The 72,089-nt window shown below is 37.6% G+C and overlaps 1 long non-coding RNA gene and 1 other non-coding gene across 3 annotated transcripts; one reads left to right on the forward strand and one right to left on the reverse strand.

The window, feature by feature from the left end:
- Positions 1-16,729: 16,729 nt before the first annotated feature.
- LOC119055209 (uncharacterized) lies at positions 16,730-40,721 on the reverse strand. Of its 2 annotated transcripts, none has more exons than XR_005083652.2 (3): positions 40,640-40,721; positions 37,737-37,822; positions 16,730-16,792 (listed from the first exon to the last, which is right to left on the reverse strand). It is a non-coding gene; the product is annotated as an uncharacterized LOC119055209 (long non-coding RNA). The 2 variants fall into 2 exon arrangements; XR_008392538.1 differs by lacking the exon at positions 16,730-16,792 and adding an exon at positions 36,903-37,003.
- LOC119055222 (U5 spliceosomal RNA) lies at positions 24,065-24,177 on the forward strand. Its single transcript, XR_005083655.2, has one exon. It is a non-coding gene; the product is annotated as a U5 spliceosomal RNA (small nuclear RNA).
- Positions 40,722-72,089: the final 31,368 nt, after the last annotated feature.

Here is a 72,089-nt window from a genome sequence, read left to right on the forward strand (position 1 = left end):
CCTTCCCTTCCCTTCTCTCTAAAAATAAATAAATAAAATCTTTTTAAAAAATCATGAAAGACATCAAAATCCCCAAGACACAGCTAGAAAAATCCATCTTTAACGTATATGGTTTTTGATCTTATTTCGCTGACCAAATAATAAGTGCCTGATACATGCTAGGCACTGGGTTAGGTGGGTGCCAGTATTACAATAATAACCCACAACATGATATTCTTGTCCTAATGGAGTTTAATTCTAACAAGGAAAACAGATCAGTCAATAATTCATATCTATAAAAATAAGACAGATACTATGATAGAAAGTGAGAGCAAATCCTCTTATCTGGTCCAGGTTCAAGCAATAGGTATTAAAGGAGTTTCAAAGAAAATACATTAACATGTAAAAATATTTTCAATATGAATAAAAACATGTTTTCTGATTAATGCTCATAATTCCAAATTCCACAACAGACTTTCCTGTATTTACATTTTGGTTGGTTGTATTTTTGCTCTATTTATATGCTATAATTTTTCATTTTTAAAAATATAGCACCTATGTTTATAAAAAGGATGGTTTTTCAGTTCTTATACTTTTATGCCATGATTAGAAACAAAAACTAAGAAAATAAATTCAAACAAACCTTTTGTGTTTCCAGTTGATACACATCACCACCAACCTTTAAAAAAAACAATTAGTTGTTCTTGCTTACCACTGGCACTTCTTCAATGCAAAACCACACAAGCAAGTTTATCAGCCAAGAATTCCCCCAAGGAAGCAAGTGGAAAGGGAGCCATACTTGAAAGAACTCTGACTTCCCCAAGATGACTCCTTTAGATAAAGGAGAAACAGAACTTTGTGTAAGGATGAACTGAGCTACTTCCAAATTTCCCAGAGGGAATCCTTACTTGTGACCAATTCAGCTTTTGTATTATAGCAAACTTTAAATAGTTCTCCTTCTACTCATATCCCTTCTAAATTTACTATTATTACTCCTTTGTTAGCTCACTGGTATTAATGAGTACAAGTCAGTTAATTACTAAATTTATAAAACTACCAGCTCCCTCCATTCTGGTTTAGTTTTCCCCTTGGTATTTTGCAACACTTAAGAATATGAGTAACTAAACACAAAGAAATGTTGTTCGGCCTCCTATGTTTGTTTGTGGTTTAAACAGTGACCATATTCCATTCCATTAATAAAATGACTGCAACTCTTCATGGTCACATGTCTTCTCGTGGAAAGTCTTCTTTTTTTTTTTAATTAAATAAATTTATTTATTTTTTTTGAATTGTTTATGCTGTTACAGTTGTTCTATTCCCCCCTTCATTCCCCTCCACCCTGCCCCCCCAACCCCCCCCATTACCCCCCCTTTAGCTTATGTCCATGTGTCTCAAGTCCTTTAGGTTCTGTATTTCCCATACTATTCTTGCCCCCCCCATCTATTTTCTATCTACTGTCTATGCTACTTGTTTTCTGTACCTTCTCTCCCCGTCTTCTCCTCCCACTCCCCTGTTGCTAACCCTACTTGAGATCTTCATTTCTATGTTTCCACTCCTGATCTAGCTGTCCTTTTAGTTTGCTTTCGTTTTAGGTGTGGTTGTTAATAACTGTGAGCTTGTTGTCCTTTCACTGTTCATGTTTCTTTAACTTCTTTTTCTTAGATAAGTCCCTTTAACATTTCATATAATAAGGGCTTGGTGATGATGAACTCCTTGAATTTGGTCTTATCTGAGAAGCACCTTATCTGTCCTTCCGTTCTAAATGAAAGTTTTGCTGGGTAGAGCAATCTTGGTTGTAGGTCTTTAGTTTTCATGACTTGGAATATTTCTTTCCAGCCCCTTCTTGCCTGTAAGGTCTCTTTTGAGAAATCTGCTGACAGCCTGATGGGGACTCCTTTGTAGGTGATTGTCCCCTTAGCTCTTGCTGCTTCCAGGATTCTCTCCTTCGTTTTAATTTTGGCTAATGTAATTATGATATGCCTTGGTGTGTTTCTTCTTGAGTCCAACTTTTTTGGTACTCTCTGGGCTTCTTGGATTTCTTGGAAGTCTGTTTCCTTTGCCAGATTGGGGAAATTTTCTTTTATTATTTGTTCAAATAGTTTTTCCACTGGTGGTTGTGTCTTTCCCCCTTCTGGTACCCCTATAATTCAGATATTGGAGCGTTTATAGATGTCCTGGAAGTTCCTAAGCTTCTCCTCATTTTTCTGAATTCTTATTTCTTCATTCCTTTCTGATTGATCATTTTTTTCTTCCTTCTGGTTCACTCCATTGAGTTGAGTCCCAGTTTTTTTTTCATCTCTATGGGTTTCTTGTGGAATTCCATTCATTTCCCTTAATTTAGCCTTCATATGTTTCTCTAATTTGTGGCTATAGTCCACCAGATCTGTGAGGAAGCTGATGACCAGTGTTTTAAACTGTGCGTCTGAGAGATTTGCTATTTCTTCGTCACTTAGATTTATCTCCGGGACTTTGAGGTCCCCCTGCGACATTTTTGGTCTGTTTCTGGCCCTTTAAGTGAGAGAAGCGGCGCCTTGGAGTCCCAGGTCGCTGGGTTGTGACGCTGTATGTGGGGGCGTGGTCAGAGCGGGGGAAAATGGCGCCGCCGCCGCCGCCGCCGCAGCCGGTCCCACCGCTCACTCCCCCACCCGCGCACAACCGGGCACCCACAGTCAACTCGCCGCCACCGCCTCCCCACTGACTCCTCCGCAGTCGCTCACCCGGTGGGCTGCTCACTAGGTCCAATCCTGGGTTTGGAACCCGTGCGACTGGATTCGCGCGTCTGGATTCCGTGCCCGCGCCCGGGCCGATCGAGTTCTCCTTTGTAACTCCTCACCCGCCGCCGGTTTCGCCGGTTTCGCCCCTTATGGGTCGGGCCGAAGGATTTGTTGTTTGCGGACTTCCGAAAAGTCGCGCGTCTGGATTCCGCGCCCGCGCCCGGGTCGATCGAGTTCTCCTTTGTAACTCCTCACCCGCCGCCGGTTTCGCCCCTTACCGGTCGGGCCGAAGAATTTGTTGTTTGCGGACTTCCGAAAAGTTCAGTTTTCCGTGTTCTGGTTGTGTTTTCTGATGCTAATATTTAGTTGTCCTTAAACTTGGTTGTGAGAGGAGGCAGGCACATCCACCTTAAACCTCCATCTTGGCGGAAGTCCGTGGAAAGTCTTCTTGTGTTTTCTTGTGTTTACACCTTCAGATTAAAAATTTATTCAACATATGTTGTTTGACCATAATTTCTCACAAATCTATTTAGAAACAGCTTCAATTCTTTTATTCAAACAATAAATCATTAAACAGATACCATTCTTTCTTTTTTTCACCTAACAGCACTACTAGTCTGCTATGATTTCTGTTAATCACACAGGAGGAATGCAAAACAATCAAGGAAACTACAGACTGTACTAGCCTTTAAAAATTGTCAATTAAGGCCCAACATAAATTTCCCCAATTTATCTTTTCAACCTTATCTGCCAAGTCTTCCTCAAATGTGTCATCAGTTCATGCTGAATTTAAGGAAAAAGCATTTCTGCTTGTAAGCAATCCACAGGGACTTTCAAAGGCATTTTCTCTTTCTCGTTCCATCTACAACCAACCACCTCAAAGCAGATGTTGCTTTAGAAATCTTTTCTAACCACTGCAACCTGCCTTCCACCCTATCCTAATCCTCCCTGGCCTACTCATACTTACATCTCTTTCCAAGTGAACAGTACACTCCTCGATATTTTATCTTTAAGGTTCTTTGTTACCCACAGCACCTAGCATTGGGTGCAAACAATAATATTTTCAAAACTAAATCTCTGTCCCCCACCCCCTTTTAAAGGCAGGACATCACACAGGCCCAGAGCATGTTCTTGTCCTACCTGAGTTTGCAGTTTTGTTTCCATCATTTACATAGCTTTAACAAAGCAATAGTGTGCAGACAATTAAACAATAATGGAAGTAAGGATTCCCCAATAAGAGAGTAATGAATAAAAATAAACACCTGCATCTCCTCATTTTCCTAATGAGCATGACAAATATGCTCTTCAGAACACTAAATTAATCTGCTACTTTATAGAGACCTTTAATTCCACATGAAATTCCACACACACCATGAATTGGCATGGAATCATACATTTGAACTCTGTAGAATGGCTATACTAAATTGCGGGAGGCATTTGTTATGAAATATTGTGACTTGACAGTTTCTCCTTGGATTTATTTTAAAAAGAAAAATACAAGAAAGAGGTTGCCAACGTGCAAATGGCAAAAGCTAGAAGTCACCTTTCAGCTCACCCTTCATTTTTGGATCCTATATAATATTACATATACCACTAATCAACTGCTTTACTTTTTTCTTTCTCCTGTGTGTGTGGGAACGATCCAAGGTGGTAAAGGAACAACTGGGGTTCTTAAATAATTTATAGAAATTCTGTGACTCCTGGCTGGTGTAGCTCAGTGGATAGAGTGCGGGCCTGCGAATCAAAGAATCATGGTTCGATTCCCAGTCAGGGCACATGCCTGGGTTGCAGACTGCTTCCCTGCAGGCCAGTTTCCAGCAGGGGATGCACAAAAAGGCAACCATACATTGATGTTTCTCTCCCTCTCTCCTTCCCCTCCATAAATAAATAAATAAAATCTTAAAAAAAAAAGAAGGAAATTCTGTGACTAACCAGAAGCTTGGTTTCATAAAAAAGAAAAATGTTTGGTTTTGTGAAATCTGATAAAACAATAATAGAATTTACAGCACTCAACACCTAGGATTTGCACATTTAATTGCCTGTAAATTTTACTTAAAAGAATTGAAAACCCAATACTTAATTTACAATATAATGGAAAAGCACTTAGGAGTGTTTTATTTTTAAACACATCAAAAGAAGATGGGCTAATATACATACAAGAACTGATGAACAACAACAAAGACAGCTCAGAGCAAGTAAAAGGAAAGAAATAACCAAGATCAGAGCAGAATTAAAGGACACAGAAACTAAATGACCAATTCAAAGGATCCATAAATACAGGAGCTAGTTTTTTGAAAAGATAAATAAAATTGACAAGACTTTAAGCAGACTCATCAAGCCTCAGCTGCTGTAGCTCAGTGTGGGCAGTGAACCGAAGGGTTGCCAGATGGCTTACCAGACAAGGCACATGCTTGGGTTGCAGGCCAGGTCCCCAATGGGGACCACGTGAGAGGCAACCACACACTGATGTCTTTCTCCCTCTCTTTCTCCGTCCTGTCCCCTCCCTAAAAATAAATAAATAAAAGGCAGAGTGATCAAGAAAAAAAGAGAACCCAAATAAACAGAAATGGAGAGATTACAACCGATACCACTGAAATACAAAGGATTGTAAGAAATTACTATGAAGAACTATATGCCAAGAAATTTGAAAACATAGGTGAAATGGACAAATTTCTAGAAAAATATAATCTTCCAAAACTCAATGAAGAAGAAGCAGAAAGCCTGAGCAGACTACTCACAGCTGACGGAATTGAAGCACTAATTAAAAAATTCCCTGAACACAAAAGCCCTGGATCAGATGGTTTCATAGGTAAATTCCAAAGACATAACAAAGAAAACTTCAGGCCAGTATCACTGATGAACATAGACACTAAAATGCTCAACAAAATATTGGCAAACTACATACAGCAATACATTAAAGATCATATACCATGAACAAGTGGGATTCATCCCAGGAAGGATGGTACAATATTTTTGAATCAATAAACATAATACTTCACATAAAAAAAGCAAAGACAAAAATCACATGATCATATTTATAGATGAGAAAAAAGCACTTGAAAAGGTACAGCACCAAATTATGATAATAACCCTCAGCAAAGTGGGAATACAGGGAGCGTTCCTCACCCTAATAAAAGCCATATACAGGAAATATACAGCCAACATCATACTCAATGGGCAAAAACTAAAAACTTTCCCACTAAGACCAGGAACAAGACGAGGTTGTCCACTGTCACCACTCCTATTTAACGTAGTATTGGAAGTTATAGCCACAGCAATCAGAAAAGGAAATAAAAGGCATCCAAATTGGAAAGGAGGAAACAAAACTGCCATCATTTGCAGATGACATGATAGTAGTATACATAGAAAATGCTATAGACTCCACCAGAAAACTGCTCCATCTGATAAATGAATTTGGCAAAAACAGTGGGATACAAAGTCAACATTCAGAAGTCAAAATCATTTTTGTATACAAAGAATGAAATATCAAAAACAAAAATCAGGGAAAAAGTCCCATTTGATACAGCAACAAGGGAAATAACATACCTAGGAATAAACCTAACCAAGGAGGTACAAGAACAGTACTCAGAAAACTACACAGCACTGAAGAAAGAAATTAAGGGAGACTCAAACAAATGGAAACATATACTATGTTCATGGATCATAAGAATTAAACCAAAATGTCCATACTACCCATAGCAATTTATAGATTCAGTGCAATACCTATTAAAGTACCAATGGCATACTTCACAGATATGGAACAAACACTTCAAAAATTTATTATTATTTTTTTTAAAGATTTTATTTATTTATCTTTAGAGGGGAAGGGAAGGAGAGAGGGAGAGAAACATCAATGTATGGTTGCCTTTCATGCGTCCCCTGCTGGGAAGTGACCTGCAGGGAACTGGCCTGCAACCCCGGAATGTGCCCTGGCTGGGAATCAAACCGTGATTGTTTGGTTCACAAGACTTCAAAAATTTATATGAACAGTAAACAAACCTGAATACCTGCAGCAATTTTGAGGAAGAAGAACAAAGTAGGAGGGCATACAATACCTGATATCAAACTGTATTACAAGGCCACTGTAATCAAAACAGCCTGGTACTGGCATAAGAACAGACACACAGGCCAATAGAATAGAATAGAAAGTCCAGAAATAAACCCAAGTCCCTACTTTCAATTAATATTTGACAAAGGGGACAGCAGCATAAAATGGAAGAAAAATAGCCTGTTTAACAAATGGTGTTGGGAAAGCTGGACAACTACATGCAAAAAAAAATTAAACTCGAGCACTAAATTACATCATATACAAAAATAAATTCAAGGTGGATAAAAGACTGAAATATAAGTCATTACACCATAAAAGTCCTAAAGGGGATCATAGGCAGGAAAATCTCAGATATTCCATGCAATAGTTTCACTGATATGTCTGTCCCCTAGAGCAAGGGTCATAAAGGAAAGAATAAACAAATGGGACCTCATCAAAATAAAGCTTCTGTGTGGATAAGGAAAATAGCATTAAAATGAAAATAGAACCACCCATATGGAAAAACATGTTTGCCAATGATACTTCAGGCAAGGGTTTGATCTCCAAAATGTATAAAGAACTCACACAACTCTACTCTAAGACAAGCAACCCAATTAAAAAATAGGCAAAGGACTTAAACAGACACTTCTCAAGGACATACAGAGAGCAGGTCCAAAACCATATGAAAAGATGCTCAGCATCACCAGCCATCAGAGATGCAAATTAAAAGCACAATGATATAGCACTTCGCAATGGTCAGAATGGCCATCATAACAAATCAATGAACAATAAGTGCTGGCGAGGATGTAGAAAAAAGGGAATCCTAGTATACATTGTTGGTGGGATTGCAGACTGGTACAACCAGTATAGAAAACAGTATGGGATTTCCTCAGAAAACTAAAAATGGAAATGCCTTTTGACCCAGCAATTCCACTGCTAGGAATATATCCTAAGAACCCTGAAACACCAATCCAAAAGAACCTATGCACCCCAATGTTCATAGCAGCACAATTTATAATAGCCAAGTGCTGGAAGCAACCTAAGTGCCTATTGCTAAATGAATGGCTAAAAAACTATGGTACATTTACACGATGGAATTTTATGTAGTAGAAAGTAGCTCCTACCCTTTAGCAACAGTGTGGATGGAACTGGAGAGCATTATGCTAATTGACATAAGCCAGGCAGGGAAAGGCAAATACCATATGATCTCACTTTTAAGTGGAACCTAATCACAAAACAAAGAAGCAAGCAAAATATAACCAGAAACATTGAAAGTAAGAACAATATGACAGTAATCAGAGGGGAGGTGGGAGGGGATGATGTTGGGAAAGGGGAAAAGGGATTTCAGGAACAGCTATAAAGGACACATGAACATAACCAAGGCAGGGTGGAGTCACAGGAAGGAGGTGGAGATGGCTGGGGTGGGGGTGGGGCAGGGAAATGCAGACAACTGTACTAGAACATTAAAATTTAATAACTAACTAAATAAATAAATAGGTTAATGGACGGCTAGATGAACGACTGGATTGATAGTGAGTTGATAACACGAGTATCTCAAAATGCTAGTAATCTAAGTGTTAATCACCATGTGTTCACTATAAAATTCTTTCAACTTTGCTAGACTTGGAGATTTTCATTAAAATGGTAGGGGATGAAATCTACAGTATAAACTTACTTTTTAAGAGACAAACACACTCTGCTAAAGTCTTTAAAAATGTTTTTTCTTGCCTCCAAATTGGCATCCACAATCAGAAAAGTCCTTGGCTTCCATCTGCCTCCCAAAGCAGATCCCTCACCGTGACAGTCTAGTTTAGTAGGGGACAAATCAGGTCAGGGCCCTCACCTGACTCACACCTGAGAATCAGCTGACCACCCTGCGGCTTGGCAGGACCTGAATTTTCACCTCCTCCCCAGCATTCTGTCTTGAGAGGCAGGACAATACCAGCTTTCACTCCTGCATATCTAAGCACCTGCTCCTTATTCCCCTTCTGTTCACTGCATCACTGAAATACCCCAGGGTCTAGGATCTCCAGGGAAACACATTACAAGCACACAGCATTCCTTCAGACACTCAAGATTTATCTGTAAATCTCTAGGCATTTCCCTTAGCTTTTCTCCTCCCCTTACCCACCCAGATGCTCCCTGTATCTAGCTTTCCTCAGAGAAAAAGCAAAAAAGCAGAGATATACAAGAGACTCTGGTAGTCCTGAGCACAGACTTTTTCAGTTGATGCAGTGGAGACTACATGCTATGTCCATCCATGTCTGACAATCTGCAGGGGGAAAAGAAAAGCAGGGGCTCCCATCCTCTGTTGTTCCTCACCTTTACCCAAGAATAATAAAAGAAACAGGGAGGGAGAAATGTTCATTCTTACAGCTCATAAGCGCTGAGAAAGTTAACTGCTAACATTGCAGCATCTATGAGGATAGGGACCCCAGCCATTATCCATATCAGGCTTCCCCATCTGCCTCATCATTTTGCTCATAACAAGAACCAAGTCAAAAAGAAATCAAGGACTTCTGGTCAAGATGGAGGCATAGGTAAACGGGCTTCACCTCCTCGCAGAACTATACAAAAAACCCACAATAGCCCTGGCTGGTGTAGTTCAGTGGATTCAGCGCGGGCCTGCAAACTAACGGATCACAGTTCGATTCCCAGTCAGGGCACATGCCTGGGTTGCAGGCCAATTCCCAGTGGGGGACACACGAGAGGCAATCATACATTGATATTTCTCTCCCTTTTTCCTTCCCTTCCCCTCTAAAGATAAATGAATTTAGAAAATCTTAGAAGTCTTTAAAAAAATAGACTACAAAACAAGTAGACTATACTCCCAGAATTGTAAAAAAAAAAAATCAAGCTGTATGGAATTTAAAGAAGCCACATTCATCCAGATAGGTAGGAGGGGAGGAGAGGTGGAAAGAGGTGCAGAAGAGGTTGAGGGGTGTAGAGGCACAGAGGCACAGAGATATAGAATGGGTAGTCCCACATCCACATGTGGTGGATAAAAATTAGGAGATACATAAAGGAGTTCACCATAAAAAGTCATTATTCTACAAAATGCTAAAAGGAACCAATAAGTAAAAGAAAATCAAAACTATGAACACTAAAATGGCAATAAATTCACAACTATCAAAAATTGAATCCAAATACACTAAGCAAACAAGAGGAACAGGAATAGAATCATAGATATGGAGATCATTTGGAGGGTTATCAGTTGGGAGGGGAAAGGGGAGAATGGGGGAAAGGTTCAGGGATTAAGTGGCACAAACTGATACGTACAAAATAGAAGGGTTGTTAAGAACAGTATAGGAAAGATCAAAAGGCAGGTCAATTTTTATTTTTCTGAGAAAATTCCATACTGTTTTCCATAATGGTTGTACCAGTCTGCAATGAAAGAAGCCAAAGAACTTTCATGCATAACTCATGGACATGAACTAAAGTGGGTATTGCCGGAGGGAATGGTGGGTACTGGCTGGAGAGGGGGACAAAGGGGAAATATTGGAACAACTGTAAGAACATAATAAAATACCTTTTTAGAAAATTTACAAAGTGAAAGTAATACTACATAATTCAGTCTCCCATACCACAGTATTCCTTCATTTAACCTTTGAATTCTGATTCTCTGGCAACATTCAGACTAAATCTAGACTGTAGAGTATATTGCCTATGTGGTTTTGCTTTAGCCAAGGCTGCTTCAACTCTTTTTTTAAATATTTTATTTATTTATTTTTTTAGAGAGAGGGGAAGGAAAGGAGAAAGAACAGGAGAGAAACATCAGTGTGTGGTTACCTATCGTGTGTCCCCCACTAGGGACCTGGCCTGTAACCCAGGCATGTGTACTGACTGGGAATTGAACTGACTACCCTTTGCTTCACAGGCCAGTGCTCAATCCACTGAGCCACACCAGCCAGGGCTGCTTCAACTCTTAAGTTGTGACTGGAAGCCAAACAGAAATTGATGTGTGAGAATGAAAAAACCTACTACTATAACCCTAATGACCTCATAGGTCAGCTATCCTTTCATGCTATAACATCTCCCTCCCCACCCTGCCCTTTTCCTTTATCTCTTCCCTCTTGGCATTTGCATTGAGTGAAATACAGACAACTTGAGGAGAAAAGCTGTCATCAGAACACTTTAAGACACACTGCCTTCACAGATGAATGGATAAAGAAAATATGGTATATACATTGTACATACAATGGAATATTATTCAGCCCTTAAAAACATAAGTCCTATCACATGCTGCAATAATATAATAGAACCTTGAGAGCATTATGATAAGTAAAATAAGCCAGTCACAAAAAGACAAACACTGCATGATTCCATTTATACAAGTTATCTAAAGAAATCAAACTCTTAGAAACAAAAGTAAAATGGTGGTTGCCAGGGACGGGGGGTATGGGAGGAGAAAAGTGAGATATTATAAAATGGCTATAGACTCAGTTTTTCAAGATGGAAAAGTTCTAGAGATCTCTTATACAACAATGTGAATACAGTTAACACAACTGTACTGTACATTTAAAATGGCTGAAATGGTAAATTTTGTGTTATGTGCTTACCACAATTAAAATACACATATTGCCTTCTCTCTTCATCTTACTCTAAATCTCCGATTAAACATTTTGACATTAAAATATCAAATATGTGAGCAATTTATCTTATTGAAAATGTAAAGCCTCAAAGTGAATTGCTTTGCTTTGAAGATTCAAGAACAATAATTAAAAAACACTCGAAACCATTGCTTGTGACAAATTTTGTTATTTTAAGTATGCATGACATTTTCATAGCAGGAAGGATCCTGACATTCTTCTCAAATGGTGTGTAGTATACTGAATTGGTTTCTAAATCAAATGAGGCTGATGATATGTAGGCTTTTAGCAAAGAAGGATATATCACAAGACAGTCTTAAGAGTCTGAACACTGTAGCTATTATAACAAAGGCAGCAAAATGAATAATTCATGTGGAGATGGAGTATATACAAGCACCAAGCATTAGGAGCAATTGGGGTTTTATGAGTGATTCCAGCACTGGGTTCCCCTCTACCAACCTCTCTTTACTCTCTTCATTACTCTAAACACTAATCCATCATCCATGCCTGAAATATAAGTTACTCTAAGGAGACAACATTTGTAAGAAGAAAAACTCAAGCTGACAGAGTAAAAATGCAGGGCCAACTTTTATTCATCTAGCCTTCCTCTGAGAAAAGGCTAAACCAAAAAGGAAACTGCACATTTTCTAAAGCTCGTGATTTCAACTTTCCACTGTAAAAATGACATTAAAGAATGAATTGGGGTGAGGGAATTTAAGGGGAAATAGGGGAGGGATTTAGAGGAACAAGTATAAAGGACACAGGGACAATAACTAAGGGAGGTGGAAATGGGAGGGAGATGGGGAGCACAGGGCAGGGTGGGCTGGGATGGGAGAAATAGACAGAAAACTGTACTTGAAAAATAATTAAATAAAAAAAAGAATGAACTGGAATGCCCAAGGCTGTTTCCCCTGTAATAGAAATGTAATGACCATGCCTATAACTTCGCCTTAGAGACTAAAAAACAGGTACTATATAACTGAATTTCCCAATAGCTTATGACTCCTTGGCTTTTGGGGTCTATGATTCAGAACAATCTCCTTTGAATTTCACCACAGGCATTATCCAGGTAATCGAAATAGCAAACTAGATAGCAAATATTATATTTTCATGGTTTCTTTGTGATTTCCATGGTCCTCCACAAACTGTAGTCTACTAAAAAAAAAAGTAGAAGCTAGTGTCTGAAACTCACATGGGCAGGCCATAATTTTTTTACTTCTGCCCCATTGCAATTAATTTGTAGCTGGTGCCACTGTCACCAACACAGAGCACTGTCCCAGAGGTAAAGGAGATCAAAAATTAGAGAAGCAAACCTGTGAGGCTTTATCCTGAGCCCTCAGTGATGATACTGGTCTAGGAAAGGCTGAAATAGGTAAATACCCAAGCACATTCTGGTGGCAATACAGTGAGTGAATAAAGGGAGAGGAGACCAAACAGTGTAAAAGGTCATGGTTCAAGCAATAATCTATAGCCCTAAACTGAAATCAGAAAACTCTCTGAAGTCCCCAAATTCACATGCTGTCAAGTGGACAGGAACTTTATCTCTGACTTATGCAAAACTTGGTCCTCCTCACTTCACTATCCCTCATCATCCATCTTCCCCAAATCTAGTTATAGGAGATGCTAATAAATGACTCTTCACATGGTATTATTCAAGAAGGATTGAAGTTCTCACTTTATCAAAGATGTTCATGTTTTAATAGGAAGTGTCAAAGATAGTCATGATACTAAAAAGAAAATGCTGACAAGTGTACTAGGGACTTTTGGAAGCCAGAGATAACTTCTTCCAGTGGCCAGATCTGCCCCTTCCCACCTTCAGCAGCACCATCCATGGTGCCCGCCTTCGGCAAGCTCTGGACACCATCCATGACACACTAGCTAGCTGAATGACCAACACGTATTCGTTGTTTCTCTGTGGTACTGCACGAATGCCTCCTTGGTGAGTTTCCCCACTCAAGCCAGGTAGTGGGGGAGTCACATAGTGATGACACTAAGCACCTGGGATTATCATCCCAGGGTTCAAGCTCAGATGCAAAGCAGACAACAGGGCCTCTTCAAACTAGGCCTTTACTGTCCTTATCTAAAGAAACACAAAAAATACATTTAACTATCTTGCCCCTCTGGCTTTCTAGTGACCTGACACCAGTACAGGGCATCCTTAGAGAATTTGAATCAGTTTCTTCACCTAGAAGCTGCAAAGAAAGAATGGAAGCTTTGACTGAGTGTCCTTTGGGACATAATTTAGATCTAAGTGGTACAACGTGCACACAAAACTGACTGGAAGAATTGGGGACAATTCTTACCATTATTAGCAAATATTCCCTATACAGAAGGGAAAAACTCATGTCAAAGAAGAAGCAAGGTGAATGATGTGTCATAAGAATTACTCATTATTGTGTAAATCATACAAGTAACCTCAGGCTTCAGTTTCATCACTTATAACTCAGAAATCACAGCATATCTAGAGGGATTGATTACATACTTATAATTGTGGGTGACTTGAGCTTATAGATCCACCCCGGGGTCTAATGCTGAATTGTGATAGATAACCCACCCCACCCATCTTCTATTCCTTCCCCACCTGCCCAAGAGAGCCAAACCTCACAATGAAACAAAGGAAAAAGCAACAAAGAAAAAATTACAAGAAGAATCATGGTCAAAAGGCCAAAATAATTTTAGGATTCTATAAATGTAACTACTCCTTAATTGTTAAGGAGTTGAAATTACATTTGACCCTTTGAAGGCAACCATGAGGTTCATGTGGCCCCCTGTGAAAATGAGTTTGACACCCCTTCTACATACCATGTCTGTGTTCACTCAGTCAACAGCTACAGAAGAAAAACACACCCACACTGACACTTTAATCATGCCCACCAACCTCATGTGGGTCCTGAGTGCTGTCTGATAATCATGATACATTTTGCTGAACCATTAGTTTCAGATTCTCCCAAATGACCATTTCATCCCATTTGCTCTCCTTTCAAATCTCCAATGCCTCTCACCTATCCTTACTCAGTTTCTTTCCTATTTCACTGTGACATACTATATATATCTGTAATAGACTTTCCACAAGCCCCCTCTATCACATCTGTTCTTCTATATACATCTGTACCTATATCACTCAGGACAGGCTAGCTAATTGCTATAATAACAGTCTAAAACAACAAAGGACACTACATGTCCATAATGATCAGCTAGAGGATCTTCTCTATGTTATCCTTACTCAGAGATGCAGGGTGATGAGTAGTCAGTTTCTGGAACAGTACTAACCACTGTGACAGAGGGAAGAATAACTTTTAAAGATTTTTATGCTGAAAATTAAATGCTATAGCACAGAAATGATGCATATTTCTTAACGTAGTTCATTAACCGCAAGCAGTTACATGACTCCACCAAGCAACAGGGGCAAGGAAGTATAATCCAACCATGTGTCCAGAAGGCAGAGAATGGAATACATTTGACATTAGTGCTAATGACTTCCAATGTGCCCATATGCTCTACTTTCTCTCCTATGAATGTACTGAACTAGGTAAGATCAACCAACTCATGAACTAGACTTTTCTTGCCTCCTCAAGATATAAGTTCTATGACTGTTCCCACTATCTCCTGTTTCATTAATGTTTCTGTCTTTACTCAATCATTTTTATCAGCATGTAAACTTCATTACAATTTCTTCCACAATAAAGAAAGAGAATCTTGACCTCATGTTCCCTTCCAGCTACAGCTCCATTTCTCTGTTCCCATTTTCAACAAAGTTCATTCAGAGAGTTGTTATACTAGCTCTAATTCCCTTCCCCCCAGACTCTCTTGAACTCACTCCAATAAAATAGGTCTCCTCCCACCATCTTTTCACCAAATCAGTGCTTTGTCAAGGTCTTCCATGATTTCCACATTGCTACAGTCAATGGTAAACTTTAAGTTCTTATCTTGCCCACACTACCAGCCTTATTTGATACAACTGAATACTTTTTTCTTCCTGAAACACTTTTCACACTTGATTCCCAAGACACTCAGTTTCCTTCATTCTCCTCCTACATTTTTGGCCACAGCTGCTCAGTCTTTTTTATTGATTCTATGCTCTTTATTATCAATAGTGGTGTGTCCAAGGGCTCAGTGCTTAATGCTCAGTTGGCTCCTCTTGTCTTCAACCTCCTCCCCCTTGGTAGCTTCATTTGAGCTCATGGTTTTGAATGTCATTTATGCATCAATGGATCCCAATGTCCAGCTTGAGCTTGAATAGCTAAACTTAGAAATACTCAGCTATCCACTGAGTATGCAATGTTGCCCACTGGATATTATCTTAGTCCATTTGGACTGCTATAACAAAATCAACATAAACTGAACAGCTTATAAACAACAAACATTTACTTCTCACAGTTCTGGAAGCTGGGAAGTCCAAGATCATGTTAGTGGCAGATCTGATGTCTGGTGAGGGCCTGCTTCCTCATTGACAACCACTTTTTCACTGTAACTTCACTTGGCAAAGTGAGGCAAGAAAGCCCTCTGAGGTCTCTTTCATAAAAGCATTAATCCCATTCATGAGGGCAAAGCCCTCATGATCTACTCACCACTCAAAGACTCCATTCTCCTGATACCATCACACTGGGAGTTAGAATTTTAACATATGAATTTTGGAGGGACACAAACATTCAGTTCATAACATAAGTCTAATAGGCAAAATAATTGTTAAGAAATGTATTACTCAAATGTTAAAATTTTTCTAAGCCAATCCCTCCTTTTAGAAGTGAAGAACCATACATCTGATACTAATACAACATAATACTGAATGTAAACTGTAAATGAAAAAAATTTAAAAATTAAAAGAGATCCAAACCAATTGAGCATCATTCTACAAAGCTAAGGGTCACCAGTTCGATTCCTAATCAGGGCACATGCCTGGGTTGCAAGTTTGGTCTCTGGTCAAGAAGCTCACAGGTGTGCAAGAGGCAACCAAACAATGTTTCTCTCACACATTAATGTTTATCCCCCTCTTTTTATCCCTCCCTTCTTCTCTCTAAAAATAAAAACTTTAAAAAAGTTTTTTAAAGAAAAGAATATTACACGTTAGTAGCACCAAAAAAAAATTAGGAAAGAAAAACAAAGATAACAACAGAAGTGAAGAACCCAAGGCTCTCATAATAAATGAAGTTCCCAAAGGTTGGAAAGAGAATTCTTCTCACCTGATGCTTTTCTAGCCACCTCTCTACCTCTGATAAAACAATAATATTCCATGTCTTCATAATGGCAAAAATAAAGGAAAGAGGAGTATAACAAATAGTAAATTAAAATAATAAGATAAAATACCATAAAACATTAACAAACTTAAATATGTTCCTATTAAAGTTTAAATAGAAAACAACTGAAGTAAGTAAAAAACATGCCACAAAACCCTAGTAAACTATAAACTTTACTTACCATTTGTGGACTTTGCAGGTAATTCTGACATGAATTCAACTCCATTTGCAAGACATCCCAGCCACAGCCTAAATACCAGAAAGAGATGTTGTCAAAAATAGGTTGTTTGTGTATCTGGAGCTGTTCAACTGGTAAGAGATGCAGCATACCTAAGAGTGGTTTTTCATAAGTAGTGTTGCCAAATGATCACCTCACTTACTAAGATATTTTTATTTCCCAGCAATATGACCAAATAAGTTTCATATCAAGAAGTACATTCCCTCTTTCAAATACAAATGAATTTGAAAGCCGATGTGGAAAAAAGTAAAGTTCAGGTAATATGCCTCAGCAAAGGTCACCTAGAGTGTTACTGCACATAACTCAGATCATTTTCTTAAGGTGTGAATCCCCATTTCCATACAAATTATAATAATGTAGAATAGGCAGACATAGATAGGCATATACACTTATTCATACCAAATATAACTGTAACTCAACAAATCGAATCACAACTTTAAATTCAACATACTTAACTATTATTTTTGTCCTTATGTTCACCTGTATTTTAAAAAATGCAATAATTGGTCCAGATCACTTTTGTAAAGATTTTATCTATTTACTTTTAGAGAGAGAGGAAGGGAAGGAGAAAAAGGGAGAGATATATTGGTGCCCAAGATAAACACCGATCAGTTGCTTCTCACACACATCACAACTGGGGACCAGAACTGCAACCCCAGCATGTATCCTGACCTAGAAGCAAAGCAGCGACCTTTTGCTTTGCAGGAGGATAACACCCATCCAACAAGCCACACTAGTCAGGGCTAAAAATTACAGCAACTTTTACTTTCAGTAACAATGAACCAGATGACTGGGGCCTAGACTCCCATTGAAGAAAACTAAAGCTATTGCAATGATGAGGAACAACTGAGTATCAAGTCTCAAAGTGGATTGGAGATTGTACATAGGGCTTTTTTTTCTGGGAGGTGCTGTTTAAACACTGAGAGGATGAAGATTATGTCTAATGGTTCCAAGGTACAAAAAAAAAGATGGGACCTACCAATAGTAAGTCAATTCATTTTTTAATAAAAACTAAAGTGATCAAAAAAAATAACCAGCTCTCATGTGGATTTACAGCCAAGTTTCAAGTTTTCTGAATGGTTCAGATGACAGAAGAAAATGAAATAATTCTCTAGAGCCAAAAGATATCTTAACTCTTCAAACAAACAAGACACAACCAAAGATAACCACTTGTGCAAAAAAAAAAAAAAAACCATGAGCAAGAAAAAGCAGAAACGAGATACACACACACACACACACACACACACACACACAAAAGACTCCAGCCCTGGCTGGTGTGGCTCAGTGGACTGAGTGCCAGCTTGCAAACCAAAGGGTTGCTGGTTCTATTCCCGGTCAGGGCACATGCCTGGGTTGCAGGCCAGTTCCCAGCGGGGAACACGAGAGGCAACCATACATTGATATTTCTCTCCCTCTCTCCTTCCCTTCCCCTCTAAAGATAAATGAATAAAATATTTTCTAAAAAAAGGACTCTAAATATTAGAATTGTCAGAATTGGACTGTGAAAAAACTATACTTAATATATTCAAGGAGTTAAAAGTCAGTGGGGAACTTGAAACATTTTTATATAGATTTGAAAATGAAGGAAATAGCCAATTCTAAACCACAAAATGCATTTTTTTAAAATTAGAAACTCAATAGATAAAGAATTAGTGAATTGCAAGGTAAGTCATGGGTAAAGGTGTTCAGAATGAATTACAGAGATGCATAAAGAAGGGCAAAAGTACAGGGATAAGAGGTATGGTACTTAAGTCTCAAAGATAAGCCACAATAAACCATATTTCTTAGTATTCATGAACTTGTATAGTCCCCTCCCACATTAAATCTAGGTTAGCTCTAACTAAAGATTTGCTTAACTTTAACTATTAAAGGAATAGAGCAAAAGTGATACTATGCCAGTTCTGGGCTTATGTCTTATGAAAGCCTGGTAGCTCCTACTTTTTCAGAAACCTTTTTGGAAGCCCCAGGCCATCATGTAAGAAACCCAGCTGCCCTGCTGGAGGGACCACATGGAGAGAATATGACAGATGAATGAAATATAGAATCCTTGGGACTGAGATGTCCTGGCATCCCTGTAGAAGACCAGTTTTCCAGCTGTCTCCTTCAAGTGTACTAGATAGTAAGTGAATGCATCTTCAATGTTTAAGCCCCAGATGCCTTCAAACTGCAGCTTCATGACAGATCTCAAGCAAGACTAGCAGAAGAATCATCCCAACTATGCCCTGGTCTACCCACAGAATATTAATAATGAAATGGTAGCTATTTTGAGCCATTAGTTCTTGGAATGGTTTGTGTGCAGTAATAAAGAACTAAAACAGAGGGATATGTAAAGAATACACACTAAGAATATTTAACGCATATTTTACTGGAGATAGAAGAGTGAGAAATGGGCTAAAAGTATAGAAATACGATTGTTGAGTTTTCCAAAACTCACTAAAGACAATTCTCAGAATCAAGAAATCCTAAAAACCCTAAAAGGGATAAATTAAAAGAAACTTATGCTTAAACACATTATAGTAAAAATATGAAAATTAAAGATGCAGATAAAATTTTAAAAGTAACAAAAAAGACAAATTACATTCAAAAGAGCAACAATTAAACTGACAGTTGTCTTGCCCCCAAACTCCGAAGAAATTACTAAAGTCAAAAGGAAATGAACTATCTTCAAAGTACTAAAAGAAACTACATGACCTGGCTGGTGTAGCTCAGTGGATTGAGCGCGAGCCTGTGAACCAGACATTCGCAGTTCGATTCCCAGTCAGGGCACATGCCTGGGTTGCAGGCCGGTTCCCTGCAGGCCAGTTCCCTGTAGGCCAGTTCCCTGCAGGGGATGCACAAAAGGCAACCATACACATTGATGTTTCTCTCCCTCTCTCCTTCCCTTCCCCTCTAAAGATAAATAAATAAAATCTTAAAAAAAAGAAACTATATGAATAGAGTAGCTCTAACCTAGAATTTTAGAACTAGTGAAAAGACACTTTCAAATACATCCCACTTATTTTTCTTTTTTAAACAGATTTTATTTATTTATTTATTTATTTTCAGAAAGAGGGGAAGGAAGGGAAAAGGAAAGGGAGAGAAACATCAATGTGTGGTTGTCTCGTGCACACCCCCTACTGGGGACCTGGATGGCAACCCAGGCATGTGCCCTAACTGGGAATCGAACCTGGGACCCTTTGCTTCATAGTCTGGTGCTCAATGCATTGAGCCACACCAGCCATGGTAGAAAGACACTTTCAAAATAACAAAAAATGAAAAAAAGTTACCTACAGAAGAACTACATTAAAAGAAATAAAAATGACCAGCAAAACTAAATGCATTGCAATATATTTAAAATTTAAATAAGATATCTAAATAACCCAAGGATGAAACCAATACCAATTAAAAGATATTTAAACTGAATAACGAATTTACTACAAACTAAACTTGTAAGAAGCCAAATCTACTTAGAAAAAATAGATATTAGAAAATAAGAACAAAAGTATGTATCTCAAGATATCAGAAACAAAAGCCCAAAGAAATCACATGAAATATTAATAAGAACAGAAATGAAATAAAAAAGAATAAAATAGTGAACATCAAAGGCATAAGTTGTCCATTTGATAAGATTAATCAATATGCCAAACTTTTGATGGAGACTGATGAACAAAGAGACAAAACTACAGATAAAGATAATTAAAGAGCATATTTCAATCAACTTTACTCTTAAGTTTAAAATTATGAACAAATTGAAAAAATTCACAAAAATAAAACCTACCAAAACTCACAAGAAACATTAAACTTAAATGGTTATTTAAGAAACTGAATCATAATTAAAAACCTTCACATGGTAAAAAATAAACTGCATGACCAGATGGTTCAACAGCAAGTTCTACCAAAAATTTAAGAAAACAGTAAGACTTAACACAAAGGTTTAAGGATAAATTATACAAACCCTGCCATAGAACATGAGTAAAGGGCACTTTCCATAGCTTGGAGTTTATATTGAAGCAAATACAAAAACACAAGTAGAATTGAAAAGTGTACTGTCAATCCCATTAATGATCATGGAAGCAAAAATCTTAAAATATTAGCACATCAAACCCACATTTAAAAAATATTTTATTCATTTATCTTTAGAGGGGAAAGGAAGGAGAGCAATAGACGGAGAGAAATATCAATGTATGGTTGCCTCTCATGCATTCCCTGCTAGTAAGTGGCCTGCAACGCAAGCATGTGCCCTGACTGGGAATTGAACCGCAATCCTTTGGTTTGCAGGCCCGTGCTCAATCCACTGAGCTACACCAGCGGGGGCCAAACCCACGTTTTAAAAAACACAATACACCATGATGAAACTGAATTCAACTCAAGAATTCACACTTACTTTAAATTTTTGTTAAACTCAAAGTCAATCAGCATATGGGAGAGGGGAACTCAAAAAAGCTGAAATTATCTTCTGGAGGGAGGGACCCTTATAGTACAGGATTCCCGTGCTAGGTAAGTGTTCTAGGAACCCATCTGTATCAGTGCACCTGACGGCATTGTGAAAGGCTGCATTCAGCTTCAGTGAATTTTTTTGAAGACTTTCAATTCATTTGCCCATTTCATGATGGGTGACTTACAAGAGCACCTGCCCACAGCACACTGAATGTTCAGCACTTTTGACCAAAACCTGCATGCCCTCAGGGCCCCACCTATTCACCTAATTTCACCCTGAGCAAATTTTTGTTTTCCTGGATGAAGAAAGTCCTCAAAAGGAAAAGTTTGCCCTTGTAGGAGGTGAAAAAAAGAGGCAGAAGTACTAAAAGGCATCAAAATTGACAAGTTCAAAAACTGATTTGAGCAGTGGATAAAACGTCTTGATAGCTATATTGCATCAAATGGAAAGTACTTTGAAGGTGACTGAAAGTACTTTGAACATGTAAGAATGAGTACACAATTTTTTTAAATAAATTCCAGGTTTTTTGTCCCCCCTCATAACTGACCATATTAATATATTAAAAAAGAAAAATATTTTCATCAATAGATAAAGAGAAAGCCAAATCTATTGATGATGTTTTTAACTTAAGCAAAAAAAAAGGAAATTCCTATTCTAAAAAGACACATACCAAAAATCTGTAAACATAATACTTAATGGTAAAACATCAAAAGCACTCCCTCAGAAAAGAGGATGAGAAAGGATGCCCACCATCATCTCTTCTACGCAACATTTGCACTCGAGCTGTTTGCCATTACAGTAAGTCAAAAAAAAAAAAAGACAGGAAGATTAAAAAGACATTATTTACAGATAAAAAGATTATAGTCATGGAAAACTCAAAGGATTCACTATTACTATACTTTTAAAGGGGGTTTTAGCAAGATCGCCGAATATGACCAAGCTCCACAGTAAATTTTTTTATAAATCAACACTTAGTATAAATAAAATTTGGAAAAATGTCATTTTGATAACATCAAAATATAATAAGTACACAGGAATAAATGTAACAAAATATGTCCAAGATCATTATGCAGGAAATGACATTATTGATATGTTGAGCAAATAAAACCAGATGCAAGAGTATATATGCTACTAATCAATTTACATAAAGCTCAAAAACAGATAAAACTAATGTATGGATGAATATTTAGGTAATAAAATAAAAAGCAAACCAAGAAAGTGATTTTCCCAAAGTCAGGATAGTACTTGGACAGAGAGAGCTTCTGGGGTCCTGCGCCATTCCACTTCTTGGCTTTCATGACGGTTAAATGAGTGCTTGTTTACAGTAATTCTTTTAGCTGCAAATTGCTAATATAGCATTTTTGTATGCATATTGTATTTCATAGATGTGCATACATGCATAAAAGGATTTTTAAATACCCAAAGCAGCAGCTAAAAAGAAGGAACTCATATGGCTAATGAATCTTTAAGACATGAGGATAACTAATTTGGAACAATCACTTTGAAGGAAGTTGAGCAAAATGTCACATTTTAAAACAGAGTGCTAACAGAGTGACAGTCTCCCCAGCAAGATAGCTAAAAGCAAAGAGTTTAGAATCAGAAAACTTTGGTTTCAATCTGTGCTCCACCACTTACTAGCACTGCAGTTTGGGAAAAGATTGTTTGTTTGTTTGCTTGTTTTGTTAAGTGTAGTTTTCTCTACTGCAATATAAGAACTACACTTAACTCATGAGGATTAGAAAAAATATATCTATAGTATCTTTTCATTATAACAGAAAGCCAGTAAATGGAATTGCTTTTGTGATTATCTTTGCTGTAATTGGAAAGTGGATACTTTCCCCTTTTTATTAAGCTTATAGTCTTGAACTGACATATAAAGTTCTGAAGAAAGTCATACTAGCCATTCAGTTAATAAATATTGACCCCAAGAAACTACAGATGACCAAGTTTTACAGAACTCTCAATAAATTACTTAACACAGTCAATAAATGTGATTGTAGTAGGCTACTCCAATAGTTCTTTGCTGCAAAGAATTATAAAAACCTGTTTTACTTGTTACATGACCATAATCTAATTTTATATAAAAATAATAAAGAGCATTTATAGGCTGAGAACATTAAGGGCATATGTTACCTATCAATAATGATCATTAATTCATATTAGCCAAATGTGTTCAAACACAAAGATATTCAAAGTGATAACATAAGCTGCCCATGAGCTCTCTCATTCTCTTAGTTTATATTTTTCATATACATTCATAGCACTCAAGCAACCAAGACCATGGAATATCCACTCAATGTGTGAGAAAATATAATAAAATGGGAAAAAATGTGTCTAAGACAAATAGATCTTGCAAATCCTGTCTCTGCCACCTCCTAATTAGGTATCCTCTTTAAGTATCAGTGTTCTGAATTGTCAAAATGGAATAAAACCAGTCTCACAGGATTGTTTAATGGAAATTTGTCACTGTAGAACCTCTTAATTCAGTTATCACATCCTAACCCCTCTAGATTGGGTGTACTTCATAATAAAGATGTTTCCTTGGTAAGTGTCTCAAACAGGTGGCTAATAAATGAGACAGCTCCTGAGGTATGAGGATTAGAATCCCAGCAACTCAGAGATGGAGGGACCTCTGAGACCACTAGACTCTCTAGACATAACCTGCTGCATCTACCTAAAATTATATTTTTAAAATCGTTTTACAGATCATCAATATGATGTGGTTCGCTGTTAATGATTTTTAAGGGTGTAGCACAGTAATTCCCAACCTAGCTGCACATTACAATCCTCATATGAAATCTCTTTCACACACATACAAATGCCCATGCCCCAACCTTGAATCAACTAAATCAGAAATTTGAGGTGGATACTCTGGTTTCTCTTCAGATCGTATAAATCTTTCACCTTTTACTAAAGATTTCCGTGGAGAGAAATTTGAGGTAGAGCACAGAAGTTTTCGACAAACTTCTCTAGGTGATTCTAATATACACCTAGGGTTGACAACACCACAGGTAAAAGATGATCAAGAAACTAATTGTCAGTATTTCATTATAAGAAAATGGCTCTCATAACTATGTGACCTTTTTTTTTAACCTTACTTAAAATTGAAAAAAGTCAAAACCCAAAAGACCTAGTCTGTGTTTAAAGAATTTTGTAATCAAGAGAGTTACTTGAGATAATGGAATTTAAAAAGATAATTAGCTTCTCTAGAATACTATATCTCACTTGAAGAGCATATTTTAGTATTGTCATACTAACAAAAAAAATGATTATTGCTTTCTCAGGGATTTACACCTTCCCTTGTGATTATATCCAAACTAAACTGTACATTAGAAAGTCACTCAAAATGCAATACTTTATATTATACCACCTCATGGAGAAAAGTATTCTTAATAAAAAGCAGTATCAGAAGCATGACCTTTGCTTCTCTGTAGTCTCCATTTTGTACAACATATATTTATTTCAATGAGTTGCAGGGATTCTTGCTTTTATTTTCCAAATTTTCTAATAGAAAATAAGTTGTTACTATAGTAATATTTACCCATCCTAGTATTATTTCCACCTTGCTTATTCGAGGGCTTTTGCAAATAGCAACCACTGAAGTCTTGGTTACAAGTTGCTCATAGCATTTGGATCCTTGGCAACAATTCCCGAGTGAATATATCTTCAACTATGGGATTACTTGGCTAAATACAATAGTCTGAAATGTCTCTAAACTCCTATTTTTGTTGATCTATCCCAGACCTGTCAGTTCTTACGAGTAGCACATCTCCTTTTATCTTCAACCAGATAGATTAGTTGAAGTAATTAGGAGAATAAACTGGTTCCTAAATTTGCTCATTATCACTATATTTCAAACTTCAAACATTAAGTCCTAGCATATAGAGCTAAACAACTGATTATTTAGTACATGTGTTTTTCTCTCCTGACAATAGTTGCAAACAAATGTTATCATTTTTATCTGGATTTTAAGAAAATTCTAGTCTTTAGATAAGAATTTAGTAGTTACTATGGTAGCTAATTGAATCAATGGAATATTGGTGAACTCCTGTGTTCTGTCATCTTTTATCTAGAAATAATTTAAGTGGAAAATGAAACAATAGATATGATTCTTTGCATAAAGACTCTCCTGCTTGTTGGCTAGTAAATGAGTGACACATTAACATCTACCAGAGGAAAATTTATCACTTACAGGTCCAGATGCAGAAAAAGCTTATAAGGGTACAATCACAACCTCTACTCTTAATCTCTTTCAGTATCAAGGCTTACAAAAAAATAAGAATTAGTTATACACATGCATGTACACACAAAGAAGATGTAGATATATACATAAATATATATCTATCTATATTATTTGATATACACATAACCATATAAAAACAAAGGATGAAGAATACTGAATTAACTAAAATGCAAATTAAGATTAAAAATTTTGAAGATTTTATTTATTTATTTGTTTATTTATTTATATTTTAGAGAGAGGAAATGAGAGGCACAAAGAGAGGGAGAGAAACATCAATGTGTGGTTGCCTTTCACATGCCCCCTAGTGGGGATCTGGCCTGCAACCCAGGCGTGTGCTCTGACTAAGGATCAAACCAGTCACCTTTCAGTTTGAAGGCTAGCAGCACTCAATCCACTGAGTCACACCAGCCAGGGCAAGATTAAATTTTTTAAAACCCCTAATGAGTAATGTATGATTTTTTAAATGTTTACCCTAACCCAACTTACAGTAAAAGGAAAAGAGGTTGAGAATAAAAAGTGGGATTTTTTTCTGAACTGTATCCACCAAGCATGCTGTCCCAGTCTAATGATTCACCTCGCATAGGCATATGGTGGGTTTCTTAACTCTAAGGGGGTTTAGAATGAGTCACCCTTTCCTCAATGACTAAGCTGTTTAAGAGTTTGTCAGTAAAGGTCTCACAGCCCACCGCAAAGAAGCACCCCAGGGAAGGAAGAGACTAAGGTTGGGGGATTCCAAGAGAAAATGTTTTTTGAGATGCAGAGGGAAGTCACATATATCCATGAAATGTATAAAAACATACACGGTTCATTTAAAAACCACTGCATTTGTGTAGTAAATCAGCATCTGGTGACAGCATTATCTTCAGGACTTTTGAAAAGAACTGATTGAAAGACTAAAAATAGTTCCAAAGACTGGCAAAGTTGCCCTGGCTGGTGTAGCTCAGTGGATTGAGTGTGGGCGGGGAACCAAAGGGTTGCTGGTTCGATTCCCAGTCAGGACACATGCCTGGGTTGCAGGCCAGGTCCCCAGTGGGGGCCACATAAAAGGCAACCATGCATGGATGTTTCTCTCCATCTCTTCCTCCCTCCCTTCCCCTCTCTCTAAAAGTAAATAAATTTTAAAAAATTTTTTAAAACTGGCAAACTTAACCTGTTGTCAGGGCCCTAATACAAACATATAATTTGAAAGAAAAGAATAAATAAAAACTTAGCAAATGTTAGATCAACTACATTTTTCTATTTAAAGAAAAAAATCAAAATAAAAGGCATGCAAATTGGGAAAGAGGAAGTAAAACTGTCATTATTTACAGATAACATGATATTCTACATGGAAAACTCTATTGGCGTCAACAAAAAACTACTTGAGCTAATAAGTAAATTTGGCAAAGCAGCGGGACACAAGGTCAATATTCAGAAGTCAATGCCATTTTGGTACATCGACAATGAACTATCAGAAAGAGAAACTTGGGAAAAAATCCCAATTACTATAGCAACAACAACAAAAATAAAGTACCTAGGAATAAACTTAACCTACGAGGTAAAAAAAAAAAAAAAAAAAAAAAAAATCCTGTACTCACAAAACTACAGAACACCGGAAGAGATTAAGATACAAACAAATAGAAGCATACCCTGTTCAAAGATTGGAAGAATTAACATTAAAATGTCCATACTACCCAAAGCAATCTATAGATTCAATATAATGCCTATTAAAATGCCAATGGCATATTTCACAGACCTAGAACAAATATTTCAAAAATTTATATGGAACAAGCCCTGGCTGGTGTAACTCAGTGGATTGAGCACACGGGCCTGCGAACCAGACAATTGCAGTTCGATTCCCAGTCAGGGAACATACCCAGGTTGCAGGCCGGTTCCCTGCAGGCCAGTTCCCAGCAGGGGACGCACGAAAGGCAACCATACATTGATGTTTCTCTCCCTCTCTCCTTCCCTTCCCCTCTGAAGATAAATAAATAAAATATATATTTTAAAAACACATAAAAAATTTATATGGAACAAAAAATGACCCCAAATAGCCACAACAATCTTGAGAAAGAAGAACAAAGTAGGAGGGATCACAATACCTGAAATCAAACTGCACAAGTCCAATGTAATCAAAACAGCCTTATATTAGCATAAAAATAGACACACAGATCAATGGACAGTTCAGAAATAAACCCATGTCTCTACAGTCAATTAATATTCAACAAAGGGGGGGCACAAGCATACAATGGAGTAAAAATAGCCTCTTCAATAAATGGTGTTGGGGGAACTGGATTGGTACATGAAAAAAAATGAAAGTAGTCCATTAACTTACACCATACACCAGAATAAACTCAAAATAGATAAGACTTAAATATAAGTTTTGACACCATAAATGTTTTCCTAGAGGAAAACATTGGTAGTAAAGATTCAGATATCTTATGTACTAATATTTTTGATGATATCTCCTAGGGCAAGAGAAAGAAAAAAATAAACAAATGGGACTACATCAAATTTAAAAGCTTCTGCATTGCTAAAGAAACCATCATGAAAATGAAATGGGAACAGACTGTGTGAGAAAACAAATTTGCCAATGATTACCTGGGACAAGGGTTTAACCTCCAAAATATATAAACAACTCAGATGACCCCACTCCAGGAAGAAAAGCAATCCAATTAAAAAATGGGCAATGGACCTGAAGAGAAACCTCTCTAAGAACATACTGATGGCCCATAGACATATGAAAGGATGGTCAACATCACTAGCCACTAGAGAGATACAAATTAAAACCACAATGAAGTACCACCTCATACCTGTCAGAATGGCCATCATTAATAAATCAACAAACAAGTGTTGGAGAGGTTGTGGAGGACAGGGAACCCTAGTGCACTGTTGGAAGGATTGCAGACTGGTGCAGCCACTGGGGAAAACGGTATGGAATTTCCTCAGAAAACTAAAAGTGGAACTGCCTTTTGACCCAGCCATTCCACTGCTGGGAATCCTAAAACACTAATTCAAAAGAACTTAATGAAGATATCTCACATATAAAAGGAGTCTAGTGAACAAAATTAACTAATGAGCAAAACAGAACCAGACACATGCAGATGGGGAACAGACTGACAGCTGCCAGAGGAAAGGGGATAGGGGATGAAAGTAGGGGAAGAGAGTAATTCTTTGGAATATGTATAAATGACCTATGGACATGGATAGTGGGATAGGTGGCATGGACTGAGAGTGAGGGATGTGGTGGGACAGAGGAAGGCAAAGAGGGAAAAATCGAGACAACTACAACAGAATAAACAAGAAAAAATTGTAAAAAATTTAAAAAGAAAAATATCAAGATTCTTTAGACAGCTTTCTCTACAATTCACATATATAAAATGCTATCCTTCGCCCTGGCTGGTGTAGCTCAGTGGATTGAGGGCAGGCCTGAGAACTAAGGGATCACAGTTTGATTCCCAGTCAGGGCACATGCCTGGGTTGCAGGCCAGTTCCCAGCAGGGGACATGCAAGAGGCAACTATACATTGATATTTCTCTCCTTCTCTCCTTCCCTTCCCCTCTAAAGATAAGTGAATAGAATCTTTTAAAAAAGGTATCCTTCATTATTGTTTGTCACCAGCGGGTTAACAAACTTTTTCCATAACGGGCAGATAAATAGTTTAAGACTTTTGAAGCCACTGTATCATGAAGTTAGCCATAGACAATAGGTAAATGAATGGGCATGGCTGTGTTCTAACAAAAGTTTATTTACAAACACAGGCACAGATTTGGCTCCAACCAGACAAATATCTTACATTGGTTGAGCATCTGAGAATTTGTGAAAATATTTTTAAATACTGTTCATTCAGGGTCCAGAACCTCCCTGATACACAATCTGCAATAAGGAAACTCAGGAACGAGATTTCTATCAAAGAAAAGTACAAGTAGCACAAAAAATTCTTTGGTTCAAGAATTACCATTTTGTTCCAAAGACTTTAACTGTTACATGTTAGATTACTTGTAATACTTATAGTTTGATCTGTAATTTTAAGACTTCTGAAACTGTCAGGGACCAACATCTTAAAATCAAAATTAAACCTCCTAGGTAAAATTACTTCATTTTTCTTAAAAGTTGGAAAAGAAAAAAAAACAATTATAAATGATTATAATTATGTCCTTTTTAAATACTGTACACTAAAATATTTTTAAAGTTTTATCTTTACATAAATATTATTGATGTCTTCATCATGGTTGAATTGAAAGGGAAAGAATTTTGAAAAACTTTTAGAAGGAGTGGGGAGGGAAGGAGAAAGACAGGGAGAGAAACATCAATGTGTGAGAGAAGCACAGATCATTGCTTCTTGTACTGCCCTGGGGATCAATCCTACAAGGTAGGCATAAGCCCTGACTGGGAATTGAACCAGTGACTTTTCACTTTGCAGGATGATGCCCAACCAAATGAGTCACATCAGCCAGGGAAAAAGGCAAATAATTTCTAAAGAAAATTTTGATTTTTTGAAACAGTGTTTCTAAGAAGCATCTATCAGTACTATTCAGGTTTCAATGTACATACAAATGTCCTGGGGCTATGTCTGAGGGAGAGATGCTGCATTTCTATCAAGCTTCCAGGTGACAGAGTATTTGATGGCCCTTGGATCACCCTTTATGTAACAAAGAATATATAATCACGTGGGAAATGTTGATTTCCACCCTATTGAACCCCTCGGAACTTGGGATCAAGAATTTTAAAGTGGCTTACTGGTGATTATGCACTTTTTTATGGAATTTAAGGACAATAATCTAGAAAGTAAGCCTATCTTTTCTTTAATGACTAGAAAATCAACAGTGTTGTATATATTTCAGTTAAAACCAAAGAAGTCAACTTCTGTCCAGACAGGGACAGTAAAATAGCCTATTCGGTATCATGGCAAAATTATATCTTTAACAGGACCCAGTGTTTGCTGGAAGCCTTTAACAAGTCAAGCAAAGTGCAGCATGCTTTCGATACATCATTTTTCCCCTTTTAGTATCAAAGAGGAGACAACTGAATAGAGTCTGTGCTCAAGGTCAGAATATGAATTAAAACCCACCTACCTATCTAGATCTGCTAGTCTTACTTATTTCTATTTTTATGTTCTACCTCTAGTCACCTTTTCTCCTCTAGGTGGTAGATGGAATCACTATTCCCAACTATTTCTCCCTCTTCATGATAGAATTACTCATCCTGTCAATCATCATTGGGAGATAAGTATATGCTTCCACTTAGTTGACTTTTGGTTTGGCCCTGTGACACACTTTAATGAAAATCTAAGCCGATATGACGCCAACCACCTCCAAGCAGAGGTTTTAACTGTTGTGTGGTTTGGACTGTGCTCCTTCTTTCTGCCAAGAGAACAAACAGCATGTCCCAGATAGGAACTGTTCTTTCAGCATTACTTTTAATAATAAAAAAATAGGAAACAACCTATTATGTACTAAAGATAATAATTAGAAAGAACACGTTGTGTTTTCATATCATGTAAAAATTTTTAAATATGACTGATTACAGCTCTGGGAAATTACAACATACATATACAAAAAAAGAGACTACAAAGTATGCAAAAATATAATCAAGATTTTGCTGGGCTTATGATTGGTTGTTGTCTTCTGTTTTGTAAATGTCACGATGCCATGTTGCTTCAACAAAATACAAATTACAAATTAATCTTCAACTTTCAAATTTCAAGGCAAGACTTTAAAATATAACATTTGACAGTATAAACCATAAGCATGCCTTGCAAATGTGAAAATGTCACACTTCAGAATTTTTTTATGTGCAAAAAAACCCTCAGGATCACCCAGGTGATCTTGTATAAATTAAACATTGTGCCTATTCCTTCATCCATAAAAGGAGTTAATAATATCTACTTCTTGGGTTGTTTAGTACGTTAAAAATGGTAATATATGTAAAGCACCTGACTCATAGGCATTCAATAAAAGTACCTTTCTTTCACTATAGCTAATATCACAAAAAACTAATATAGTCATTTGTTATAGGAGTAATTAATTTATCAATAAATCATTAACCAAAGATCATATTCAAGGTAAGTTAAGACTCTGAGCAATCCACAAACTTAGCTGTAAGGATATCTTACAACACATACCACTTTTAAGGGCCCCTGTGATTACATTGGGCCCACACAGATAATCCAGGATAATTTCTATTTTGAAGTCAGCCAAGTTGCAACCCTAATTCCATCTGCAATCTTAATTCCCCTTTGTTGTTTAACATGTTCACAGGTTCCAAGGATTAGGACATAGACATCTTTCTGGGACCATAATTCTACCTAGCACACAATGGTACTTTGTGGTACTCAGCATGGTGACTTAAGAGTATAAGGGAACAGCTCCCCTCCAGGCTGGTGAACACACACAGGAAGAGCAGGTAGGTGACTACAGGTTGTTGCTTAATTCCACAACAGAAGGGCATCATTAGAAAATTAGAAAAGGAAGAAATAAGTAGCCTAGGTTATAAGAAGTGATCACAGTGACCAAAGAAGAAAAACAATGCCCAAAAGTTGGGCAGTAAGCTCTCCCTAAGAGAGACCAAAAACCAAGCTGTGACAAATGAGGAGGGGGCAGAGCAAAGGACAAGAGGCAGGGGAAGGAGAGCAAGAGACATAAATTTTCTGAGTTACCACCAAGCACCAGTCACTGTGCTTATACAATACAGCTAAGAAATACATGGAAAAATTATAGAGAAACAGAAAGTAGAATGGTGGCTGCCAAGGATTCAGAGCAGGGGTTATGAGGAGTTCTTGTTTAATGGGGACATAGTTCAGTTCTGTGAAATGAAAAGAATTCTGGAGAGGGATGATGGTGATGATTGCACAACCATGTGAATGTTTAATACTACTGGACTGTACATGTAAGAATAGTTAATATGGAATAATTTGCATTATGTGTATTTTACCACAATAAAAAACATTGAAGAAAAAGCCCTAACTGGTGTGGCTCAGTGGATGAAGCAGCAGCCTACAAACCAAAGGGTCAGCAGTTCAATTCCCAGTCAGGGCACATGCTTGGGTTGCTGACCAAGTCAGGTCCCAAGTAGGGGGCATGTGAGAGGCAACCACATATTGATATTTCTCTCCCTCTTTCTCCCTCCAGTCACCTGTCTAAAATAAATAATATTTTTTTAAAAGAAGAGAAAATACAAAAGACATCATTAAGCCATCATAATGAGTCTTGGGCCCTTTTAGTGCCTCCTATTCTTTTGCTTACTTCAGTTTATCTGTTTCTCTTAAGAAATGGGCTCTAATGAGGTAAAATTTATATCTGCTTTATTTCTAACGGCTCTACTGAAATACACAGATGTACACTAAAACCAAGTTCTGGGGAAAAAACCTATTTCTGGAAAATTAGGGTTACTCCATGTATGTTTTACTAAGTGTATTTACTAGTATACACTTCAATTTCGATGTGTATTTCAACTAAACTCTTACATGTATGTTTTAACCATACTTCCTTCTCTAATAGAAAGTAAGTCAGAAACATTTAAATTCATTTTTCCACTCTGAATAGTTTGTAACATCTTGAAAAGCACACAAACAAACATTAAGAGCATGTAAATTACTGTTTCTCATTAGGAGAAAATCTCCAGTTTTCACACATGATGAGGGAGAACACAGATGATGAGTTCCAATCAATCAGATCTTTTTTCATTTCCTGAAGCTTTCCCCCCAAAGGCCTTTTAAATCAGATACTAGAGGCAATCAGTGGCAAATACTAAAGGATGCTCCCTAATGAGAAGGTCTCCAATACTACAGCTGCTTCCCTAATGAAGAAGAAAGCGAGGTTTCTTCTTCTTCAATACTGAAGAGCAACCAATGGTACTTCACTAAGGCCCCCCCAAAAAACCACAAACAAACAAACCTGGGGTGTCTTAAATATGCTTTGGTTAAAAAGTAATGAGGGAGGATTAGAAAGAAAGAACAAAGAAGGATGCTAGGAACCATGGGGCCATCCTAGTTGGGCTCATCTTAGATGCAGTTAGGCAAGGTCAAAACTATCCTCCCTGGGGGTGACCTCAGTAGAATCACCCCTCTGTACCAAGTCTGGTTTAATATAATATTCTTGCTCATAGGTAAGTACAACAGACTACTTATAAAAATGGCTACAATTATTCTCCTCTCTCTGTCTATGGTCCTTGCAACAGCTATAGCTCCTCCTTTCAAGAGATGAATCTATTTCCCCACCTCTTAAATCAGGGGTGGCTCTGTGATTAGCTTTAACTAACAGGATTTAGAGGAAGTAAACTTGTGCCAGTTTCAAGCCTAAGCCTCAAGATCTTACATGCCTCCACTCTGTGTTAAAACCCTGCCAGTCATGGTGTGAACAAGCCTGGTTAAAGGCTAGAAACCATGTGGAGAGGAAATGAGTCCATCCTAGAAGAGCCACCCCCCAACCCTCCCAGGAGAAAACAAGCTCCCATCCAAAGAATTGTGCAGTTGAGTCCTGCCTAAATTGGCAACCCACAGAATCAAGAGCTAACAAAATGCTTGTTGTTTTAAACCACTACCCACACTAATATTGTGGTGGCTTGTTAAGCAGCAAAAAAGCTAACTGATATAGTAAGGAATAGATTCTTCATGAATTACCCATTCAGTGAACATATATTAAACATCTTCTGTATTTGAAGTAGTTCTCTCAGTAGTTACTAGGAGTACAAATATTAATACATGATAGTACCTGCAATTATGGAGTCACCTCATCAAACTACATAAAAGAAGTATGAATTAAAAGGTTTGAACAATAGAGAGGCTCACTCAAATTTGAGTTAATTTTTAAAGAAAAATATTAAGGCACCAGAGAACAAGAATGGACAATTTGTCCAAAAGAACAGATACAAGAAAGCACAGATGCAGGAAAGCACAGGTGCAGGAAAGAAAAGAATGTTCTAAAAGTGGAAAATAGTTTAGGACAGATGGAGAATGGGGAAAATGGCAGATGACAGAACAGGAAAAGCAACTTGAAGGCAAATAATAAAGGGTGTCACAGTATAAATCATGCTAAGAGATCTGAATGCTTCTTATAGGCTGTGGAGAGCTACAAATCATTTTTAAACAGGAAATGACATGATTACATCTATGTTTTAGGGCAAAACTGATAAGTGGGGAATTAGAAGGAGTTTAAGAATTAGGGGAGCCTGGCTGGTATGGCTTAGTGGATTGAGTGCTGGCCTGTGAACCAAAAGGTCACTGCTTCAATTCCCAGTCAAGGTACATGCCTGGGTTACGGGCCATGCCCTCAGTTGGGAATGTGTGAGAGGCAACCACACATTGATGTTTCTCTCCCTTTCTCCTCTGTCTAAAAATGAATAAAATCTTTTTTAAAAAGAATGAAGGGAATCATTCAAGCCATTTTGACTACAAAATGGAAACCCCAGCTACGACATAGCAAATATAAAAAGAAGATGTCTTTGAAAGATGTTTCAGAAATAGGAGAAAAACCCAGCAGCCTGGATAACCAACTAAATATGGACTCTGAGGGTGATAGATTGGGGCTGTGCCAAGATTTCAACTTTGGGATCCTCAATTAATGGCAAATATACATAAGGCAGGAAAGAAGAGCAGATTGTAGAGAAATGAGTGTTTTTCATAAAAGCACCATTCGAATATCTAGTGAAAGATATCTGGGAGGCAGAAAAAGACATAAGTCTGAATGTTATGTTCATGGACAGGTGGTAGGACCAGGACATAAATATCTGAGGAGACTTTAGGACAAGACAGAGGGACAGAAAGATAGCTCAAGAGATAAAAGTGAATGCGAACACAGGGAATTCAGGGAAAAGATGTACATGGAGAAGAGAAAAAGCTAACAAATGGCATAATCCCAAGGGATATTGAAATTTCAGAGGCAAAGGGAAAAAAAGCACCAAATGGCAGCAACCCTGCCTTGGAGATGGAAGAAAGAAGGGGAAGGATCATTCAGCAAGTATGGATTTTGTATTACAAAAAAGCAGATACCCATCCATTTTTCCACCTTCTTTCTTCTAGCCAAGTCATTACCAGGCTCTTCTCTAAGTCCCACTCTTAGAGAAGCCCTCAAGACAGTCAGTGTTGGGAGGAGACAGTAATAGGGGATACTTGAATAAGAGCATCTGTGTCCATGTATCTTATTGAAAAACATGTTTTTTCAAACTCCTCTGGCACCTGTTACAGCAAAGTATATTCCCAACATTCATACTTAGGGATCTAATTTGAAATACACTTATAGTTAATTTACTGCATCTTCCAAACAGATTGCCTGTATATGTTTTCAGTAACTAAAAAGTTTTTAAAGTTTTTTTAAGATTTTATTTATTTATCTTTAGAGGGGAAGGGAAGGAGAGAAGGAGTGAAATATCAATGTATGGTTGCCTCTCGTGAGTCCCTGCTGGGAACTGGCCTGCAACCCAGGCATGTGCCCTGACTGGGAATCAAACCGTGATTGTGTGGTTCGCAGGCCCATGCTCAATCCATTGAGCTACACCAGCCAGGAAAAAAAGTTTTTTTTTTAATACCCTGGCTGGTGTAGCTCAGTGGGTTCAGCACAAGCCTGTGAAGCAAAGGGTCATGGGTTCGATTCCTAATAAGGGCACATGCCTGGGTTGCAGGCCAGGTCCCCAGTGGAGAACACATGAGAGGCAACTACACACTGATTTTTCTCTCCGTTTCTTTCTCCTTCCCTTCCCTTCTCTCTAAAAATAAATAAAACCTTTAAAGTTTTTAAAAATAACCCCAAAGTAGGCAAAGATTTTATAAATCACAAAAAGCAATATCCATAAAAAGAAAATTGATTTCATTACAAATCATCAAAACATACCATGAAGACCATAAAAAGGCAAGTCAAAGTGAGGAAGTATCTGTAATACATATATTTGATCATATATTCATATTTACAAAATAAAAGAACTGACATTTAAAAAAAATAATCCAATTTGAAAATGGGCAAGATTTTAACAGGAATTTGACAAGATATACAAATGCCAGTAAGTTGATGAAATAGCATTTAACAATATTTCTTACAAGGAAACTAAAACTATAGGGACCACCTCACACCCATTAGGATGGCGACCATAAAAACAGAAAATAACAAGTGTTGACAAGGATGTGGGAAAACTGGAACTCTTTTACATTGTTGGGAATATAAAAGCTACACCACACCATGGTGTGGTAGCTTTGGAAAATAGTATGGTGGTTCTACAAAAAGTTAAAATAAAATTACCATATGACCCAGCAATTGCACTTCTGGGTATTGGAAAAAAATTGACAGCAGGGTCCTGAAAAAATATTTGTACACCCATGTTCATGGCAGCAATTATTCACAACAGAAAAAGGTGACAACAATCCAAGTGTTCACCAACTAACAGACAAATGTTTAAACAAAATGTGGTATACACATACAATGGAATATTAAAAAGGGAATTCTGACACATGCTCCAACATGGGTGAATATTAAGGACATTACACTAAGTGAAAAAAGCTGGTTACAAAAGAATAAATAGTCTGTGGTTCTACTCATGAGACACTTAAGCAGTCAAATTCATAGAGACATAAAGTAGAATGGTGATTCCCAGCGCCTGGGGAAAGAAAGAATGGGGATTCATTGTTTAATGGGTACAGTTTCAGTTTTCCAAGAGGTAAAAGGATGGATGGTGGTGACAGTTATACAACAATGTGAATGTATTTAATACCAGTAACTGTAGATTTTAAAAACTGGTTATGATGATAATTCCATTATTTTGTATATATTGCCACAATTACATTTTTTTAATTTAAAAATCCACAAGTAGATCCAATATGCAATCCCCAAAATTAATTAAAAACACTGACAGAACCATGTATTAGTGAAAATGTACAGCAACTGGAATCCTTGCACACTATTTGTGGAATTTAAGCTGGTATAACCAATTTGAAAAACTTTGGCAACATTTACTAAAGCTAAATATAAGCCTACTCTATGACCCTACAATTTGACTCATAGATATATGTTCAAGAGAAATGAGTGGACATGTGTACCAAAAAACTTAAGTAAGAATGTTCATAGCTGCTTCATTCATATTAGCCACACTTGAAACAATTCAAAGATCGAACAGGAGAATGGATAAACAAATTTTGGTATATCCATACAATGGAATTACTATTCAACAACAGACTAGAACAAACTACAAATATACACTACAATATGGATGACTTTCATAGACACTGTTATGTGAAAGACATATACACAGTCCCTTCTATTTACTACTTATATGAAGCTTAAAAGCAGACAAAACTAGGAAATGGCGTTTTTAGAAATCATAATGTGGTTACCTTCAGGTTGAAAGTGGGGTGAAAACTGACCAGAAAGGCAAAAGGAAGAAATCCCCAGGGGTGCTGGAAGTGCTGTGTATCTTGACCTGGGTGGTAATCACATGGGTGTACACACATGTAAAATACATCTTGATTAATGCATTTTATACTTTATTGTATGTATGTTATACCTAAAAATAAAATATCTCTAAAGTACTCAATGTCTCTACAATGAGAATGCTATAATTCAAAAAAGAAACAAAATCTCAAGTGTACTCTTTTCCTTTCTAACTTAGAAGATCAGACCTTATTCCTCTTAGATACATTGGGGGATGATTAACTACTTCCCAGTTTCCTGAGTCAAATAACAACTAAGTCCTACGCAGTGCAAACTTATATATTCCTAAATGTTCATGAGATTTCCTGAAGCCACTTCATATCCACAAGCTTTTTACAGCAACTTTTCAGTCTTTAGCTCAGTCTATATTCCAGAACTCCCAATTTGCTTTTAAACTGGTTGAGTGTGCAATTAGATACTTTCAAGATTCAAGAATGGTATGTGATTTTGTTTTACACCTTCATTGGCACGAGCTAACACAAATCCCTCTTCAGCTATAAAGGTGGAATGTCAAATATCACAAGCTATCGCTACATTTTGGCACTGTGATGAACACGCACCACCCCCCCACCCTGGCACCAAGGAAAGAGAAATTTTCATTGTCTTTAAAAGCCATTTTGATGCTTGACTCTTTTATAGCCAATGTAATAACTTTAACTTCCCTGTGAGAGCACCATGGCCCAACATTCTAAGGAAAACAATCCACAAAATTGAACATTTCCCCTCCTGCCTTCTTCTACCATTTAACAGTATACTACCCAGTTATCAAAAGGGGGCCTTAATATTATCATAGTAACTTTGCATGGTGACATTTATTCTGGTGATCACATCTAAAGAATGTAATTATTAATCACTATGTTGTACACCTGAAACTTATATAATATAGTATAGCAACCATACTTCAATAAAAAAAGAGAAAGGGCCTTAGTATGCAAAAATTTCATTTTAATGATAAAGGCAAATCCTTCTGAATTGTATTGTAATGAAAAACTTATTATTTCCCTTCATTTCAATTACTTTAGCCTTCATATGTTCCTCTATCCAACAAAGCTTTCATTTAGAATGGAAGGACAGATAAAGTGCTTCTCAGATAAGATCAAATTCAAGGAGTTCATCATCACCAAGCCCTTATTATATGAAATGTTAAAGGGACTTACCTAAAAACAAGAAGATAAAAAAGATGAACAGTGAAAGGACAGCAAACTGACAGTTATTAACAACCACACCTAAGACAAAAGCAAATTAAGAGGACAGCTAGATCAGGAGTGAACCATAGAAATGGAGATCACATGGAGGGTTAGCAACAGGGGAGTGGGAGAAGGGGGGAAAAGGTACAGAAAATAAGTAGCATAGACAGTAGATAGAAAATAGATAGGGGGAGGGCAAGAATAGTAGGGGAAATATAGAATCTAAAGAACTTGAGACACATGGTCATAAACTAAAGGGTGGAAATGGTGGGGGAGGAGGAGTACAGGGTGGAGGGGAATGAAGGAGGGAAATAGAACAACTGAAATGGCATAATTAAAAAAATATATTTTAAAAAATAAAATAAAAATATATTTCTAATTTCAAAAAAAAGAGAAAAACTTATTATTTGACCATGATTGTCTTTGACCCCCATACTGAAGCTATCATTAGTTCAGTCAAGTAGATAAGATTATGAAGGTACTTCTTTTTCTCTTTCAATTTAGAAAAAATTGATTTTATTATCAAATTGTAAGGGACAAATTTTATCAGTTCAATGGATCTTTTGAATAACAATCAAATCCCAGTGCTTTAGAGAGCAATGCAATATTTATCTTTGCCTTTTTCTCTTCTACTTCTTTTTGTTTTCTAATGCTATTTATTTGGAATAGCAAAGTTTTGTTAAACGTGGTAGTGATATACTGTAATGAGCTTTGCCTGTGAATTTCACTGACGTCATGAATTGATGTTATGGATTGATGTCTATAAGACAGATTTTGATTGGTACATTTAAGACTGGCAAGAAGTGTTGAAGCTATTCTTACTCACTTGACCAACCTACTTAGAGCAATATAACAGTTTTTAGGTTATTGACTAGACTTATAAATGCGCATGTTGGGCTTAGAAAAGCAACAAGGTAGGAGGAGAAAAGTGACAAGATGGTTAAAAACAGAAGGGCTGGATTAAAAGAATACCTAATATATAGGTATTTCAGTAATCTGATAAGTGAGATTTTAAGTCAACAGTGGGATACAATTTTTGTAAAAAGCATATACTGTCACGTTATCTCAACAGGGTGACTTTGTTAGTTAAACGGTTTCACAAATGAAATTATTCAGAACTGAAAGTTTTATTCAGCAAAAGTTTTTTTAAAGATTTTATTTATTTATCTTTAGAGGGAAGGGAAGGAGAGAGGGAGAGAAGTATCAATGTACAGTTGCCTCTTGTGTGCCCCTTGCTGGGAACTGGCCTGCAACCCAGGCATATGCCCTGACTGGGAATCAAACTGTGATCCTCTGGTTCCCAGGTCCGTGCTCAATTCACTGAGCTACACCAGCCAGGGGTCAGCAAAAGTGTTTTTGAAAACAAGTATCAAGCAACAACTGGTTAAAGACAAAGCCATCTGGTCACAATAGAAAAATGATCCTCTTTTAGAAGAGTAAAACATAATACAACAAGAATATACAGTACTTTTTATTTAAATACATTCTCTGAAATAGAATGCACCCATTTTCTCCTTGGAGAACACCTCAATGTTTCACTTCATAAAGTCTGTATTATAAATTTCAAGATATTGGAATGCAATAATTATAAAGATGGATAGGTAGCTTGTTTTACATACCTGTGGTTTTTCAGATTCTTGTGCTTGCTTACTTGTGTATATGTACTTATTTTTCAGAAACCACTTCTAGAAGATCACATTTTGACTTCTACACTGCCACCTGTAGACATAAAATGGAAATAAACCACGTCTTACTCACCAACCATGCATCTTTTCTAGATATCTAACAGGGATAATTGGGGGGGGGGGAATGGGAAAATATTTGCTCCAAGAAATAAAAGTGTTCTTTCTCCTGTGTGGAAAATTTGTAAGCAGTCCCTCTACCTCCAATGGCTTCATAAATTATTTAGAAATCAAAGCATTGATAAGTCTCAGATCAATACCACTCCAATCAGTTCATTAAAGTAAGAGATGGAGTTCACAGAACTCAAACCACATGCCAGCTTACAAAGATTTCAAGACCTGCCCGTGAAAATTAGAAGATAACTAGACCCCTTCGTTAATCGAGGAATCAAGAATTCTGTAAATTACTACAAATAGAGAGGGAGAGGCCCTGGCTGGTGTGGCTCAATGGATTAAGTGCTGCCTGAGAACCAAAGGGTCACCAGTTCAATTCCCAGTCAGGGGACATGCCTGGGTTGCAGGCCAAGTTCCCAGTAGAGGGTGTGAGAGATGCAACCACATTCAATGTTTCCCTTTTTTTCTCCTTTTCCTTCTCTCTAAAAAAATAAATAAATAAAATGTTTTTTAAAATAGAGAGGGAGAGACCTAGGAGAAGGTTACTGTATCACATGGTTGTAAAATGTCCATTTAAAATAATATTCTAACATGAACTAGAGCTTTGTCCAATGTAAACAGCATTTTCGCAGGGTAATTTTACACTTCCCTACTCCTAGTTTGAATGTAAGTGCTGAGGTCTTTCTGACACCCCAGATTTTAATACAGGTGGGTCTTTTTTCTTTAAAAAAATCAGTAAAAATTCATGAACTTAATAAGCAATGCATAAAGATCCATAAGCTACTATCAGCGAGTCAAAACAGCCATGAGATGAGGTACATGTGTGAAGAGATTGAGAGAGAAGAGAAAGATTGAGAGAGAAGAGAAAGATTGAAATGAGAGACTGAGAAAGAAGAACATGAGATTGAGAAATTGAGATGAGAGAGATATTGAAAGAGAGACGAGAAAGATTGAGATGAAAGAGAGTGAAACAAGAGATTGAGGGGGGAAGAGAGATCCGAGGTTAATTTAGAATAATACACCCAACCATGGTGTGTGTGTGATGAGTGTGTGGGTGAGCGAGAGGGAAAAGGATGAGAAAGATAGGGGGATGGAGGGAAAGAAAAAGCAAGAGATAAAAGAGAAAGGGAAACCACGCCACTGTGTGTGTGTGAGAGAGACACAGTCAGACAGAAAGAAACAGAAGAGACAAACACTAAGATTCTAGAGTTAATTGAGAACAACGGACTGCGCTGTGCAGCTTTTTACCTCCTCCGAATCCGACGGCCTGCCCGACAAGTGCCCCAGCTCCACACCTTAAGCCAGACACATGCACCACCACACACACTACCTCACCTTCACCCCACTACCACCTCCTAGGTGAGATAACGCCAAAAGTCACTCAGAGAGCATGCCCGCCAAGCCCGCTACCCCAAAATCCTGGCGGCCTTTTTACCAGAGATCCGTCCTTAACTTACCAGCAATTTATTTTAACTCCTGAGAGACTGGTTTGATTTAAGGAATTGCGGCAAATGTAAGAAAATCAAGTCTCCTTGAGCCACCCTCCTCCTTCTCCCTAGGGCGGACATACACACACACTCACACTTTCTTTTTTCCCAACCCGGTACACACGTTGAGCCATCCCAAGCGGCTTTTTTTGGGGGGGGTGCGGGGGATGGGGGCGGAAACCAGCGGCAATCCTCTTCCCACGTGTCTCCATTAAACCCTCTTCCAAACATGCACAAGGCACCAAGTGCATGTGCACAGTCAGTCTTTGGAGATAAGTTCAGCAAACCCATTCCACTCCCCCCCAACCCCCCACTCTGTCCCTGAAGGCGCAAGGGAGCGCTCGGATTCAGGTATTGGCCCCGGGAGACTATACTCCATTCCTGCCTTCCTTCCTGCTGGTCCTGCTACTACTATCTCTTCTCCAAAGGTTCCTACAATCCAGGGGGACCAGAGCTGGAGGCGTCTTGATGTTTGTTGGGTGTGGATTGCGAAGAGAGGGGGCAAACTGCATACACCACCGAGATTGCGGGCAGGGGGAAGAGTCGCAGTACTCTAAAGCCGCTCGGGTGCTCAGCACATAGGAAGGGGTTGGGCGGGACCTTGAAATCTGAGGGAGAGCATCCCAAAGGAGGTAGCTTTGCCGCACCTCTTACCTACCAAGGACGGCGAAGAAGCAAAAGCGTGCATATCGCGGAGGCACCAGCGTGCACACCAAGGCGTCTTGTACCTTCCTCCTCCTCCCAGACCTCCCAGCCCTCGTTCCCAAGCTCTGTAGCCAAGAAGGGAAGGCATCCGGCCCCCTGCAGCTAAGGAGGAGTGAGAGGTATGCGCTCTGGGATGCCCACCTGCGCACAGTGTCGCCTTTGCAGCCGGTGCCTGCGCTGGCTTGGCCGCTTTCGCTACAGCATAAAGTGCTGGTGGTCTGACCCCTGGACTCCACGCGTCTCCTCGGTCCCAGGCAGCCGTGGTCTTCGCTCTCCTTCCTCCCTGCGGGTGAGCTCCCCACCTACTCCGCAGGTTCTGCCTGGTCCCTCAGCCCGTCTGATCTTAAGTCGTCCTCTCCGCCCCTTTCCCGCCGCCCTGCGCAGTGCGCCGCCCCGCTCCCCGCCCATCCTTGCCCCAGCCCAGCGGGGCTTCGGGCCTAGAATCTAGTGCAGCAGATCTCTAGTTCCAGGAGGGGGGGCACAGAGGGTGGGGGTGGAACGAGGTCCACCCCTACCCGGAGCTCCTAACCTGCTCTACTCTACCCCCACCAGCAAGTGCTGCCTATACTCACCCAGAGGCCAAGGGTGTGGGTACCGCGTGCTCTGCCCTTGCACTTCCCGCCTCTCTTCATTCTCTGGAAAGCACCTTCCATGGCCCCAAAGGTGCCTTGTTTCTTGGGGAGAAGGTAGTAAAGCAGGGTGGAGAGAGGAGGCAAAAAAAATTAGCAAGTCAACTGCCAATGGATACAAGTTGCTGCCTGTGCTTTGTTTCTGTTACATTAAATACCTGAATGTGCTGCTTTCCTTGTTACAACTGCAGCAATATTCTGAGCCATGAATGTAAAATTTCCAAGCTAATTGGTTGTAAGAGCTTCTTAAAAATTTAATGTTGCAGAAAACAATAGACTCAACGCTTTTCAAAAAAGTTACTTTATATATATATGAGCACATTTCCGATTTTTAAAAATAGCAAAATATAAATAACAGAACACCTGTGTTTTACAAAAACAGATCCAGTGAGTTTGTGTTATTTAAACCCTCTGTAATTATATTAATTGGGTTTGTTTTAGAGTGTATTTTAGGTCTTTCTTAAGAGAACCGGCTCAGAATTTAGGGCTAGGAACCCGTAAGTTTTCATTTGGCTTTGGCCATAATTCTAAAATGTCAATTTCATGGAAATTATTAAATGTGGTTATATAGAAAAATGGATCCTGTTTTTCCCACGTTGATAGTAGCATTCTTATATTGGGGAAGGATAGATTTTTTAAAGCCAAGAAATAATAAAATTCTCATTCATTTTTCTAGTGATAGACTATCTTTTTTTTTTTGGTTTTTTACTTTTATTTTGATTGTGGTAGTGCATGCATAAGATTTAACCCTTTCACCATTTTTAAATGGACAACATAGCAGCATTAAGTCCATTCACAATGTCCTGCAGCCACTGTCTCTAGTGATAGAATATCTTATGTAAGCTTTTTTAGTGTTTTTCTCCTTGAGGCAAACTTCCTTTCTGTTTTCTCATTCTAAATATAAATAAAGTTATAGATGCCATGATTTTTTGAGATGGTTCTCTTAAAGAGATAAAAACATTAATTATAATTTATTAACACAACCTGAGGCTGGTGATACTAAATTTCACACTGATTAAACTTGTTTTTCAACTCTGCTGTTAGTAATTTAATCTATCTCCTAAGAAACAAAAGTTTTTAAGTTTCATTCTTGTAAGAATGAAATGTACACTTCTTAAATAACATTTTGAACCAGAATTAAATTCATCAAATTGGCTAATGAAAAGTATCTTCGTAGTGCATTTTTTGCTGAGTAAATTAGGACTATGTGGATGATAAACAGCATTCTGAAAAAGAGGCTCTGAAGCAAAGAAAACAATCTTTAGAAAAACTGATGATCCCCTTTTCAAGACAAGGATGACAAATAGCAGTAATTATGCAAAGAATGACTGCTGCCTCTCTTCTCTCTGCTTTTTGTGGCTGGGTCTGCATTTATCTCCTTCAATCAACATAATAAAAGTAAAGTAATTCAACATTCTGGTGATTTTGCTTAGTAAATCAGAAATTTCAGAATGTTTTTATTATCTAATTAATCCAAGTAAATGTTTCCCGTAAATGCAATTTTACTCTTCCATTTTTTGTGTGTGTGACTCTGGAGAAACACATTCATGAAACCAGCCAAGGTAAACTCAAGAACAATTGCCAGCCAGATTCATTCAGCACATATGTGTTGCAACCGAGTTGATATTAAGTGACCTTTGGGTCTTAAATTAAATATCAGATATTGGTTATTAATTGCTCATTGGCTGCTTCTTTAATGAGTCCTTATGTGTTTGCTTTGCCTCACTTATTTCCCAGAAGCGTATTTTATTCCTTTTTGTCTGCCTTATTGAATCTACCTTGGCCTGAACAATTTTCATTGTACTTCCACCAAAGAACCAAACCTCACTCTGTAGCTCACTTGACAATCATCTTTATCCTTCAAGTTAAGTCTCCCTTAAGGTCTTTGATAGGAATAAAACGCAATTAAACATCAAAATGATAACAAGTACTTCATGAATACTTTATCAAGCCTGGTTCTAAGAGATAACAACTAGATTTCTCAAAACCAGTAGGGTGTGTCCTATTTGAATAAAAAGAAGAAACAAAACCAGCAAATCCGTTTTTTAGGTCAAAACTAAGCCAACAAATCACAATTCAGATCCTTTCTAAACTTGAATTATGTTAAGATGTATATAAAATCACAGTCCAAATAACTTTATCTGTATTTTCTTTCATCACTGCAAATCCCTGCTCCAATAACCAAACACCATTAGATTTCACATTTCCCTTTTTTAGTTCCTTAACTATTGAGAATTTTTCACTGATTTTTGAATAACTGAGTGCAACTAGACACTCCTGCTGTCTCCAAGGAATTCTGTGCCACCTATTTGTTTTCAAAAGTTGTTTTGAAATGTCTGAGAGTGTTAAGGACAGATGCGAACACCACATATCAACCCGTGGAAAGGGAGTTCCCAATGACCAGTCCAAATTCAAAACAGTGAGGTTAAAACAAAACATGAGTTTGTTGTAACAGCTTAATGCTCTCAGCATATCCCATCCTGATCCTCACCCCAGCACAGAGTTTTAGAGTTTTAAAGTTCATTAGCTTTCCTCTCTTGAGAAATTTTCTCCTGTTACTTGTATGTTTAAAAGATTTTATTTATTTATTTTTAGAGAGAGGGGAAGGGGAAGAGAAAGAGAGAGAGAGAGAAACATCAATGTATGATTACCTCTCACATGCCCCCAAATGAGGAGGACCTGGCCTGCAACCAAAGCATGTGCCCCAACTGGGAATGGATCCAGAGACCTTTTGCTTTGCAGGCAGGCCCTTAATCCTCTGAGCCACACCAGCCAGGGCTCCTGATACTTATTTTAATAATTTTTATTAATTTACTGTTTGAGTGTTATAACTCACAATGAGCATGAACAAAATGCATAGTCTTCTTTTTTTCCTATAAAAATTGAGAATTTCAGACATGGAACTGTTTTGTGGGGGAAGGGCTGATGACAAGACAGCTCTTTTGTCAGAGTTTCCTCCTTTGGCTATAAGAAAAGCATGAACTAAGTTTCTTCATTTTGGCTGATGGGAATTAGTGAGTAACATCATTGAATCAAATTTGCAGAATGCCAGTTACTTTAATTGGTTCCCTTGTGCTACAGAAATATGTCACCAGTTATCTCACAAGCCAATGGTAATAAAAACAATACTATCCATATAATGCTCTGATTGAAATATTGATGCTCCAAGCTAAATTTTTAAAAAATATATGTGTGGGGGGAGTCTATGCATAATTCAAAGCTAAGTATAAACTTGAATATTTGTAATAAATCCTTTAGTTACAAAACTCTTGATAAGCTCTCTCTTAGGTTTTTGGTTTTGTGATAAACTGATAAATACCTTAATGTTTACCTTCCTCACAAGAAAGTACATTTTTCTGATCCATATCATCCCACAAATTTCCCACCACCAAATATTTAACCATATTATTCAATGATAAAAGAAAGAAGGAAGGAAGAAAGGAAGGAAGGAAAAGGAAAGGAAGGAAAGACTAAAGCCAGTATGATAGGGTGAATATATGTATGACTGGTTAGCAAAACTGATAAGCACATCAGGTTATTCATGGTTTCCTCCCTTATGGACCTTTTTTATTTTGGTCTGTTTCATGGCTGCCAATTAAAGCTTTATGCTTAAACATAGACAAACTATGTGGGTAACCAGATGTTGTGGGTGGAATTATGTTCCTCAAAAAGATATGTTGAAGTCTTAACCCATGTTACCTGTAAATGTAACCTTATTTGGGATTGAAATCTTTACTGATGTGATTAAGATGAAGTTATACTGGAATGAGGTGGGCTCTTTATCCAATATGACTGCTGTTTTTGCTGGAAAAGAAGTAGAGACATAGACACAGAGGGAAGTTGGCCATGTGAAGAGGGACACAGAGGTTGAAGTTATGGTGCCACAAGCCAAGGAACACCTGAAACTACCAGAAGGTTCAAGAGACAAAAAAGGTTTTCTCCAAAAGCCTTGCCAGTACCTTGATTTTGGATTTCTAGCTTTCAGCACTGTGAAACAATACATTTCTGTTGCTTTCTGCCATCCAATTGGTGGTACTTTGTTGCAGCAGCCCTATGAAACTAATACACCAGGAAATCATTGACTCCACCCAGCACAGAGTAAATGTTCAAGTGTAGAATATTTAAGAATGATAAGAAGAGTCATCTCTGTACATGAACGACAATAGCAGGATAGAATCATCCAAGAATTGGAAAGAATCTTGAGAATTTACTTAAGTAATAGCTCCTCCAAGATGGAACTCAGCTACAAATGTGAATCATAGAGGCACAGAATTTTTTTTTAATTTTTTTATTGATTATGCTGTTACAGTTGTTCTATCCCCCCTTCATTCCCCTCCACCCTACCCCCTGTCCCCACCACTACCCCCTTTAGTTTATGACCATGTGTCTCAAGTCCTTTAGATTCTATATTTCCCATGCTATTCTTGCCCCCCCCTTCTATTTTCTATCTACTGTCTATGCTACTTATTTTCTGTACCTTCTCCCCCCTTCTCCTCCTCCCACTCCCCTGTTGCTAACCCTCCTTGAGATCTTCATTTCTATGTTTCCACTCCTGATCTAGCTGTCCTTTTAGTTTGCTTTTGTTTTAGGTGTGGTTGTTAATAACTGTGAGTCTGTTGTCCTTTCACTGTTCATGTTTCTTTAACTTCTTTTTCTTAGATAAGTCCCTTTAACATTTCATATAATAAGGGCTTGGTGATGATGAACTCCTTGAATTTGATCTTATCTGAGAAGCACCTTATCTGTCCTTTCATTCTAAATGAAAACTTTGCTGGATAGAGCAATCTTGGTTGTAGGTCTTTGGATTTCATGACTTGGAATACTTCTTTCCAGCCCCTTCTTGCCTGTAAGGTCTCTTTTGAGAAATCCACTGACAGTCTGATGGGGACTCCTTTGTAGGTGACTGTCCCCTTAGCTCTTGCTGCTTCTAGGATTCTCTCCTTCATTTTAATCTTGGCTAATGTAATGATGATGTGCCTTGGTGTGTTTCTTCTTGGGTCCAACTTCTTTGGGACTCTCTGAGCTTCCTGGATTTCCTGGAAGTCTATTTTCTTTGCCAGATTGGGGAAATTCTCCCTTTATTATTTGTTCAAATAAGTTTTCCACTGGTGGCTGTGCCTTTCCCCCTTCTGGTACCCCTATAATTCGTATGTTGGAGCGTTTAAAGATGTCCTGGAGGTTCCTAAGACTCTCCTCATTTCTTTGAATTCTTGCTTCTTCACTCTTTTCTATTTGGCCATTATTTGCTTTCTTCTGGTCCACTCCATTGACTTGAGTCCCAGTTTCCTTTTCATTGCTATTGGTGTCCTGTGCAATTCCATTCATTTCAATTAGTTTCGCCTTTATATATTTGTCTAATTTGTGGCTATAATCAGCCAGTTCTGTGAGGATCCTGATCACCAGTGTTTTAAACTGTGCGTCTGAGAGTTTTGCTATTTCTTCATTGCTTAGATTTATAGGCTCTGGGGCTTTGAGATCTTCTTGAGCCATTTTTGGTCTGTTCTGGCCCTTTAAGTGTGAGGAGTGGGGCCTTGGACTCCCAGGTCTCTGGGTTGTGAGGCTATATGTGGGGGCGTGGTCAGAGCGGGGAAATGGTGACTCCCTCTGCAGTTTTGAGCTCCTTAAGTGGTTCACCAGGGCCGGGCCACTCAGAGTCCCTGGGTTATGACGCTGTATGTGGAGGTGGGGTCAGAGCAGGGAAATGGCGGCGCCCTCCCAGCTGCTTGCTGCGGGGACCCGCTGGGTTCTGGTCCAATCGCCCACTCCCTTGCTTGTCTATCCATGCACAAATGCGCAACCACAGTCAACCCGCAGCCCTGCTCCCTCGCTGTTTCCCTGCGGTTGCTCGCTTGATCGCTCGCTCTGTCGCTCACTAGGTCCAACCCTGCGCCTGGATTCCGCGTGCCTGAGTCTGTCTGACCGAGTTTTCCCGCTCCACCAGCTGCTGGTTTTGCCCCTTACCGGTCAGACTGAAGAATTTGTTGTGAACAGACTTCTGAAAAGTTCAATTTTCTGTGTTCTGGCTATGTTTTCTGTTGCTAATATTTATTTGTCTCTAAACTTGGTTGTGTGAGAAGGCACGGATATCCACCTATGCCTCCGTCTTGGCGGAAGTCCGAGGCACAGAATATTGACATGTTCAAAGGATCTTGGAGATTTTTCTTTTTTGAGATTATGTGATTCCTAGGTGGTATAGGACTTTAAAAAGTGTAGGATGGAGATCTTTGTACACATTATACCCTCCACCAGACCTGGGATTGTAATAAATGAGTGAAAGGTCAACTAGGAGCTTTATTCTCTTTACTCCTCCCAGTCCAGCAAGCATTTGTGCCCCCAAAGGATGGTGAAGAGGATAAGCAGGAGGCTTTCACCCTGTCTAATAATCTTCACCAGCTCTCATCTCTCTCCAGACATCCCCCTAAAATAACAAAGCTGAGTAAAAATAATAGAATCGATATGCAAATGTAACTTCAAGCAAGCCCCAGCTCTACTTTCTACACATGCCCTTACCTCCAAATTCCAATTAGATGCAGTAACTATGTCCTTCTTTAATAGAAATACTAGAGTTGCTACTGCTAGTAAGGAAGTAATTTTGAAATGAGTGCCTGGGACAGACCCTTATATAAAACCACAGTCAGTGTCAGAAATCTTTTTTCTGTATTATCCATAAAGGATAACTAAATACTTTTTAGAGAAATCTGCACCACTTGACTGTATAATGGATATAGTGTTCCTTTCGTTAGAAGTGCCAGGAGAAATAAAAAGGAAAGTGTCAATTATTTGAAGAAAAGAAATCTGGAATAATTCTCTGTGTGTCTATTGTTGGATCTTGATGTTTGAAACAGTCAGGAAACTGCTTGAGGCCTGACTGGATTTATTCCCTCATGAAAATGTGTGGGAGTAGTTCAACTATAGCCCACAAATTGAATCAAAATGTTACAATGGGATGAAAACAAATTATATATTAGATTTTTAAAAAATTGGGCCCCTTGTCCTCTATTTCAGTGTCTTTGTTTTTATTCTGCTTGCTTGTTTGTTTTGTTGTTTAGCTTCCTGTTAAAGGTGAGATCATGTGGTATTTGTCTTTCAACTCCTGGCCTATTTCACTCAGCATAATGCTTTCCAGTTCCATCCATGTTGTTGCAAAGGGGACAGTGACCAGAAGGAAGAGGGAAGGGAATTTAAGGGGGAAAAAGGGGGAGGGATTTGGAGGAACAAATATGAAGGACACAGGGACAAGAACTAAGGGGGGTGGAAATGGGAGGGAGGTGGGAGCACGGGGGGGGGGGGCTGGGATGGGAGAAATAGACAAAAAACTGTACCTGAAAAATAACTAAATAAAATTATTTAAAAAAAACAAAACAAAACAAGCTACTTGTTGGGCATTGATCTCTAGAAACCGACAATGTATGGTCCCTGTGAATATTTTTATACTGTAAAAATGAAAAAGTAATTACTTAATGCTAAATGCTGTAACTTACATTACATTACTAAATGCTGTAACTTAAATAAACGCAAAGAACACTACAAACAAACAAAAAAAATTGGGCCCATAAAGAAAAGTCAACAGTCCAAAATGTTAGTAGTCTACTCCTGCTATTTTCATTATTCTCAGTAAAGTGTTGCACTCCTTTACAGTGAACATGAAGTATATCAACCACAAAGCCTACTTGATGGTATAAATAGGGTGGCCAACTTTGTCTCTGGCAATGCCACCCAGGAGTTGAGTTCCAGGGCACCAAACCTTCTCTCTCTTTTCCCCTCCAGGGTAGTGGTAATCAACCCCATGCTGGGGTGAGGATAAAACTTCACCAGTGCCCAAGACCAAAGTAATCATTTAGATATTTTCCCTGAATCTCCAATCCTCACTGACCTCCAACTTCCAGCAGCTTCATTTTCTGCTTTATATTTCTCTGTAGTATCTGTTCCCATCAAACATTCTTTATAGCTTATTCATTTATTTTTATTGTCCACTTCTCCCTATTAGAATATACATACCCAAGGGTATGGTTCTCATCTATAGTGTTTGCTGTTGTAACCCCTGCATCTACAACAGTGTTAAATTAAGTACTTCACAGCTGGAAAGACTGATTGAAGCAGACATTATACCTTTATATATATCACTTAATAGAACTAAAGAATATTCATAGTATTCACCCATATGATAGGAAAGCCAGTTCACTTTGTTTACTTATTTTGTTGAAGGACTTAATAGTAATGAAAGATAGTATGTACAGTGTAAACAAGAACATTCACGATAAACACTTTGTGTTCTCTTCATACACTCAATTTTTATTTCTGAATATACTGTATTAGCATAGGTCTACTTAATAATTTTTGAAGCGTAGGACTTGCCCATTAAGACCTCTCTTGTGCATAATTTGGTCTTCCCTTTGCTTATGTGAAGTAGCCCAAGTATTCCAAGGACAGAAATGGGGAAAGGTAGTCTCTTGTTCAAAGAACAAAAGATTCCCTCTCAGAGAGTGAGGACAATAAGGAAAGGCAATTGTGACTTTGGGTTTTATACCTATGTTCCTCTCTAGTCTCTGTCCTACAAGTGTCACATCACTCCTTTTGGTGTCTAGGGGTCAGAGACTTCTACTAGTCAGTAGCTCCTAAACTGTCTCTTACACTTTCAAGACCTCACTGTGTACCTTGCTCAAAGTAAAACCTAATGGTTACTCTTCCTACCTCACCCACACAGAAGGTACAAAGTAAACCTACCTCACAGCCTGTTTATTTGAAGAGCAGTGGACTGAAAAAAGGCATTGCCAATCCCCGTTTGTCTAACCCTAGGTCTTAGGGCTAGATGAAGGAGATGTGTTGGTAGATACTTCCCTCAAGCTTCACACTACTTGGTTTTTTCAAGTCTCCACTGAGACAGGACAAGTAGACAGGGGTAAGCATCTTCCAGAAAGGCTCCAAGTTGTTTCATCAGCAGAGAGAGATTCTACTAATTACTAGCAAGCTGAACCAAGGCTTCTTTATCAGTGTACTTTATTTCATGCCTCTTACACTGAAATCACTTAGGAAGCTTTAAAAAATTACTAAAGCTTGGACTACTAAAAATTTCAAAACAGCACAGCATTACATCCAAGGCGGGGCTCTCGTAAGTGCAGGGCCCCATGAAACTGTACACATTGTTGGCCCATGAAGCCTGCCTTCATGGACTCCATTACCAGAAATTCAGATTTCATTGGTTTTGAATGGGATCCAGGCATTGGAATTATTTTAAAGCTCCCTAAATACTTTTCATATACAGTTAGGATTAGGAATCCTCATTGTTGCTGCAACAATGATTAAATTCAAAAGATTCTTATAATTATAATTGACACTTGCATACAAACTTATCTTTAATTCAATAACTCAAAATCCTAACTCTGAAACATTTCTAGCTTATCCAAAGTAAAATCATTATGACAACATTCTTTAGAAAAATTTTCAACCCATACATAAGTTAAAAGCTTTAGTCATGAATCATCTTTTGATTCCCTTTCTAAAAAACAAAAATGTCATGAACATAGTATATTTTCTCATATTAAAAATTGATGTAATTTGAAGTGTTTTTACCCATCATTACTCACATTAGACTTGAAGAAAAACTAAACAAGAACATTCCTAAATGGAAATTAATTATCACATCAATAGAATTCACAATGACACACACAAAAATTCAAACTCATGTCAAATGTCTTTTCCCTACCTTCCTCCCTGGAGAATAAGGAGTGCAAAAGCACTATTCTGGAATTTTATCTTGGAGAAAATCTTGGATCCTGAGCTAGTCCCACTACCGTGAGCCTCTCTGAAGAATCTTTGCACTTTCTGCTATCCTGAAGAACCAAGGTCTTAAGTTGAAGCCCTTCCCCATCCTCTTCTACAGTTTCCATACCCTTGTTCAGACTTAATTTCTTTCCAGATTTCTAGACTCCTGCTCTCAGTGTAGGTCTGGAAGCCATAAACTACTACATCAGGGGAAGTTTGTATCCTTCCTGCACTCACAACTAGCTCTGCTTGGGTTAGTTTTTCCATGAGATAATCTGAGAGTTCTTCATTGAATGACATTTCAAATACAGGTATGTATGTTGGTTCACCAAGGTAGGTTGGTTCACCAACCATCCCAGGTTACACAGGACCATTTGGGATTTAGCACTGAAAATCTGGCATCCTGGGATACCATTAATCACCTTAGATACACAGTGTCACTCATAATCTCTCCCAGTGCCTCCAGAATCTAACAATGTGCATAGGAAGAAAGCTCTGCTTGATTGTTTTTCCCAGGAGTTTGCTTAACTGCATGTTAATCAGTAACAGATGTGTTTCTGGAAGGGCTATGTAGCAGATGCCGCTGGTGCTCTGATCAGATTGATCCCCTAGACTCTTGTTTTTATTATTTTTTAAAATTATTGTTCAAGTACAGTTGTCTCCATTTCCCCCCCACATCTAACCCCCTCCCCACCCACCTCTGCCTCCCACCCTTGATCCTACCGCCTTTGGCTTTGTCCATGTGTCCTTTATACATGTTCCTTGAAGACCCTTCTCCTATTATCTCCCATTATCCCCCATTATCCCTCTCCCCACTCCCTTCTGGTGACTGTCAGTTTGTTCTTTATTTCAATGTTTTCGGTTATATTTTGCTTGCTTGTTTGTTTTGTTGATTAGGTTCCACTTATATGTGAGATCATAGAGTATGGTATGGGTTCTATGTGTTCATCCCATAGCTTCTGTGTGCTTTGCTCCTAACTGCTTATACTTGCAACTGTCTTCAGAGACCTATCGTTGGGCTACTAGATCCATTTTGCTTGATCTGCTGGGAGCCTGGGAGGCTTATATTCCTCCCCACTCATCCCCCTACCCTGGGAAGCCCATAAGCAATAACTGACAGCAACTCCCCTATCTCTTATCACCAGGGAAGAAAACTTGGGTGCAACTACACCTCTGCACTTCCCATGGGATTAGGCTGAGGCTAGGATATCACTTGAACTCACACTCTTGGCTTCTTTCCCTTCCTTGTTTTGCTTTCCCCACTCCCTTACTGGTTTCTCTTGAGTGCATGTCCTTCACAGATAGCCTCTACCTGAATTTTAAATGCAGTCTCTCCTCTGGGGAAGCTGACCCAAGATGGGCTTGATATAGGAAGTGATAATATTATAAAGATATAACAAACACTAATAAGCTTAGATGTCTGTGAAGGAGAAAAAAAGATTTCTGTTTTTACAAAGTCAAGGGAAGATAATTAATTATCAGCCCAGCAGTGGTTTCCTGAAAACCCCAAGTGAACAGGGATAATTCTTCCATTCTCCCATTACATTTATTTACCAGCATTATAGCAATTCCTTCATGGTGTGCTCAGTCTTCTCATCTTGGTAGACCATAAGCCACTAAAAGGCATGAACAAAGCATTTTCTTCCTGAATGAGAAGTCACAAAAGACTAACATAAAACACAGAGTATGTGCTTACATAACAAACAGCAACGCCATTCAGAAATGTTTATAATTTTTGCCAACTGTAGTAAATAATTCATTTCACTGACTATGGGGTTTCAGCAACAGGAAACAGAAGGCAAACCCAAATAGAATTCTGGGTAAAAAAACAGTAAAGGGAACATTTCCAAAGGTGAAGGCAGGGGTAAGAAAACCAGCAATAGATGTGTAGTGCCTTGGAACTAGTAAGGGTGGGAAGCTACTATTTGTAGGCCTGAGGGGAGAAGGGAGAGATAGAAATTGTACAAACCCTGTTATACCTGTAGCTGTTGGAAAGAGGCACTAGGCAGAAGCCAAGGACTCCAGTAGAACTCAGCCATTGCCAATATGCAACTTGGCAAGGTGGAGATCAGGACAAATAAATACTCTGATCTCTCTCTTCTCCTGCTCTCAGATCTCTTTCTGTTGTCTTCCATTGGCCAAACCCATCAGGGAGCCAGACAGTTAAGGGAAACTGGATGATACAATCTAAAGGGATTCTAATCAGGGTGGGAAACCGAAATAATAATAGGGAAGGGTAATAGGGTAAAAGAATAATAAGAGAAGGGTAATAGGGAGTAACCTGAACAACTCTCCAAACTCCGTAACATGCATGACATTTAACAGCATGCAAAAGAAAGCTATGGACCAGTAGGCCCTGTTCTAAGTCTTTGCTCCCCATTTACTATTTTCTACCCATTTCTATTTTTTCTTGCTTGTGTCCTGGATTCCTGATATTTTACTTATACCTTCTTCTAGCACTGACATTCAGGACACCCTTTGTACTTTTCTAGTTTCTTAGGCTTTAGCTTTCCAGCAGGTTCTTGGCTCTCTGTTAAAGACTCCTTTTTTTTTTTTTATCTCCTGAAGTTTCCAGTGAGAAATTTCCTACTGTTGCTTCAGCTCCTTGGAATCCCACTGGGCATGGATAGTTGCCTGACCAGTTAGAAATTCAGTGTTCAGGAAATGTGACTTTTATCACCACTCATAGACCAACATAAGATGGTAAATTTGATATGGAGAATGTCATAAATTATAAGGATTCCTAGTTTTGAGTTGGTCATTTATCAGAAAGAACTCAGCCTAAACATTATTTGGTTGTTTCTACTAAACATGAGGTTGATGTATGAAACCCTTCTATGCAGTCAGAGGATGGGCATACTTTTTCTGAAGGGAAAATTAATATGGAGCCATCCTCCTCAGGTTTTTACTTTTGCATGTGTCTATTCATTAACAAGTGGAAATAGCTATGAAACCATCAATATTATAGACATTATGATGTAAATTCCTTAACTCTGAATACTGGCAGATGGAAAACAAAAATTTCACGCAATTCACCTATTAGTCTGAATATAAAAAATGTAGTAATTTCTATTATAAAAAATAGAAACCTGAATGGGTGAAGACTGGCAGACTAGTGCAACATGGCTCAGCTTGTGTTGAGACAGGAATTGGCCACTGTGTTCAATCAGTAGAAAAAAAAGATGAAAATACAGAAAATCAGAATAGGTGCATTTACTTTAACAAGATCTGGCCAAGGGCTTTAGTGAGGAGAAACTGAAGGTAAACAACAGAACTCCTCTGTAATTAGGTGAGACATTTACATATTTTAATAAACATACTATAAAGAAAAGTCTTTCTATATATGATGAGTTTTATCATTTGTGATACAGAAAAAGTCTTCAGAAGGAGTTCAGTGTCAGTTTGCTGCCAGTTGTCTAGAAATCTCTTATTATTTAACAGTTGGCAGCATAACAAACACCATCCAACAACTTCATTAACGAAATGATAAATGACTGTGCTCAGAAAGCAAACACTCTCTCCAGAAAACATTTTATGGATTATTATTATTTGCAACTTAAATGCACCACCTAATGAAGCGAAATTTGAACCAAATCTTTTCATCAGCAAAACAGAAATTCAATTATTGAACGTACTTTATTTGAAAATTTGCTGTGTGACGGACACTGGGCTAAAGTCTGGAAAAAAATTGTCACAGAATTCTGCTGAGAAGAATTAGATCAGATCAGGAATCGTTCACAAAAGCCTGACAATTAGTTATACCAAGCTACTCCAAAGGCAAGATTACGTGGATAGTCATGGGATGGATGATAACATCCAAAATTTTTTTTAATTTTGATTGATTTTAGAGAGAGAGGAAAGGAGAGAGAGAAACAAGGATTTGTCATTCCACTTAAGTTATGCATTCATCATTTGATTCTTGTATGTGCCCTGACAGGGATCAAACTTTCACCTTGGTGTATGGGGACAATGCTCTGACCAATTGAGCAACATCCACGTTTTAATAACAAATTCAGAAGCTAAAAGAAAGAGATACTGCATCTGGTTTCTTTAACAGTTTCTCTGAGACAAACAAATCATATGATTCACATTACAAGGCAGTACATGGTAACCACAGGGCTCTAAAGGCAAGGTATTGATGGCTTCCGGAAACAGAGCTGTGGTAGGCAGATTAACAACTCCCAAAGTGACCCCCTAAAGATGTTAACATTCTAAACATTCTAATCCTCAGAACCTGTGAATGTATTAGTTTACAAGTCTAAAAGGACTTTGTAGATGCAAATACATTAAGATTTGAGTTGAGATGAGATTATCTTGGATTATCCAGGTGGGAAGCAGATGGCAAGGGGGCGGGGGGGGGGGGCAGGGGTGCCTTTGAATTCAAACTGCTGCTGTCTTTGATGATAAGAAACGAGTGACAAAACAAGGAGTATGGGGCGACCACTAGAAACACAAAGGAATGTATTCCTCGCTGGAGACTCCAGAAGGAAAACAGTTTGCCTTGGCTTTTTTATTTTAGTTCTCTAAGACCCATTTTGCACTTTTGATCTCCAGAATTGTAAGATAATACATTTGTATCGTTTTAAGCCACCACTAAGTTCAAAACTAATTTAATGGCTAACTGAGGAATGTCCATGGGAAATAACAATGAACTCACCTTTGTAGAAATCTGAATGGGTGGAGACTGGCAAACACAGCAGGCAGGAAGGAAGCAGAGGCACGAGTGTCAATAATGCAGCATGACAATTGTAAAAAACAGGCACTAATTCTTTTTTCAACCCCCGATATTTCAGTGTTTATTTCCTAATAACAGGGACATTTTCTTACAGAATCAGAGCAATTATCAAAATCAGAAAAGTTAACATAATGCAATGCTAATATGGATTCTATATTATCTAATATTGAATCCATATTCACATTTTGCTAATTTTTACAATAATGACTCTATAGCTATTTTAATGTTCCAGTTGCCTTTAGCTGTCATATTTCTTTATTCTCCTCTAATTCAAAAGTTTCTTGGTCTTTGTTATTCATGACTTTGCCATTTTTGAAGCATGAAGACCACTTGTTTATCTCTTGTGAAATTTTTTTTACAAAGCTAAGTTTTAGCACATATTTTCTTTTAGTGGCTTGACAACAGAATATTATTTTAACCTACATGAATTGATATTCTTTAAGAAGAAAAGTTATTGGCTGATGTAATTTTAAAATTTATGATAAAAAACTAACAAGGGTGGAAATGGGAGGGAGGTGGGGAGCACTGAGGGGGTGGGCTGGGATGGGAGTAAAAGACAGAAAACTGTACTCGAACAATAATTAAATAAAGAAAACACACACACAAAAATAAAATTATGATCACATTTCTTTATCTTTTTTAATTTAAAATTTATTTTTAAATTACGGTTTACATTCAATAGTATTTTGTATTAATTTCAGGTATACAGCATGGCCCTAATTCTTTGACAGACCTCCCTTTAAAATGTAGGGTTTATATCTCCTACCCTGGGTCCCCTTTGGGTTCACCTTGACCAACACAAGGTGGAAATGCTGACATATGACTTTTGAGGCCAGATCACAGAAAGTCATACAATTTTTAGTGAGAAATATGCTTATTTTAATATACTTTTCCCACTCTGTGAAATTACAAATATAAATTATCACATCTTTTAAAGAAAATACCAGCAAGAATAAACACATTTCATCAAAGAAAAAAATTAATCTTCAATGAGTTTAAGATTACAATTCAAACAAATTATGAGCAATTTTCCCCTTTTTTTTAAAGATAATGTACCAGTCTTTGGGCTCATTTTCTCACCAAGCTTAGCAGACATGTTCTGTTACCCTGTGTTTTGCCATTTTTGTGTAACAAAAATTATTTTGAGTGACACTTCCTTCATTTGCTACACCAAATTAAAAAAAAAACAGTTTCTTCTCTTAAATCCAGAACCTAAGACTCAGGGCTGGCTCCAGCAATAATAATGATGATGATGATTATTATTTCCCTGTGTTCCCATCTTCCAGCCTTTACCATGACCCTTTTTTAGAATTCCTTCTTCTACTCTATCACCTCTCAAATATTGATAAAATGAAAGATTCATCCTCTAACAAAACTTATTTGAATGAGAATATTCTTCTTCATCCATTCTTCTCATTTCTTTCAAGCTTAGGGAAACAACAATTTTCCTGGGGACATCTGGCCATATCAACAGGCAACTGCAGAATTATTTCTGATAAAATGCTTGCTCAACTTTGCTTAATTAAAGGGATGGACTTTGCTTGGAGCTTCACTATTCAGTGAAGTTCACTTCATATTCATAATGGATTCCTTGTGAAGACATAATAGGTAGTGGCTTTACATTAAAAAAATCACTTGAAACCTCAAATGTAGAGTTCAGTTCAACTGAGAAACCACCACAATGTGTTTTTTACAGGTAGTTTACATCAGTGACTATAAAAGGTATATGATTTACAAAGACATTTTTTTGAATTTTTAAAATTTTATGTAATTTCAAAATTAAGGATCTCTCATATATCTTTTACCCAGATTCACTAATAGTTTACATTTTGCCCCATTTGCTTTACAATAATCTATATGTGCATGTATGTGAGTGTGTATGTATTTTTTCTGAACCATTTTATAGTAAGTTGATGATCTCATGTCCTTTTATTCCTGGATTCTTTAAAATGTATTTCCCAAAAGAAAGACATTCTCTTACATGACAGCTATACTGCTGCCAATGATGTAGACAGACTTTTAATATCTGTTTCCTCTTAAAATTCTGAGTGTCTTTTAAAAGAAATCTCAGAACACATCGCTATAATCAGGTCATACCTATAGGTGCTGTGTGTTTTTTTATACTGGTTAACTCTTGAGATTAGAAAAGTCCTCCCTCCCCTATTTCAGATGTACAGATTTTGTCCTACGTTTCTTTTGTCCCTGAAAGTTCTGGGTCAGGGTGAAGGGAGGGCTGAGGCCTTCTGAATTCAAAACTAAAAGGAAACCAAAAATGTACTACACTTTGCCATGTATAATGCAAACTTTTTGGCCAAATTTTTGAGGGAAAACTAAGGATACACAGTATACATGGATATCATGATTACATACAATGGGTATAACAATGGGTATAGTAATCCTGTGTATAATGTGCACAGAAACATGTCATTGCACATGGCAAAATACAGTAACCCATAAATCCACTCTGTGCATGCTTCACCACAATTTGGTCTGATTAGGTTTACTAAATCTCTCTAGATTTTGACACTGCTGAAAGTGTCACCTAAGATGGTCCCAAACTGGATTTAGAGTTTTATTGTATCTATAAAAAAAAATCAGGAAACTGTCACTTTTGTTTAGTGATACAATTTTCACTTTAGGCAGATCTCTACAAGATTTATTTATTTATTTATTTATTTATTTATTTATTTATTTACTGGCTTTGGAAAAGTATACTTCATGCTTGTCCAAGCTTTTGAGAAGCAGATCTTACTATCACCTTCCAGGAAAGTGTCTTCTTTCTAATTTCTTACATTGTCTCTGCTTTCAGCTCAACTCCCTAATGTGTTATTTCACCTGCTTCCACACCTATCAGGACATATAAAATTCATTGTAACATCATTTACCTATTTTTTAATTCCACTTGAATAACTTAGCCATCAAAATTAGTAGAAGTAACTGTTTATAGTGTCAAGTTTTGGCTATTTGAGAATCTAATGCACTCTATGTCCCCAAATACCATAATTTTAAAATAATTATTTTAAATGACAAAATGCAGTTTTAAATGTTCAATAAAGTAAAATGGATTATTACTGAATAAATTTCATTCCATTTTGTACAAGAAAGATGTAAGTTGTGTAGTTAGTTAAAGGCATTTGATAGATAAGAAAAGTGCAATTAGAAGCATGGAATAGATAGGAAATTACTGGGTTGGAGCAGCTATTTTATTAGTGAAATTATTGAAATTTATAGAACATTAAATTGGTGGTATGTAGCATCCATAGACTGAGATTTATTTCTAAAAGCAAAATTAATGAGTAATATTACTATTGTCATGATATTATTTAATTTCACTTTCCAACTGTCTGTTGTATGTATTACATTTTATTTTTCTATACTGACTTACTACCCTACATTCTTGCCAAACTTACTTATCCTACTAGATTTTTTGTAGATTTTTAGTAGGTTATTTTTTGTTTTGTTCTTCTCAATTATTTTTATTTATTAATTAGAGAGAGAGAGAGAGAAAAACACTGATTTGTTGTTTTACATATTGATGTACGCATTGGTTGCTCCGTGTATGTGCCCTGACCAGGAATGAACCCACAACCTTGGCATACAGGGCCAACGCTCTAACCAACCTGGCTACCCAGCCAGGGGCCTGCATTCCTTAATGTCTTCTATGTAAACAACCATGTCATCTGTAAAGAATGACAGCTTTATTTTTCATTTGTATTTTTATGCCTTTTTTCTCTCCTTATTTCATTGGGTAGGAATTCTTCAACAATGTGGAATCAAAGTGATAAGAACAGGTATGTTTCTCTTGCTCCTAATCTTAAATGGAAAGTGTTAAGTATTTCACCATAAGCATGATATTATTAGCTGTAGATATGTCATAGATGCTCTTTATCAGGTTGCATAAGTTTGCTTCTATTTTTATTTTGCTTAGAAAACCCTCCATCTCACACATGATTAACAAGTAGCCAAAAAAAAAAAGTATCAAGACTTCCTTGGAAAAATTTGGAGCATATAAGGTTGCTGTATCTTTTATGTTTTTAAAAAAATTTTTTACTTATTTACTTATTTTTTACTTATTTTTAGTGAAAGGAGAAGAGAGGGAGAGTAACATTGATTGGTTGCTTCTCGCTTGCAACCTGGCATGTGCCTTAACCAGGAATCAGAGCAGTGACACTTCAGTTTTCCAGATGACATCCAACCCAGTAAATCACACCAGCCAGGCCTAATCAGAAAGTAATCTACAGTACTGAATGTACTTCCAAGCAAAAAGCTTCTACAGACAGTTAAAACCCCAGAAAAATACCACCAAAGTCCAAAAGGCCTTCCAGCTCTCAGAATCCACTTAATCTCTCTATCAAAGTCCTACCTTTAATCTAGTGAATGAAAAGAGGATGGGAAAAGCAAATAGAATTAGGTTTCTCAGCTGTTCTGGTGTTTTAAATGTGAAGGGTACTTCATGGGTCTGTGAACATGTGGTGAGAATGTAGGTAAAGTGTTGAAAAGATCCTGGTCTGGAAGCAAGGAGACCTGTGTTCTGTTCTGTATTCCATTCCTTTATAGCCATTTGACCTTGGAGAAAGCTCCCTGGCAACCTCCCTGGCCCCAGTGTCCTCATCTATAAAATACATGGGTTGAATCAACATATGAACTCCAAGTGCCCTCTGATACTCAGGACTACTTGATTCTAGATTAGAACAATGAAATATACAGAAAGTCTGATGGTTACAAAATGACAAATTTGCTAGATAAGAAATGCAAATACTCTGTGCAACTGCCTACTAGATAACTGAAGCCACATTCACTGCAAGGTTATCTACCTAGGTTGTGACCTTAGATACGAATTTTTCTGCTCTGCATTTATCTCATCTGCTGGATCACAGCTTCCTAGCTAGTAAGAAATTAATAACATAAAGCTTACAATTCTCACACAGGAAATAGAAAATGTTCCCCTGCAGCTTTTACAGGGAAGTAGGTAGAAAAATCTTGTTATAGTACTGCCCAGGCAGGGGTAAGGTAGCAAGGTAGGGAAAGCTGGCTGCAGAAAGGGCCCCTCACTATAATGAGGGAAAAAGCAAAGATAACTCACCTGCCTTAATGGGAGTGCTTAACTTAGCTAATTTCCTGGAGATCCAAGATGTCCCATGAATACAAAATAAAAATAGCACCAGGCTGTTACAGTTAATAGTTCCAAATCAACTGTTTCAAGTTATATCATTGCTCTATCATAAAACCAACAGGGTCCTGGCTTTCTTGGGACAGTGCTTATTTTAGGAATTTGCAACTGAATGCATGGATGGTGAAAATATAGGAAAAGGGCCAATTTGCTTACAGAAGGGCACAGGACACACTAGTCTAGCTGTAGGCAGTATGAATAGTATTTACAAGAACAGGTCACAGAGTCCAACCATCTGGGATTTGAAGCTTCAGATTGGAAATAGGATTCAGACCCCTCCCTTCCAGCTGGGTGACCTCAAGGAAACTATTTACCCTCTTTGTACCTTAATTTTCTCATCTGTAAAAATGGCTGTGTCAATAGTATCTCTTCATAGGGTATTTATGAAGATTAAATGAGATAATGCAGATAAAGCATTAGAATAGTGTCTGGCACATAGTAAGTGTTCAATAAAATTAGGTGTCATTATTATAAGAGTATTGAGAGGATGCTTAAGACATAAGGTAAATGCACACTACAGCAAAGTTTCACTAAAAACTCATTTAAACAATCCAGGGACTCAAGGCTTAGATGTGCCCCATAAGCACAGGACTGCACGCTAGAATCTGAGTAAAAATCCTGCTTCCTTCATTTTTTTTCTCCAGTCACTGACTTTCTCTGATTCACTCTTCTCACGTGGCTATGTGTGTGATGAAAGGGCTTGAAATTTGGAGTCAGATAGTTGATGAGTCCTAACTCTGATACTTACTATTGTGACCTTGGGCAAGTTAGCTAGCATTCCTCAGTTTCTCCACCTGTAAACTGGAGAAAATGAGTGTGGGGATAAAATAAGTTAGGCTGTGAAAGAGAAATACCATATGACCTCACCTATAAGTGGAACCTAATGAATAAAACAAACAAGCAAGCAAAATACAACCAGAGACATTGAAATAAAAAACACACTTCAGAGAGGGGCGGGGGGGGATAATGGGAGGAAATAAGGGAAGGTCTATCAAGGAACACATATAAAGGACCCATGGACAAAGCCATAGGGGGTAGGTTTGAGGGTGGGAGGTGGGGATTGGTGGGGCAGGTGGGTGTGGTGGGGTGAAAATGGAGACAACAGTACCTGAACAACTAAAAAAAGTGTGAGGATGAAAGTGATAAGAAAGAAACCTAGTGCATAATGGGCATTTTATAATAATATTTTTCATAATGGGTTAGAGGGTAAGAGGTTAGGGAAAATGCCTCAAATAAATTTTAATGAATGTTTGTTTATCCACAATTCTTATTACACCGTCATCAGAACAGCCTTGTAAAGCAGTTACCTTATCACAGGTAGGATTTATTATGTCCCAAATACAGTGCTGTTTGCCTTTATTGTGCTAGGACCTGTAAATATGTATTACTTTCTCAGGGCACACAGAATCTCAGCATTCAAGCTTTGAGGCATGAGAACTTCTTGTAGCTCAGAAAAAGATACAAATAAACTTTTCTTTTTTTAACTTTAGTGTATTTAAAAGTTACCCTGAAGCAGCAATGAGAAAGAGTGACATGCAGCAATGTATATGATACTCACAGACATAATGTTGAATGAGGGGGAAAAAACCAGACACTAAAAGAGTACATGCTGTATGATTCCACTTACGGAACATTTAGGAAAAGGCAAGATCACTCTATGAACTGACAGCAGAATTGTGATCCCCTTTGTTGGGATACTACATGGGAGAGAGAATGAGGAAGGATTCAGGGATTTTGGAAATGTTCTAAACCTTGATCTGGGTTGTAATGCAGGTGAACACATGTTTCAAAATTATATCAAGCTGTACACTTAAGATTTATGCACTTTAACTGCATACGTGTTACACCTCATTAAAAAATGTCCTGCGAAGATGCTGCCATTACTATTTCCCTTTAATTTACCAGTGGTGGGAATGAGGAAGAGGAGGATAGTGTGGGGGGATCTTATGTATGTTTCTGGTTGCAGACCAAAGCCTTCATTTGGGTAATTACTTTTAATTAAGCAGAAAAGACCTGATGCAACAACAGTGTGATTCAGCTCCCTGCTTTCCTACAGCATTCTATGAAACAAAGGCCCAGTGGGGGTATATATGTATTTCTCTTCTTCATATATAAAGGGCTTATAAATAGCAATAGCAACCTCAGTGCCAGGCATTTCCTGTAGAATTAATAGCCAGCTGGGGTTAACGGTCCTTGATTTGACTTTGAGCCATCAACTCTTCTTACTGCTCATTAATTCCCAGAAAGTATTCTGTGCCTTGATGGTTATTGCTTAAATACATTAAAATCAAGTTAAGGGTCTGACTTAATGTGTAGCCGTGATTATGTAAAACACAAGGAAGTGCTCCCAGCAGAGACACATTCACTGTTATATGTTTTCATTTAATTGTCTAATTTTTTGTACATTTTTGAATAGCACAATGGAATGATGTACGTGCAGATTTTTGCAGATGTTGTTTCTTGAGTGTGTGTGTGTGTGTCTGTGTGTGTCTGTGTGTGTGTTTAATACTCATGGCTAATCAAACAGAACCTGTATAGAAACCTAAAAAAAACACCCCACTATACTATGGGTTCATCATTTCAGTGAAAGTTTTCTATTTGGTTAGAAGTGTTACATGAGAAAATATTTTATTAAAATGTAAGTTAAGTATCCATTCTGCATAAATTTAGCATTCATTAACAAAAGCAAGAGTTTGTGGTTGGGGTGGGCCCAAGGGAGATCTGGAACATGGGGAGCAGCCTTTTAAAATATTATTTTCTACGTGCCTCTTTAGAAGATAGGAAAAAACCCTTCCTAGAGCTTTCTGCTTACTACTGCCCTAGTAGATGAGAATCATCTTAGGGCAATTTGAGGCAGTTCTTAGAATACAAAAGCATACACATTTTAAATTTTCAAAATCCTGTCCTTAATTCAATAAAATGAGTATTTGTTGTAAAACTTCTTTGCAAGAGGTAAACTGCCTTTGTATGAGGCAGGACAGGGGAGAGATTTTTTTAAATTTTTATTTAGTTATTTTTCAAGTAGAGTTTTCTGTCTATTTCTCCCATCCCAGCCCCCACCCCGCCCCATGCTCCCTACCTCCCTCTCATTTCCTGCCCCCCAGTCCTCACCCCTGTGTATTTCATACTTGTTCCTCAAAATCCCTTCCCTTTTTTCCCCTTAAATTCCCTTCCCTCTGCCCTATGGTCACTGCCCACTTGTTCTCTATTTCAGTGTCTTTTTTTTTCTGCTTGCTTCTTTGTTTTGTTGTTTAGCTTCCTGTTAAAGGTAAGATCATATGGTATTTGTCTTTCAACTCCTGGCCTATTTCACTGAGCATAATGCTTTCCAGTTCCATCCATGTTGTTGCAAAAGGTAGTAGCTCCTTCTTTCTCTCTGCTGCATAGAATTCCATTGTGTATATGTACCACCATTTTTTGATCCATTCATTTACTGATGGGCACCTAGGTTGCTTCCAACCCTTGGCTATTGTAAATTGTGTTGCTATGAACATTGTGGTGCATAGGTTCTTTGAAACTGATGTTTTAGGGTTCTTGGGATATAATCCTAGCAGTGGAATTGCTGGGTCAAAAGGCAGGTCAATTTTTATTTTTCTGAGAAAAATTCCATACTGTTTTCCATAATGGCTGTGCCAGTCTCCAATCCCACCAACAGTGAACTAAGGACCCCTTTTCCCCATACCATCTCCAACATTTGTTGTTTGTTGCTTTGTTTATGATGGCCATCCTGACTGGTGTAAAGTGGTATCTCATTGTGGTTTTAATTTGCATCTCTCTGATAACTAACGATATTGAGCATCTATTCATGTGTCTCTGGATATTCTGTATGTCCTCTTTGGAGAAGTGTCCGTTCAAGTCCTTTTCCCATTTTTTAATTGGGTTAGATGTCTTCTTAGAGTGGAGTCGTGTAAGTTCTTTGTATATTTTGGAGATTAAACCTTTGTCTGAGGTATCATTGGCAAATATGTTTTCCCATACAGTTGGTTGTCTTGCTAATTTAATACTGTTTTCTTTAGCTATGCAGAAGCTTTTAATTTTGATGAGATCCCATTTGTTTATTCTTTCCTTTATATTCCTTGCTCTAGGGGACATATCAGTAAAAATGTTGCTGTGTGAAATATCTGAGAATTTCTTGCCAATGTTCTCCTCTAGGACTTTAATGGTGTCACGACTTACATTTAAGTCTTTTATCCACCTTGAATTTATTTTGGTGTATGGTGTAAGTCTGTGCTCAAGTTTCATTTTTTTGCACGTAGCTGTCCAGTTCTCCCAACACAATTTGTTGGAGAGGCTATCTTTACTCCATTTTATGTTACTGCCCCCTTTGTCAAATATTAATTGACTGTAGAGGGTTGGGTTGATTTCTGGGCTCTCTGTTCTGTTCCATTGGTCTATGTGCCTGTTTTTATGCCAGTACCAGGCTGTTTTGATTACAGTAGCTTTGTAATATAGTTTTATATCAGGTATTGTGATCCCTCCTACTTTGTTCTTCCTTCTCAAAAGAGCAGCTGCTATTTGAGGTTGTTTATGGTTCCATATAAATTTTTGAAGTGTTTGTTCTATATCTGTGAAATATGCCATTGGTACTTTAATAGGTATTGCATTGAATCTGTAAATTGCTTTGGGTAGTATGGACATTTTGATGATGTTAATTCTTCCAATCCATGAACACGGTATATGTTTCCATTTGTCTGTGTCTTCCCTGATTTCTTTCTTCAGTGCTGTGTAGTTTTCTGCATACAGGTCTTTTACCTCCTTAGTTAGGTTTATTCCCAGATATTTTATTTTTCTTTTTGCTATATCGAATGGGATTTTTTCCTTGTTTTCTGCTTCTGCTGATTCATTGTTAGTATACAAAAATGCCTTTGATTTCTGGATATTGACTTTGTATCCTGCTGTTTTGCCAAATTCATTAATTAGTTTGAGCAGTTTTTGGGTAGAGTCTATAGGATTTTCCATGTACACTATCATGTCATCTGCAAACAGTGACAGTTTTGTTTCCTCCTTTCCTATTTGGATGCCTTTTATTTCCTTTTCTTGCCTGATTGCTGTGGCCAAAACTATATTGAATAGAAGTGGTGAAAGTGATCATCCTTGTCTTGTTCCTGATCTTAGTGGAAAAGCTTTTAGTTTTTGCCCATGATATTGGCTGTAGGTCTCTCATATATGGCCTTTATTATATTGAGGAATGTTCCCTCTATTCCCACTTTGCTGAGTGTTTTTATGATAAATGGGTGTTGTACCTTATCAAAAGCTTTTTCCGCGTCTATTGATATGATTATGTGGTTTTTATGTTTGCTTTTGTTTATGTGATGAATTACACTTACTGATTTGTGAATGTTGAACCATCCTTGCATCCCTGGGATGAATCCCACTTGGTCAGGGTGTATAATCTTTTGGATATATTGTTGGATGCGATTTGCCAATATTTTGTTGAGGATTTTAGCGTCTGTGTTCATCAGTGATATTGGCCTGAACTTTTCTTTCTTTGTTGTGTCTCTGTCTGGTTTTGGAATTAGGATAATGCTGGCTTCAGAACAAGAATTTCAGACTTTTCCATCCTTCTGGATTTTTTGGAATAGTCTGTAGAGAATAGGGGTTAGCTCTTCCTCAAATGCTTTGTAGAATTCTCCTGTGAAACCATCTGGTCCGGGGCTTTTTTGTGATGGGAGTTTTTTGATTACTGCTCCAATTTCTTTTGCTATTATTGGTCTATTCAGGTTTTCTACTTCTTTTTCATTGAGTTTTGGGAGATTATATTTTTCTAGAAATATGTCCATTTCCCCTAGGTTCTCAAATTTCTTGGCATACAATTTTTCATAGTAATTTCTTACAATCCTTTCTATTTTTGTGGTATCAGTTGTAATCTCAGGGGAGAGATTGTTAATTATGAAGCCCATGCTTGTGGTGGCTCGCCATCAAGGGAGACAAATGGAGAGATCTAGTCCAGAATACAGGGCAGAATATGTTCATTTCTCTAATCAAGGGAAATAGCACATCTTTTAAGAAAACAATTTATTTTAACAGAGCAAGATTCATAAAGATCACCCACATTATGAGAAGTCTAAGCATTTGAGTATTTCTCAATTTCTTCTATGAATCAGGTTCCAAAGAACGGATATGACTTGATACAGAAGGCTCACAAGTAAAGGATACTTTGTTGGAAAACATTTTGAGGTCTAAGTGAGTCCCTCAAAATTTATCTGAATGACTGGGGTTGTGGGGTGAGTTGTCAAAAATTCAAATATGCTAACCCTACTCAAGAAATTCAATTGGAATATCTGGGGGTGGGGCCCAGGCACCTTGTTTTAAACAAGATCCTCTGGTGATTTTTTAGTTCAGTGAAGTGTGAAATCACTGGGGTCTTTAAAATCTACAAAAATTGTTTTGCCCTATACCAGTTAAGAAAAATTTAAAATAATAAATAAACCACCATTATTACTACCATCACAACACTTTTTCTTGGGAGGAGCTATATCCTTACCTGCCAAAATTTCCCCAATAACTTTCCAAATGGTTTTATAATTTGTGGTTTGTGTTTAGCTTCTTAAAGGCCAGGACTATTTCTAATTTACTCAACTTCCTGTGGCCCATACAGTGTGTGGTACACCAGTGGTATGTTCAATAGATATTTGATAAGTGCAATCAAATATCAAATATTTGATGAATTGGTACAGAAAATTTCATATTTCAACAGCTAGTACCCTTTTTCTAAAGTTTCCCCATGATCAAAACACTCATTCAAAATAGACTTTAACCTGAAAATAGACTGATTTCTATAAGATTGGCAATTACTGGGACATGTATGCATGTGCAAGATCTCTGCTTTGAATGCCATACCTAGTAGAGGTAAAACCTCTACTAGGTAGCTCCACACATAGAAGAAATTATGTATATCATGTAATATCAGCAACATGTATATCAGCAAAATTGAAAACAATTGTCTGTGCAATTAGGAAGAATAAAACTGGGGTTTACGTTAAGTGAACTGCATGCACAATTAAAAGTGAAATCCTATTATTCTGTTTCTCCCCTTCTTTCTCTTTCTCCTTTTCCTCCTCCTCCTCTTGTCTACTTTTCTTCCTTCTCCTTCTCCTCCTTATTCTTTGACTGGGGATCAAACTGTCAACCTTTTGGTATATGGCCAACCCTCCAACCAACTAAGTCACCCAGATAGGGCCACTTCTATTTTCTTTGGGTAAATATTTCTCTGGTAAATATTTCACTTGATGTAGGTCTTCCCCATTCATAGTACACCTTAAGGAGCTTATATCCCTCATCATCAAACTGAGATGTGCCTCTTTGGTAAAATAAAATGATTTTAATAGCTATTTAAGAACAACACAGAAGCAAGGTAAATGCTATGAGAAAAATAATTTTTAAATAATTTAAAATATTATGTTTTGGTTTATTTATGCACTTTATTTTCTAAAATATTCAAGAGTTAACTGCCAACATACACGGTGGTCAGTTTACCATGAAAACTTGGAGACATATTTATACCAAAAAGAAAAAGAGCCATTTATTTGGAATAATTGACTCTTCCCCATTCCCCAAGTGGTTTTTTCCCCAGCTGGCCAAGTTATTTTCATCACATTCTTTTTTATCTTAAGTTCACATAACCCCTAAAACCTGAATCTAGGGCAAAAAAAAAGAGAGCGGACCATCGACTCATTGATGTCTCACTGTTGGTTTTGATTTTAGAAGGTCAATGCCCTGTGGGCCAAGTTTGTTCAAAGGACAAACACACAATAATGAGATAGTGCTTCCTCCTTTTAAAAAACCCAACCACTGCTATTTTAATACAGCTAAGTAACAGTGGGAAATTGTAATGTATATTTTTAAAAGTAAGTCTCTGTGTAGTTTAGAACCATTCTATAATTATGCTTCAAGTAAATGATGACCTTTCAAACTGTATAATAATATTGTTGATACTTTAGATAAATGGCTTCTGTTTCATTTTTAATATGTCATTAACTTACCATTACTAAAAATTTAATCATGTTTAAAAACTTTCCAAATGGAAATGAAATAATATTAGTAATTTACACTAGAGCAATGCATTTCTGTTATGTTAATTTAATAAAGCATTTACATCATAAAATTCTATTGAATATAAAATTGTAATCTGGTTATACTGGCTAAGAAGTGAGAAAAAAATCCAAACAGCAGGTTTTTGGTAAGGTAACAAATGTGAAAAGCGGAGTGTTTTTTCCTGCAGGCAGAGCAGTACCTTGAAGAAAAACTTTAAAAATGTATTTTTGGAAAGAAGAGGGAACTAAAGGAAGTTTGTGTGTGTGTGTGTGTGTGTGTGTGTGTGCGCGCGCCTGTCTTTAAAATAAAAACAATTCCTGCATGAACAGACCAAAACATTATGGCTCAAGAATAACAGCTCAAAGCCCCAGAGCCAATACTTCTAAGCAACAAAGAGATAGCCAATCTATCAGATGCACAGTTCAAAACACTGGTGATCAAGATGCTCACAGAACTGGTTGCTTTTAGTAACAAATGAAGGCTACACTAAGTGAAATAAAGGGAAATCCACAGGGAACCAATAGTGATGGAAAGGAAACTGGGACTCAAATCAATGGTGTGGATCAGAAGGAAGAAATGAATATTCAACTAAAACAGAATGAAGAAACAAGAATTCAAAAAAATGAGGAGAGGCTTAGGAACCTCCAGGACATCTTTAAACACTCAAACATCCGAATTATAGGGGTACCAGAAGGGGAAGAGGAACAGCAACAAGTGGAAAACTTATTTGAACCAATAATAAAGGAGAACT

Source organism: Artibeus jamaicensis, unplaced genomic scaffold, assembly GCF_021234435.1.
Source record: "Artibeus jamaicensis isolate MK-2021 breed Jamaican fruit bat unplaced genomic scaffold, CSHL_Jam_final contig_60, whole genome shotgun sequence".
Classification (NCBI taxonomy): Eukaryota; Metazoa; Chordata; class Mammalia; order Chiroptera; family Phyllostomidae; genus Artibeus; species Artibeus jamaicensis.